This window comes from Gossypium hirsutum, chromosome D11, assembly GCF_007990345.1.
Source record: "Gossypium hirsutum isolate 1008001.06 chromosome D11, Gossypium_hirsutum_v2.1, whole genome shotgun sequence".
Taxonomy (NCBI): Eukaryota; Viridiplantae; Streptophyta; class Magnoliopsida; order Malvales; family Malvaceae; genus Gossypium; species Gossypium hirsutum.
The window spans coordinates 29,105,007-29,165,954 of NC_053447.1; the positions used below are offsets into that span (position 1 = coordinate 29,105,007).

Sequence of the window (60,948 nt, forward strand, 5' to 3'; positions counted from 1 at the left end):
GTGGGTCTATTTTTTCAATCTAAATATAACATGAAGGATATACTCTCAGATAATATTGCAAGGAGTAGATGCTCTTTTCTTTGGAAAGGACTTTCTAAAGTTTGGACCCTGCTATGGGATAATTTAACATGGTCAGTAGGAGATGGAAATAGTATTCATTGTTAGGAAGACCTTTAGATTCCGAGAGCAGGTCTTTTAGTTAAGCAGATTCCTTCTTAGGCCAATATTACTTCGGGTTATTTACTTAGCGACATGGTAACAGATGAAAGTACGTGGAATTTAGACCTTTTCGGATTTGGCTATCAAAGGATGTCATTAAAAATATTGTGAGTATTCCTCCTCCCCATCCTTCTGCGGGGTCAGATAGGATCATTTGGATGCGTAATCCAATAAGGTCTTTCTTAGTGAAAAGTACATATTGGATGATACGGGAAAGATCTTGGTCCCTTAGAAATATAAAGTGGAATTTAGCGTGGAAGTTTGAAGGGCCCCAAAGGGTAAGGTTTTTCTTATGGTTAATGTTCAAACAACGATTACTTACTAATATTAAGCGTGTGAGAAAAGGTGTTGGTCATGATAGCTCTTGTCTTCTTTGTGGTTATGCTATGGAAGATATCTTACATGTGCTTAGGGGCTGTTCAACTGCAAAGGATGTTTGGTCACAGGTCCTTCTGGTAAATCACCATGATACGTTTTTCTCAGCCAATCTCCAAGTTTGGTTTGTTTCTAATTTGCAGAATGGTTCGATGTCGAATAAAAGAGAGGTTAGCTGGTTGTTTTTTTTTTTGTTTGCTTGCATGACACATATGGAAAAATAAAAAAAAATTCATTTTCCAAGGTGTATATTGGAGCTTTTTTAAGATTGCTAAAGTCTCGTACAATTGGGCAAAACAATACATGTTAGTTCATAAGGATACTCAAATCAGTCACCATGAAGATAGTCTTTGTCAGGAAATTAGGTCCATTTAAATACAGATGTAGCGGTAAAATTGGACTCAAGATTAGGTGGTGCTAGGGAAGTGTTGCGAAATGAAGCTAGGGAGTGGATTATTGGGTATAATAGGCATGTGGGGAAATAGCTGGTCTTTTATGCTGAATTATGGGCTATATTGGATGGTTTGGGCCTTCTCTAATGACAAGGATATAACAAGGTTGTGATCATTCTGATAGTTTACAGGTGATTAAATGTATCTAAGATAGTGTATTGGTGGAATCAAACTCTAGATGGGTTCATCAGATTTTGTCGCATGTAAAGCATTGAAGTTTAAGACATGTTTCTAGAGAAAATAACCGAGTTGCTAATTGCTTAACCAAAATGGCTCTTAGCAGAAATTACGGATTTATGACAATCTGCCAAGGGAGGCTTTAGAAGTCCTACATTTTGATAACAATAGATGGTATTTGTGATCAGTTCATTTTACTATAAATTTTAATCTTTTTACCAAAAAAAATTGAGAAATCTATTTTTTAACACATTAGATACAAATTGTCCAAGTAATAAAGGCATATATTTACAATTTTATCCATACAATATAAATACACTCCACTTTAAATTTGAATAGATATTTAATACTTAGGGTGGGCTTGGATAGGCGGTGGGGTGCGGTGCAATGCGTTTAGCTTACTTTTTGTCTCACACTATAGTATCACTATAATATCTAATCTCACCACCATCGCTGTTTTTACACTAATTGCAAGTAAACGCACCGTCCATCCAAACCCACTCTTAATCTATGTATAAATTGATAAAAATAAAATAAAATCTAACCGATATATTACTACATTTTAGAAATTTTCTTTAAAAAGTATTTTAGAGAATCAAATAAAGTATTTTAAAATTTATACATCAATTTAAAATCTAGACCACATTAATTTTGATTTAATTTATGAAGTTTGATTTTAATATACACATTAATTTTTATATATATGAAATTTTTATTGTAGTTCAAATGTATACATGAATTTTAATTTTGATTTATCTATACACATTTAAAGGAATAAATATATCAATTTAAATATATATTAGATAAATATAATTATTTTTATAGGCAATATGTAAATGTAAAATGGTTCTACATTGATATTTGTATAAGTGGTTTGTAAAAATTGAATCAAATGAAAACTTCATGTATAAAATTACACAAAATCAAAGTTTATTTATAACATTACACATTAAATCAAAGTTTATGTATAATTTTGAGATTTATTTCTTTTATGTTGATTCTTCACACTCATGATGTGAGTGAAAGAAAAAAATAATATTAAAATTATATCTATAAAAAAAAGTTCAACATGATGTAGTAAAGTGTTTGCAAAATAATTATTATTTAGGCATGAATTCAATCCTTAAACATTACATTTTTTTTGTTGTTTTATTTAAGTATTTTATATAAAAATAATATAAGATGAAAACACCATTATATTAATATTCAATACTTTATTAAAAAGAAACTTTTAAGTAATTCCACTGATTGAAATTAGTTGATTCGTGACACTAACTCAATCAAATATATATAATAGATATTAGGCATAATGATTTTTTTAGCCCTCCAACTTTACAAAAAAAAACATTTTAGCTATTCATTTAATTTTTCGCTACTTTTAGTCCTTAGACTTGTATTTTTTGTCAAATCACTCAAAAATTGATGGAAAAAATTAACATTTGTTAACTTTGTTGACGTAAAATATAAATAAATTGTCATGTGGATGTTATGTCAACATTTAATTAATGTTTTGAAAATTTATTCTTTTTAGACATCCACGTGTATTTCATGTCAATAAATTTAAAAAAATATAAATTTTTTTATCCGTTTGGGTGATTTGACAAAAAAATGTAAATTTAAAAATTAAAAAAAATTAAAGAGAGGACCAAAATGATTTTTGTTCACAAAATTAGAGGGTCAAATAGGGAATTATACCTAGATATTCATAAGCAGGGATAACGGCACCAACTTCAATGAGACAGGTCGAAAATCTTAAATATTGTAGTCGCAAGGTGCTGAATTATTCTTTAATGTTCCTTTTCTCGTCATGGATGGAATGTTGTTCCAGTTTCCTATTATCTTTTTTGTTAATAAATCAATATCATTTGACATGCGTTCACAATATAGAAGACCTTAGGGAAAGTGGAGCCGAGTGGGATAAAAAAAATTTTAATTTAGGTTTAGAAAATCTTTTTATTATTTGAAATTATAGATAATAACTATACACCATAATTAAATTTTAATGAAATTATTTTATATGTTAAATTGTGTTTGAATTTGTTGGATTCTGAATACAAAAGTTTTAGAATTGCTTAAATTTCTTCGATTCTATGGAGCAGATTAATTATTGGATTTGCTCTAATACGAACCTTAAGAAAGAAAAAGAAAATTCTTCTATATATCTTCGTTATGTGATGATTATTTTATTTGAATTGTAAAAAGATATCAATACTGAAACTAAAAAATAAAAGATGAGAGATATGCTGAGTATATTAAAGAAATGGTAATGGTCTGAAAACTCAGCCATTGACGTGAGAAAAAATTGGCAGATCACTGAAAGTGGCATGAAAAGCGATAGGTAATTGAGGACTTTTAGCATGCCATTCATTCTTTCACTCGTTTAGAGGGTGGCTACTGATGTTTGACCATTATGAACACCTCATGCTTTTCACAAGTGCTAAGCTTTTATTGTTAGGTCGTAATTATCATTTTCAGCTACCATTTCTTCGTATTTTTTTTCTTAAAAACAAGATAAAAAGTCTCTAGAAAATCAATTTAATAATTAGAAGTTGATGCATGGTATGTCACCTAAATAAGTCTGTTAACATGTCATGCTACATTCACATATATTTACAATATATATATGTGTGTGTGTGTGTGTGCAGGTTCTGAATGAATCTAGACACTGAAATGTCTAAACTAATATGATCCTAGACATCCATTTGTGCTCACGGGATCTTGACCTCCATCAAACTTCAACAATTTGGTCATGCTCCACCTCTATCCGATAACAAAATTGAGTCCTAGAAGGGGACGCATCATAGAATAGAACCAGTAACTTCATGCAAATTATGTGTAACAATGGCAAACCAAAACATCTTAACAAAGACAATGACATCAAACGCGCATTGCTTTGCAAGAGAAAATGGCATCACAATAGCCGATTCACACACAATCAACTCAAAAACAAAGCTACAAGCAAAAAGCATGAGAGCTGCAATTTTTAAACACATTAGTAGAATTTAATTTCACATAAAAAAATACTTAGCATGATATACACTCACTATCGATCCCATAGACATTGCACCAAAATCCAATGTTGTCTGTGTATCTGTCAGGATGTGTGATGATACCATGTGTAATTGCAAACAGTAAAGATTTTGTTATGAAATCGAAAACTCTTATTGCAGAACCCTTTATGAATATTTAAGAATTTGTTGACAATTAAGGTTGATACAAGTTCATCAATGCTTAAGTTGCTCACTGACATTTTCATAGACATCCCTAGCTAGCATAGGACCTAACAATGTATTCTAAGAAAAAAAACCATGAGATATTTCTTTAATATGTAAATATATTCAACAATACAATAAGCTGTTTGAGACTAACTATTTTTACAGTTGATAATCGCCATGTTTAAACCTAAATTAACCACAACCTATAAGAGTTTCATCAATCTTGGTAGTGGTTAGACAAATTCATGTAAACCACGAATTCTACGTTTAGGAAGAGGTGGGAGATTAGACAATCTCACAAAATTATCATTACTGACATCACAAGATTTCTTGCAGGAAAAAGTTATCTTCTTCTTCCTTGATAATTTGGAGCTACCAGTGCTTTCCTTAGCTTCACTTGACAAGTGCTTCATATTTCCCGCAGATTTGGTGCACTCTTTATAGGCCAGAAGAAAAGGGTCCTCTTGCCACCACTTCAAGCCGCCTTTCCCGGAAGGGCTCCCCTTCAGTTGTACAGATAATGGAGGAGGAGGTGGAACTTTCTTTTCATGAACCAAAATGCTGGACGAGCCACTAGGATCAGAAACATAATTTTTTGGTTCAAGTCATATAACTCTAAACCAATGGGACAGTCTTGATCATAATGGTTGACCTTGGGCTCGGACTTGGAGACCCCTGGCTTGTCCTCCCAAGAAAAGGGTATACTTCCTTCCATAGCTCATTTTGTCTGTATTAAAATGAAGCATTTGCTTGTTGTTTTGCTTATATTTTATACATTGGAAATGATGGTTTTGGAGAATAAATTTGTCACACAATCCACACATTGTAACTGCAAAGACAAGAATCCCTAAAGAGAGGAAGCCAATGAAACGTGAATATTCAGCAGCATTTTGCTTTTGAATGAATTTAACAAAAGAAAAAAAATGGTCGAAGTTGGATGAAATGTGCAATTCCAATTTTGGAGTAGACAAGAGTTACTAAAGAGCGTGTTTGTTAATTTAACAGTGACAAAACCCCAATGTTTCAATCTTGGAGTAGGTTAGGCTGCTAATAATTATAGTTATTGAAAAGTGTTAGTTTTAATTATTATTGATTTGTACTTTTAATTATAAACTCTTAAAGAAATACTTAACTCAGTTAGGTGATATGCCTTCTCCCAGTGAAAAAGATAACTTACTAATCAACAACCAAAACACAGTAATAAATTAGTGAGTAGAGTGGTAAGAAAAGTAATTAAACAGATTTTGATCAGTGCCATTATGATTGAAAAGGATCATATTTATGTATATACTCAAAGCATATTAGCCAGGAGAAGATCGGATTTGGCCAAATATTTTTCTTTTACAAACTTAGGCTGAGAGACAAAATTACAAAACTTTAGAAGCAAATTTTCTATGGTAAAATAAATGTGATTATAATGTTGGGTTGACGGCCAAAATTAAGGAAAACAAATGATTGGATTATAAGGTGAAAAACAGTAGCCCAAGAAAATAGATATTTTGTATCATCTGTTGTGATTTTAAATTTAATATGAAAAATCTATTTTCCATTTTTCATAAGTTAGAAAAGAATAAAAAATATGGATGAATTTTATGAGACTTGAAAATATACTCCTTTATGTTAAGTATCAATAAAGGAGGAGATATGAAAAAAGATGTGGTGTAGTTGATGGAGGTCGGTTTATCTAGTCTTAGTGGAGAGTTAAAGAATGTAAGTGAATAAGGAAATTGAGGATACAAACGTGTAAGTTGAGGATGATATGGGGGCTTGATTGCTTGAGGGTCGACCCCTCTTTTATTGCATCAGAGGTATATATAGGGGAGGTTTCATATGCGAGGATAGTAACATGACGAGTTTGCTACCAATTAAGTCATCATTATGAGATACAAAAAAAAAATGTTTGCTGATGGGATACATTCTATTTTTTTTAACCGTAATGCAGAGTATTCGGGTGTGGGGTTTGGTGGCCTAAACACTTTGTTAAAGTGTCTTCAAACAAAATTCTTTGTTTTGATTCATTGAACCGGTATGTGGGAGTTGCCTTAGGAGATAGTTGGATCTCACCAGAGGATTTTGCAGTATCTTCATGTAATTTGTTAAATTCTCAGGGAAATTTGCAGAATTCAATGCTTGCATTTGGGTATTATCTAAGTTTTCTTCCCTCCACAATATGGATGATTACAATTTTCTTGGGGGCCTCTTCTTAAAGATGTTTCAAGGCTAGACAAAAATGGCCTGGAAAAATCAAACAGGTTTTTTGTTCCCCCGTTCTTTTGCCAAAAAGCAAATGCATTTATGTTATCTAATAAAATCCCATTTGGAAAATCAGTCTAGCTAAGAAGATTAGCCATCAACTCAAAGATGGTCAATATACTGATGCAGCTGATACATAGAGTCGACTTGAGTGTGTAATTGGCGCCAACAACAATTCAGTGGTATGCTAATTTTTCACTTCTTTTTATCACAATTGACCACAAAATTATTTTTTTAATCCCCCTAATTATGAGTAAATTCGCAGGATTTCTACTATTTTCTTTTGGGTTTAGAGATGAGACTTGTAGCTTTAACAACAGCATTTTCCAATGGAGCTTTTTCAGTCGATAGATACTTAAGATATTGCTTAGCTAAATATTGTGATGACCATAAGGTAAGGATCGGTTACGTTTTTACTTCGACAAGAGTCGCAAATTGGTGTAATGTCTAAAGAATTCTTTTCCAGAATCATAGCAAGAAATCGTTAAGTAAGAGGTTGGAGCGGTTCATTGTGAAGACGACTGAAGCTGGATACTTTCAGTCGTTTGCTGTTAAATTCAACCAAGGTGAAAAATATGGAACTAAGGTAGAAAAAAAGTTATAATATGATATGTTTATCGAATGAACTTATTTATTTGAAACCTGTTCTTGCAGTGATCGGACGCCAAGAGACTCGAGCATTTGATGGCGCCAGCGTTGATAATGATGCAACTCAAAGAAAACAACATAGACAACTTGAAAGACAAACAATTTGTTCATAGTCTAGTTCACATGCTATAGCCTATATATGCCATCGCCCCAGAATGTAGATATACTTGCATCAAATGTATCAAGAAGCTCGTACAATATCCTAAGATTGTAAAGTGGTTCCTATCGGACCTTGTATATCGCTTACCTTTACGCTGGTGTTCATGCATTATGATGCTAAAAGTATTAGAATTTTAAATTATCATAGTTGGCAAGTAACTTACCTTTCAACTAGATAACTTGAGGATTTGGATATTATAAAATAAATCTAACCTATTTAAACATAATCTTATGTTTATGCTAATTACTTTAAATAGTAAAAGTAAATTACTATTAAATAGAATAAAACAAAATTATTAGTATAGAACATTCAATAAATATTAAATATTGAGTCATCTTAATGTAAATATGGTTTTTGCCGGCACTTTAAAATGCTTTCAAAAGTATTTTACATATAACAGGGGTTAAAATTGTTGGGAAAATTTTTGTCAGCAAATGTTAACACTTTATTGGCATTTTTGGTTAACCCACTGGAAACTTTTTATCGCACTTGCTTAGTCGACAGTCAAAGAGCTATCGGGAAATTTAATACTGACGGTTTATTTTACTTTTACCGGCATTTATAAATACCGGTAAAAGTGAGTTTTTTTTAGTAAAAGAGTCATGTTCTGAACAAAAGAATGGGTGTCGAGCAGAAACCTTCCTTAGAAGGCAAGTGGCTAGCTCACAAGGATGTTTAACCAAGGACCCTTTCAGGGGAAAATGAAAGGTTAGTTGGAACCAGGGCTTCTAAGATAGTAGTCCCTTTGGTGACTAGCTGGTCAACATTGAGTAGAGGGGTACTTTTCGGGTGGTTTGTTGTGTTGCCACATGTCCAAAACTAGAGGGATTATAACAATAGTCCCCCCTCAAGTTAAGAGACATGTTACAAAATGTTTTGCCTTGAGACAAACGGTGCTTTTCCTTTTCACAAGAAGTGTAGCAACGGACGATTGAGGATGCAGGTCCAACTTGCCACGAAAAGTGAAGAGTCGTTGTAAAACCTTCTAGAATGTTTGCCATAAATATCATCTAGGAACTATTTCTGAGGAACAAAGACAATGATGAGTAGTAGCTTGCAGTGACATGTTGGGTCGCTATTGGCATCTGAAATGGATGATGAAATGATACATTTCAAACAAACTTCTATACATTCCTTGTTTGTTCTTCCTTGAAACTATTTTTGCTTTTGTGATTTTCGAAATTCCTTTTTGCTTTTTATTCTTCAATTGTGCTTTTGCTTTCTGCATCTTCTGTGTCTTAGGTTTTTCCTAAAATTGTGCCACAATTCTTGTTGTTAGGATATTTTGTTGCAGTTTTTTAGTGTGATAACTCATTATTCACTTTTTGTGAAAACTATAGCTAAAGGTAGAAGCAGATGTAGTAACATCCTAGCCAGAGACAGTGGTAGGTCTAGCTGATGAAAGAGCAGAATGTCATAATTAGGCAACCAAAAAGGAAAAATGATGAACTAATGGCAAGCCTTTTTTACCTATGCCAAGCCACCCAATTGGAGATGCAAAGGTTGTTGAGATGTCGTGGGTTGTCTAACAAGCATTATAAATATGAGTTCAATATCTCGAAAGGGCCTTATCACTTGAGCAAAATCTTTGGACCTGATTATAGTGGTGGTAAACCTAGCTTCTACCTTTCGCTACACTTACTCAAGGCCGGGTTCACATTGCTTGTAACACCCTATACCCGGCCTAGACGTTGGGACCAAGTCCGGAGGCTACATCAAACCATTAGAAAAATCCAACCTTAATTGTCTAAAGTTAAATGTCAAAATAATTTATATAAACAAACCAACGTAGAACTCCAATTTACAAGTTGGAATCCAAACTAAACACATAAAAGCATAAGTTTAAATAAAATATTAAGTACAAGGAAAAGAGATAACCGAACTCCTATCACGGTAACCCTCCTAAGTCTGTGGGTTACCTAAAATTCAAAAAAACAATCCAAATGAGTTTATAACATTGTGTGTGTGTGTGTGTGTGTGTGTGTGTGTGTGTGTGTGTGTGTGTGTGTGTGTCTAACTTATATTCAATAGTAATTAGTAATATACAGACGTAACTTCAGTTTCTATAGATCAACCATTTCTCAGAAACAGAGAATATCAAGTACAGATGCAGATTCTTACCCCCATCCACTACATACCATCTTAGTCCATCCCGACACACCATATAGGGCATCAAGTACTCATCCATCCCTATACACCGCGTAGTGGTTGTATGTCACGATTCAGAATAATTGCAACCTAGCTGCTAGATCAGAATGCGATAAATTAAATACAAAATGTTTGTGGCTTAACCACCAGAGTTGGCAGATTATTAAACTGCTCACACTTTCTACTTTATTCAGTCTCAATCTCGATTCGATGCAGATTTAATGATACCATATATAAGTACATAATAATATAATTTCATATCATGCTCATGTAGTGCTATCACACTTACTTATCAAATCACAAAAAAGTATATATTTATATTAGAATAACAGATTGTCAAATAACAGTTCAATGTCTAAATCAGGTCATACGGACCCTACGATAAGCCTACGTTTCATTCAAATGACGATTACAACCCTAGGGAAAAATCTTGATTTTTTGCTTACACGTCGGCATGGATTCACACGGCCTGAGTGGCTAGCTCGTGTGGACCACACACCGTGTGGCCCTCTTAATGTCACCCACGACATGTGGCACAAAATATTGAGTTACACAGTCTAGCACATGGTCAAGCGCACGCCCGTGTGACTCAAAGCTCAAGTTATCTCCCATTCGACCTGCACACACGCCCGTGTCTCCGGCCCGTGTGACCCTAAATCCAAAACAGTATATTACACAGTTGTGTGACCCACACAGCTATGTGGCATTGACAGTCATGTTTTCCGACATTCGCAAATCGAAAAAAATCAATTTTCGTTACACGTCTGGTATAGTTTCGATGTAGAAACAATGCAAAAGCATCTCGACACCTAAAATGGCCATTCAATAACCAATTAAACAACCTAATCGACAAAATTCACACAATTTAGCATTTAACTAACTATGTTGAAAGCTTCGACGCAAAACCTCCAAACGAAACTAACACTTATCGATGAGTCAACAGCAATTGCTCGAATTAACGCGTTGGAGATCGTTACTATCAATATCTACGCCTAAAAAGAAAATCAAACGAACATTTAGCAGAGAATTCAAGCTAGAAATTGACAAAAGTGAAAGTTTAATAGAAATTCTGCAATAAAACTCATACAATTAACCTTTCAGATGACAACAATAAAATGCGTACTTTCCCGAGCACACAACAGCAAAAATTTAATGGCAAACTTCAACGATTGAGAAAATAGAAAAGAAAAGAAAAGAAAAGAAGGGAAAATGAAATAAGGAAAAGAAGACAAAAAATAATGTAAAAGAAAAAAAATATGTTCAGGAAACCATTTAATTTTTTAAAATAAAATAATTCTGCAGAGTAGCAAAAACATATCCCCGTTTCACTTACGCAGAGACTCAAACACAAGATTAGGAAGTATACAGGAACTTAACTATCAAACCAGTAGGCTCATTCTTGACACAGATTAGCACTGAAATAAACTTAAGTCAAATGTTCAAAGATAAGGATCAAGTCAAACAAAATAACTAAATTTCCAAAAGTGAGGTTTGAGCCCTTGACCTCCAGCACACAAACATAGCACTTAGCCACAGATACAAAGTTTTAATTATATCAGAATTTAAGAAGCAACACTCAAATTTTTTGGGCTTTACAACTCTCTCTACTAAAAGAAATTTCGGCCTCGAAATTTACCTGATTCAAATAGATAAGGGTATTGCTGATGAATCGAGTCCTCAGGTTCCCAAGTGGCTTCCTCAATAACATTATTCTTCCATAGAACCTTAACTAGAAGGACGAATTTCTTCCTCAAGACATTGATGTCTCGATCCAAAATCTGAACAAGTTCCTCCTCAAAAGTCAGATTCGATCGCACCTCAATCTCCTCCATAAGAATAATGTGAGATGGATCAAACTGATACTGTCTCAACAAGCCTGACACGTTTTAGAATACGGTAATGTCCAATGAACCTCGAGCTCAACTTACCCTTATGTCCGAACCGAAGAACCTTTTTCAGAGAGAAACTTTCAGAAATACCTAATCCCCCACAGAATACTCAATATCTCGTCTTTTTAAATCTGCATACAATTTTGGTCAATCGAAAGCTGCCTTGAGATAGTCTCGAATCAATCTAACCGTATTTTTAATTTCAAATACTAGTTCGGGACCCAGAACCTAATGTTCACCTAACTCAGTCCAACATAGAGGGTACGACACTTATGACCATACAAAGCCTCGTAATGTGCAATCTGAATACTAGTCTGAAAGTTGTTATTATACGCAAACTCAACCAGCAGTAGATACTCCTCCCAACTACCCCGAAAATCGATTACACAACTTTACAACATATCTTCTAGAATCTGAATAACTCGATCAAACAATCCATTGGTCTGAGGATGGTATGCAATACTAAAATTCAATCGGGTACCTAAAGCCTCGTGAAGCTTCTTCTAGAATTGAGAAGTAAAACGTGGATCACTATTAAAAATCATCGAAACTGGAACTCCGTGCAATCTTATGATTTCAAAGACATGCAACTTAGCTGATTTCTGAAGTGAATAATCAGTCTAGATTGGGAGAAAGTGAGTAGACTTAGTCAATCGATCCATAATGACCCAAACTAAATCTTTCTTAGTGGGTGTCAAAGGCAGTCCACTAACGAAGTCCATAGTCACACGCTCTCACTTCCAAAGGGGAATTTTAACCGGTTGTAGCAGACCTGAAGGTAGGGTGCTCAGCCTTAACCTTCTAACATGTCAAACAATAAGAAACAAGAGCATTTACCTCCCATTTTAACTGGGCCACCAATAAAACTCATGGAGATCTTTATACATCTTATTCCCACTGGGGTGCATAGCATAAGGGCTACTATGCACTTCCCGCAAAATCGATTGCCTCAACTCCACATCTTTAGGCACATAAATTTGACCCTTGAAACACAAAACTCTTTCGTTGTTTAATCCAAAATCGAAGGTCCCACCATCCTTGACTTGACAAAAACGAGAAACTAGAAACTCATCACTCAACTGTTTAGCTCGAATCTGATCAACCTAGGTCGGCTTAACCTATAACTCAGTCAGAAGACTATCATCGTCAAACAAACTTAAACAGGAAAAAATTGATCTCAGATTAGTAATCGCGCTACGGCTAAGAGCATCAGGCACAACATTGACCTTACCAGGATTATACTTTCTCGTACAGTCATAGTCCTTAAGCAACTTGACCCATCTACATTGCCTAAGGTTCAACTCCTTCTGAGTTAGCAAATACTTGAAACTCTTATGGTCGATGTAGATGATACACCTGTCACCATACAGATAGTGCCTCTAGATTTCAAAGCAAAAACAACTGCAGCCAACTCAAGGTCGAGTGTGGGATAGTTGCCCTCGTGTGACTTAAGCTGTCGAGAGCATAAGCCATAACCTTACCATTCTGCATTAAAACATAGCCCAATCCAACGTGTGAAGTATCCCTGTACACGACAAAGTCTCTACCAAATTCAGGCTGTACCAGAACAAGTGCCTGAGTCAGAACGAACTTGAGCTTTTCAAAGCTCGCTTGTTGCTTACCAAACCACACAAAATGTGTTTTTACACAATAGCTTGGTTAAAGGAGTTGCAATAAACGGGAACCCCTTGACAAACCTTTAGTAATAACCTACTAAATGAAGGAATCTCCATATCTCAGACATATTCTTCGACTGTTTCCACTCGACCACAGCTTTAAATTTCTTAGGATCAACTCAGGTCCCCTCAGCAGACACAACATGGCCCAGAAAAACAACCTCTTGCAACCAAAACTCACACTTGCTAAACTAAGCGTACAACTATTTCTCGCAGAGTATCTGTAGAACTGTGTGAAGATGTTCATCGTGTTCATTCTCAGTCTTGAAATAAATCAAAATATCATCGATGAATACTACGACAAACTGATCCAAATAGGACTGAAATACTCAGTTCATCATATCAATAAACGTAGTCAGAACATTCGTTAAACCAAAGGTTATGACCAAGAACTCGTAATGCTCATAACGAGTACTGAAAGTAGTCTTATACACATCAATCTCCTTATCCTTAAGCAGATGGTACTCAAAACGGAGATCGATTTTGGAGAATATAGATACACCATGGAACTGGTCGAACAGATCGTCGATCCTCAAAAGCAGATACTTGTTATTTATCGTCAACTTATTCAACTGACGATAATCCACACACATTCTCACCGTGTCATCCTTTTTCTTGACAAACAAAACCGATGCTCCCTACGAAGCCACACTCGGTCAGATGAACCCTTAATTGAGAAGTTTCTAAAGTTGAGCATTTAACTCCAAAAGCTTATTCAGTGCCATCCAATAGGGAGCAATGGACACAGGAGTAGTATCTGATAACATAATACCGAACTCGACCTCCCTGTCCGAGGGTATCTCTGACAAGTCTTCGAGGAACACATCTAGAAAGTTTCTTACAGTACGAATGTCTTTAATAGAGAGCTTTACAGAATCAGAATCAGACACAAAGTCCAGGTACGCTTTGTAACCTTTTTGAACTAACTTTTCAACTACAAAAGTGGATATTACATTAAAGAGATAATCTCAACGCTCATCGATCATAACGATCTCGATATTCTCATCAGATATTAGAGTAACCCTCTTAGAGGCACAATTTAGACTGAATCGATGTTTTACGAGCCAATCCATTCCTAGAATCAAATCAAACTCTCTAAACAAAAATTCCATTAGATTAGTCAAGAACACCACACCCAAAATTTCTAACGAAACTTGTCTATACACTTTATCAACTTGAACCGACTGACCTAAGAGATTAATCACAGAAATCTCCCTAGCAGTACTCTCAGCAGATATAGCCAAATTCACAGAAACATTGCTAGCTATATACGAGTTAGTAGAACCAATATCTATCAGAGTAAAATATAGAATAGAATGGATAAGAAATTTACCCGCTATAACATCGACAATGTCCTTGTACTCACGGTGCCTCGCTGCATACACAAGGGCAGGCTGTCTTGCCTCAGTCTAACCCACACCTCTGCTCGATGCTCTCTGACCTCAACCAAAACTGTTATCATCTTTGACAATACCACGACCTCTAGGTGGTTGTTGAGCTACTCTTGGCAGCTGAATGAGACCTGGAGTCGGAGCCTGTGCAGAAGCTTGCACCTGATCAAATCGTTGGGGATAGTTTCGAACACGGTGCTCCATCAATCCATACTAAAGATACGCCCCTGACTTCCTCCAACACTTTCCCGGATGACATCTCTCACAGTCGCTATAGTTCTAAATGTTAGTCGATGTAGCTGGACCTTTAGTCTACTAAAGCCCATCAAATCTAATTCGTTTCTTAGGGCACTAAATAGAACTAGAGGGACCTGAATCCCTCTTAAGCTTACTCTGACCTCTCTCTCGGTCTCTCCTCTCGAGCTTAGTGCGCTTCACTTCTTTGACCATCTTTACCTTGTCAACTAAGGCTACAAAAACCTGCTCCCTCTAAGGAGCTATCAGAACTCTCGTGTCATACCTTAATCCTTTCTCGAACCGGATACTTTTCTCATAATTGTTCGAAACCAGACCGCGAGCATGCTTTCTCAATCCCAAAAACTTGGCCTCATACTCAGCCACAAATATTTCACCCTGAACTAAGCTCATAAACTCGCTTCTACGAGCCTTTACATAACTCGCCCCCACATACTTCCTCTAGAAGGCTCTCTTGAAGAAATCCCACGTAACCTGTTCGAGATGGATGCTTTTCTCAATTGTCAATCACCACTAGTAAGCCTTATCTTGGAGTAGAGATACGACACCCCTTAGTTTATATGTAGAAGTGCAGTCAATGTCGTTTATAATATGCTTGGTGACCTCTGACCAATACTTGGCCATTGTAGAGGTGACTCTAGTGACACCCTTGAACAACTCAACACCATTCGACTGGAATTGTTTAGTATCCGACCCTCGACCCCCAGATTCAGAATGGGCCAACGACCTCTCTAAAATACGCAGCATAGCCTGGGACAGTACGTCATCCTCAGCTGTCAGAGTCTAAGACCTAATCTCAATAATAGGAGTACCAACAATCTCGCTGGTCTCTAAATTGGGCATACTGCCCATAAAGGATAGCTCCACTTGAGCTCCTCCTCGGTGTCCACGACGCCCACTGAATCACATCCACGACTACTACGCGAACTCATAATATCAACTTATCTACAATGCCAGAAGTTCACAGATCAGTCTAGAATTCTCATTAGATATCTTATTTCACAGTTCATATCACAGTCTCTAATTAGAACCACAAGTTCATTCGTTACAATATTTTCTAGCTAAATAATATAGCTATAGTAGAAGTATTTATAGGTTCAGCGCCGAATACTCTATCTTTTATAAAATCAGTTTTTAGAGTTACTTAAATAAAATTTTCCTTTGAACCACATTTTAACAAAAATAGAAGCCTAGAAACACAACCCAGGTTTTGTGAACTTGACTCTGATGCCATTAAATGTAACACCCCGTACTTGGCCTAGACATTAAGACCATGTCTGGAGGTTACATCAAACTATTTAAAAAACCAACCTTAATTATCTAAAGTTAAATGTCGAAATCATTTATATAAACAAACCAACGTAGAACTCCAATTTACAAATTGGAATCTAAACTAAGCGCATAAAAAAATAAGTCTAAAAAAAACATTAAGTAAAAAGAAATGGGATGACTGAGCTCCTGTCACGCCGACTGACCTAAGTTTTTGGTTTTCTGAAATTTAAACAAACAATCCAAATGAGTTTATAACTTAATGTGTGTGTAACTTATATTCAATAGTAATTGGTAATATATAGACATAGTTTCACTTTCCATAGATCAACCATTTCTTAGAAAGAGATACAGAAACAGAAATAGAGAATATCATGTACAGATACAAAACAAATAAGATATAGATGCAAATTCCTACCCCCATTTGCTACACACCATCTCCGTCCATGCCACACCATATAAGGCATCAAGTACTCATCCATCCCTACACACCGTATAGTGATAGCCCGACCCGAAGGACCGCCCAAAATGTGGAAGGGTTTAGGCAAAAATATAGGCTTCAAAAATGGGCTTAGACAAAAAATAAGACCCATTTAAAAAATGATTCAGGCCTTGGGTAAGGCATTTTCAGCCCGGGCCCGAAACGAATTAACTAAAGGACCAAAAACTTATGCTTTTTTTTTGTTTTTCTTGTTGTTTTCTCCCTATTTTGCTACCATTTTACTATTAAGTTGCTACTATTTTGTTGGTATTATTGGATATTGTATAAAACTTATTTTATTGTTAATTTTTTTTATTATTTTAAAGGTATTTATTAATTTTGTTATTATTTTAGAGCCATTTGTTTGTTAAGTTGCATCTATCTTAGTGTTATTTAAGTATACATATTTTTTTAATTTTATTTTCAATTTGTTGGGAAATATTTATTTTGATTTTTTTAGTATTTTTGATGTATTATATATATTTAAAAATTATATAAAAAATATAAAAATTAATACGGGTGGGCTGGGTCAGGCCCAGGTTTTTATCCAGGTTGGGCTTCAACAAAATTTAAGGCCCATTTTTCAGGTCAGGCCTAGGAAAAAGGCCTAAATTTTTAGTTGAACCCGGCTCGGCCCATGAACACCTTTAGTTGCCAGATCAGAATGCATTAAATTACCAAAACCAGAAATGTTTGGGGCTTAGCCACTAGAGTTGGTAGATTGTTAAACTGCTCACACTTCCTTCTTTATTCAGACCCAATCCCGATGTAGATGTAGATTTAACAGATACCATATATAAGTATATAATAATACAATTTCATATCGTGCTCATGTAATGCTATTTCTGATACGAGTCACAAAGGCCCAACTCAAGCTCAAGAACGTGATGGGTTCAAATTACCACATGGCCCAATAACGAGGTCAAAGGTCAGGCAAATGCATTCAAAACTAAATAGAACCATTCAAGAATTTATTAGCAAGGCCTTAGATGCGTATACGAAGGAAAAAGAAAATCAAGATTCACTTTCTTGTTTTCAAGAAAATCGAGAAACCGAATCTTGGTCCAATTTTGCTGTTTTGAGCGATTTCAAGAATCAAGAAAATAAAGATTTCAAATCTTAGAAATCTTGGTCCAAGAAACCGAATCTTGCAGCTAAAGCGCATTGGATCTCAGTTACGAGCATCAACGAACCAATTTTGGTAGAAAACGGATTACAAGCCCAAGTTCTTGAAGGCAAGGCCCAATACGACGTTCTAAGCCCAATCAAGAAACTTAAATTAAACTTAGTTGAAAATCAGGCCAAATTGTCAAAGTGACCCAATTTGTAAAATTTTAAATACCTAATTTTAATTTTTAGACTTTATGATTTAATTCCTATGTAAAAAAATTCAGTCCAAGCAGCCCATTAAAAGCCTTGGCCGAATTTCCCCATGAAATTAGTAATTAGGTTTTTTTTTTAGATTTCCTAATAGGGTTAGGAAAATAGTTAGGAGGCTTATATTAAGGCTTGGCCGGCCACCCTTATGAAACACATTGAATTACACAATACATTAAAATTTCATATTTTTGTTGAGTTAAAATTCTCTTGGAGTTTCTCCAAGAATTCTCTCTTGAGTTTTCTTTAGAAGTAGTTTTAACAATCTTTTTTATTGTGGGAGCCATCTTCAGCCTTCTTCTTGCCGTGTACTTAAATCGGAGGAGAGATTAGAGCCGTTTGAAGGGAGTTGTGAAATCTTTTTTTTCGATTTCAAGGCTTCTTAGGACTTTTCTTTATTTTCTTGTTGTTTCTTCCTCTTTAAATTTTTCTGCTTGTGCCGATCTATTGATTAACTTGTTTTGATCTCTTTGTTGTGTTTCCAGCCATTATACTCTTCAAGAATCTGATCGGCACCCTTCTTGGCAGTAAGAAACGTTCCTTAGTCATCCTTTTTAATTGATCTTGCCGTCCTATCATCCTAACTCTGATTCAATTCGTTTTGCTGGACTTTGAATTTAATTTGTTGTTTTTGGTGTTATTCTTTTCAGATTCGGCTGTTTGGAGTCTCTCTTGAATTCAATTTCATGTTCTTGGCTTCCAAGAATAGCTATTCATAAGTGTTTTTGATTCTTGGCTGATCCTTTATTGTTTTGGGTATTTTCGTTTTAGATCTAATTCATTCTAAGCTTAATTTTCTGTTTCGTTTCAGATCCAAGCGTTTAGAGCTTTCGTAAGACTTTTCCCGTGACTTGGCAACTTGATCTTGGTCCGCGCACAACCCCCTATCATTTGGTATCAGATTTTGGGCATTTTGGGTGTTCTTGTGTGATTTCTAAACTGATCTCCTTTTAAAAACATTAAACAGCAGTTTTTACCCAGAAAAATTTTTGGAAAAAAATTTATTTGTGTGGGTAAACGTATTTCGATTGGTCTGAAATTTTACATGAATATTTTTGGCACTGTGATAGAATATTAAAACATATTTCCTGCAAAAAAAATTAGAAAAAGTCAAAAAAAATTGAAAAATATGAAATCAAGTAAAATTTTAAAAAAATATTCAGCGTGTTGAGTTTAGTGCCAAAAATTTCCAGATCAAATATACAATATTTAAGAACATTCCAATTTAAATTTCGTGATTTTTTTAGATCAGGAACACCTCGAACAAAGCTGTCAAGTTACTCCGCAGTTTTTCGGGTTTTCGGGTTTCAACAATTTTTATTGATTCTTAGTTGTAGGTTTTCATTTGTTTTGCATTTATTCTTCCTTTAAACTATCTAACACCTTCTTGTTTCTTGTGTTAGTATGATTTAAAAGTGTGCACAATTCTTCCTCGGTGTGACACAAATCAATTGGTGTCTCGTCACTTTTTTGGACTCCTACTGCAATTAGGATTATTTGGTAGTTACGGTCCATCCACTTTCTAAATTGATTGATATAGACTCTACTAAAGAACTCACAAGACTGAATTCTACCTCTTTGGGAATTTGATTTTCCTTTTTGAGTGATTAACGGTGAGGTTAATTTTTTTTGGAGTGTTGAGTGTTTGTTTTGCAGGTATTCCAAAAGAAAAAAAATAAGATGCATGGAATTGGTCAAGTTGATGATGACCATAATGATGTCCATGATAAATTTAAAGATATCCAACAACAGTTAGATGAACGGGCTGCTGCACTCAAACAAACAAATGCCATACTTCAAACATTGAGTGCTACTATCAATGAGATGCGATTGGACCGAGTGGAGAAAAGAGCCCAACGAGGACAACTTAATTCAAGTGAAAGGGAAAAAATGAGAGTGCCAAGAAGACAAACATCCAACGAATATTCAAGAAGAGATTCATATCATGATTCCTATTCAACGAGAAATTCAAGACGATGTAAAGCAAGTTTCGAGAGTGAAGTTTTCCAAGGTGACGAACAAGAAATCACAAGTAATCCTTCGTATGCCCCAAGGAACTCGTCCACTGAGAATCAATTTCGAAAAGGTGATCATTGTTCGTATGCAAGTCACTCCGTACATACCCAACGAGAGTCTTTTCGTTCTAATTCATTTGTAACATCTCTATCTTGTAATGAAAGGAAGATAGAAAAAGAAATCGAAAAAGAAAAAGAGAATGAAAAAGAGCCAAAAGAGATTGAGAGTGAAAAGGAATGTGAAACAGACAAGAAAAGTGAAAAAGAAATTGAAGAAAGAAGAGAAAATAAGTTAGAAAAAGAAACAAAAGAAAAAAACGAGGAACGGGTAGTGAGGAATGTTTCCACTAACCAAGATATGAATTTTTGTTGTGTTGCTACTTTTCAGGTTCCCGAAAGACCGAAAGATAACTTTCAACTTCAATACCTTTCCGATGAAAGACACTTTCATACGATCAACATAGGCAAGGTTGAAGATGAAATCACACTACATGAGCTCGAAGGTAAGCGAGGTAAGGAAATTTTAGCAACCGAGTCCCGTGCAGATTTGAAAATTATTGATAAAACTTTTGGTGACTTAGTTCTTAAAAGATCCCCTCATTTTGATCCGATTAATTGTTATTCTTCGATTGTGGTTGATAAAGTCATTACGAAAGGAAGCGTAAGTTGTTATTCTCTTGATTTTCCTTGTGTAAAATCCGCGAATTTGTGCAAATCTATTTTGGAGAATAAAAAATGTTTTGAATGTATGTTGGTATGTATCCGAAAATCCTCATGGTTTAACTTGATTGGTTTAATGAAATCTTTGTTACACTTTAGCATGACTAATCAAAATCAAGTTTTTAAACCCGGAATCTGTTTTGGTATATTTTGTTGGAAAATCAAGCATCATCTATTGTGTGCAAATACTTTCTATTGTTTTGATACTTAGTTTTTGAAAAAGGTAACGAAATTTGCCAAATTTGTTTTCATTTTATATTCGTGCCTTAAACAATTTCTATGGTTGTACATGAAGTTTGAGTTCCATTTGACAATGGTTAACTCAACAACGGAGCTTCGACTACACTATACCCCCGATAAGCGAAGGTTTGTATTAAATGGAAAAGGTAAAATCGACCCTTATTCTTCTGCTTATAAAGGTAAGATGCTTGAAACTTTTGAAACACTTTTTTACTCCTCGGATAGTGACAAAGATCGTGTTGATGATTTAATTTTTGTAAAACACTTAGATCGGAACGTGCTTAACTGTCCTATTTTATTTATTGATGATCTATCTATTTTGATGGTTGATAAAAAGATTATTGTTTTTGATAATTTTTATGATGCATGTGTGAGTGAATCTATAGTCCATCGATTAATGCATGGTATGATTGTGCAACTCTGTGAATTGTGTGAACCTTTTCAAATACCTACTTGTGACGATTACGTTTACCATTTGATTTATTACTCGCGATTTACTCATGGTTTGTGGAAACAATTTGAGATGATTGATTGCCTTAAAACATGCCTATCTTTGTTTCGAATATTTGACGAGGCATTAGCAAGTAAATTAGCTTGTTTGCATGGTAATCTGAATCTGTCCATTCGCATGCATTATACTTGTTTTGTTATGCTTATGATTGGACATCAAGTTTGTTTGCGTTGCTATTTACAAACTCATGGCTATTCTTATCAGTGGACTCAATTGCCATTAGTCCCATTCGATCGAGGAAAGTCGAGTAAGAAGAGCTATGTTCGAGTGAACCAACGCATCGACTTGAGAACAAGTCGCTTCGAAGAAGGGGGGATGATACGACCATGCCCCGAAAACGCCCTTGGTTCAGTTCATCAAGCGCCATTCGAAAACTTTCGCAAGCTGAATTAACTTGTTCCAGCTCCATGGAGTTCAATTCGAGCTGATTCTAGCTCGTTGAGCTTAATTCGCTTTTATTTAATTTCATGCATTTTTAATTTACTGGAATAAATTAAATGAGTTAGTTTATTAAATTTAGTTCAGCTCAAATAAGTGTTAGAATTCATTTTAGTTCAGCTTAAATAATTGTTAGTAATTAATTTGTTTAAATCTGGACAAATTTAATTATTTGTGTTTAATGTGTTTCATGAATGCTTTTAATATGTTTAGTTATTACATAGCATAAATAAGTCTGCTTCATTACATCTAATTAATGTGTCTTGTTTTTTATTTAATATGTCTAAATTCAGCCAAATTTTACTTTGTCTTGCTACTGAATTCATTGTGTCTTGAGCTCATTCAATTTGCTGAAAGACCAAGTTGGAATCAAGAGGCGATGGGTCTTTCCAAGTACTCGAGTGAATCAATGATAATGCATACAAAATTGATCTACCCGGTGAGTAAAATGTAAGTTCTACTTTCAATGTGGCTAACTTATCTCCATTTGATTTTTCAGATTCGAGGACGAATCTTTTTGAGGAATGGGGGAATGATACGAGTCACAAAGGCCCAACTCAAGCTCAAGAACGTGATAGGTTCAAATTACCACAAGGCCCAATAACGAGGTCAAAGGTCAGGCAAATGCGTTCAAAACTAAATGGAACCATTCAAGAATTTATTAGCAAGGCCTTAGATGCGTATACGAAGGAAAAAGAAAATCAAGATTCACTTTCTTATTTTCAAGAAAATCAAGAAACCGAATCTTGGTCCAATTTTGCTGTTTTGAGCGATTTCAAGAATTAAGAAAATCAAGATTTCAAATCTTAGAAATCTTGGTCCAAGAAACCGAATCTTGCAGCTAAGGCGCATTGGATCTCAGTTACGAGCATCAACGAACCAATTTTAGTATAAAACAAATTACAAGCCTAAGTTCTTGAAGGCAAGGCCCAATAAGACGTTCCAAGCCCAATCAAGAAATTTAAATTAGACTTAGTTGAAAATTAGGCCAAATTGTCAAAGTGACCCAATTTGTAAAATTTTAAATACCTAGTTTTAATTTTTAGACTTCATGATTTAATTCCTATGTAAAAAAATTCAGTCCAAGCAGCCCATTAAAAGCCTTGGCCGAATTTCCCCTTGAAATTAGTAATTATTTTTTTTTTAGATTTCCTAATAGGGTTAGGAAAATAGTTAGCAGGCTTATATTAAGGCTTGGTCGGCCACCCTTATGAAACACATTGAATTACACATTACATTAAAATTTCAGATTTTTGTTGAGTGAAAATTCTCTTAGAGTTTTTCCAAGAATTCTCTCTTGAGTTTTCTTTAGAAGTAGTTTTAACAATCTTTTTGATTGTGGGGGTCATCTTCAGCCTTCTTCTTGCCGTGTGCTTACATCGGAGGAGAGATTAGAGCCGTTTGAAGGGAGTTGTGAAATCTTTTTTTTTTATTTCAAGGCTTCTTAGGACTTTTCTTTATTTTCTTGCTATTTATTGCTCTTTAAATTTTTCTGCTTGTGCCGATCTATTGATTAACTTGTTTTGATCTCTTTATTGTGTTTCCAGCCATTATACTCTTCAAGAATCTGATCGGCACCCTTCTTGGCAGCAAGAAACGTTCCTTAGTCATCCTTTTTAATTGATCTTGCCGTCCTATCATCCTAACTCTGATTCAATTCATTTTGCTGGACTTTGAATTTAATTTGCTATTTCTGGTGTTATTCTTTTCAGATTCGGCTGTTTGGAGTCTCTCTTGAATTCAATTTCATGTTCTTTGTTTCCAAGAATAACTATTCATAAGTGTTTTTGATTCTTGGCCGATCTGTTATTATTTTGGGTATTTTCATTTTAGATCTAATTGATTCTAAGCTTAATTTTCTGTTTCGTTTTAGATCCAAGCGTTTAAAGCTTTCGTAAGACTTTTCCCTTGACTTGGCAACTCGATCTTGGTCCACGAGCAACCCGCTATCAATTTCACTTACTTATCAAATCACAGAACAAATGTATATATTTATATCAGAATAACAAATTATTCAGTAATAGATTGTTAGATAATATTTTCAATGTCTAAATCATATTTTACGGACCCTACAGTAGGCCTACATTGGATTTGAACGACGATTACGGTCTTAGGGAAAAATTTAAATTTTTGGCCCACACGCTCGTGTGGATTCACGTAGCCTGAGTGACTGGCCCGTGTGACCCACACGGCCTAGCACATGCCCGTGTCGCCTTCTTAATGTCACACATGGGCCATCACACTTCCGTGTGGCTCAAACCAGTGAGTTACATGGCCTAGCACACGGCCAAACGCACGTTCGTGTGACTCAAAGCTCGAATTATCTCTCATATGACCTGGACACATGCCTGTGTCTCTGGCTGTGTGTCCCTGAATCCAAAATAGTGAGTTACGCGGTCTGGTACACGATTGTGTAGCATTGACAGATATGTTTTCCAGCGTTCACAAATTGTAGAAAATCAGTTTTCATTACACACCTGGTAAAGTTTCGATGTAGGAACAATGCAGAAGAATCCTAGAACCTAAAACGAACATTAAATAACCAATGAAATGACCTAATCGACAAAATTCGCATGATTTAACACTTAATTAACTATGTCGAAAGCTTGGACCTAAAACCTCCAAATGAAACTAACACTTACTGACGAGTCAACAACAATTGCTCGAATTAGCGCGTTTGAGATTGTTACCTTTGATATATATGCCTAAAAAGAAAATCAAGCGAACGATTAACAGAGAATTCAAGCAAATCAAATAGAAACCAACTTCGACAAAAGCAGTCAAAAGCGAACGTTTAAGAGAAATTCTACAATAAAACTCACACAATTAACCTTTTAGGCAACAACAATGAAATGAGCACTTCCCCGAGCACACAACAGTGAAAATTTAACAGCAAACTTCAACGATTGAGAAAACAGAAAAGAAAAGAAGTGAAAATGAAATAAGGAAAAGAAGAAAAAGAAAGAAAAAACATAAAAGAAAAAATAATGTTCAAGAAACCATTTAATTTTTTAAAACAAACTATTCTGCAGAGTAGCAAAAACTTATCCCCTTTTCGCTTATGCAAAGACTCGAACACAAGATCAAAAAATATATAAAAACTTAACCATTGAACTAACAAGCTCATTCTTGACATAAATTAACAAAGAAATAAAATTAAGTCAAAATTTCAAGGATAAGGGTCAAGTTAAACAAAATAACAAAATTTCTAAAAGTAAGGTTTGAACCCCTGACCTCCAACACATAAGTAGAGCACTTAGCCATGGATATAGAGATTTAATTATATTAGAATTTAACAAGCAACATTCAAATTTTTGACGCGTTACATTGCCTTTACTTAACTTTATATGGGAGTCACTCAATGGGTACGGTGTGGCACCTAAGTAACTATTGGGTGCTTCATGGTGGATGATGGTAAGGTATTTCATTTTGTGCCGAAGGAGGAGCACCTTACCCTCTGTGCATGTTTTCAAGTACATGTACTATTTGAAGGAGGCGGATAGCAACAAGCTGCCAGGACTTTTTTCCATATTTACGCATGTGAGAACCCTCTGAAAACGAAGAACTTGTTTTTCAATGGTGTGGTCAAGTTTAATTTTGATCTCAACAAGTACATTCTTATTGTATTTTCTATTAAACTATTAATATTTAACCAAAGATTATTCAAACATAACTCTTGTATTGATTATCTATAAATAGGAATTATGTTTTGAGCTATTCACACACATTATTCTACATCAGTATTCTATCAAAAATAGGGTAAATATATTTTATAGAATAAAATTTATTTTCTTGGAAAAACGCATAATTTTGGTTATAAGAAGAATTAACTTTCCTACTGAAAATTAATAAGTTTTTTCGTTTTGCATTATTGGTTCAATAAACTTTTAAGTCCACATTCAAAGTAATTCGTGGTTCAAGAATAACGAAGAAGGTTGTTCGATAGAAAGTCGAGATTGCCTTTAAACCACCTCGTATAAAGCACATGTATAGTTTTGATTAATTTTATTACTATAAATACCATAACGTCTCGATTTCTAAAAAAATTATATTTTTTAAACCGATTTTTTCAAACATGGATTAAGGTAATATGATAGAAGATAGACAATCCACCACTTGCTTTTGTGTATATCTTGAGGGAAATTTAATTTCCTAGAGATCTAAGAAACAAGAAGTTGTCTCAAGAGCAACTATGAAAGTTGAATACGGAACTATTCAAGAAGTGCTGAGGATAAAGGTTTTAGTTACTTAATTCAGAATGCATTCAACATTTAAACTAGTTTTCTAGTGCGATAATATTAGTATAATAGCTCTAACATCAAATGGAATCAAGCAACTTGAGGTCGATATGCATTCCACACCGAAGAAAAAGTGGTGGCAAGATATGATGTTGTTTATTTTTCACCCGCAAATTTCTTACAAGTTCAACATTTCTTTTATTTTATGAGCACATACTTTTTATGTTTATATATAAACTTTTTTTTAAAACATAATAAATATCTTATTGATAAATAAATAATGTACACTTCTCTCTTTTTTTCTCCTTTCTCTTATTCTTTTACCATATTATTTTACTTTCGTAACCAAAATAATATTTTAACAATAAAAATAAAGTTTACAAAATATTAGTTTATGAATTGAAGTAATTTTATTTTCAATAAACTTTATTGAAGTTATAATTTTTTTTCATTTTAATTAATTTTTCATCATTAAAACTTTTTTTAAATAATAACTAATTTATTTTAAATGAGACTAATTTAAAGAATTCATCTAAAATTTTTTAGTTAAAGTAAAATATAATTTAATTAGAATTGAATTTTATAGTACTTCATTGTAACTCTATTTCTTAATTAATAATAAAAAAATGAATAGAAAAAATTAAACAATATATGGTTAATAATAACATAGGAATAATGTTGTTTTAATTAAAATTTTCTAAATAAATAATTTTTAAAGGATTTATTTGATTTTATTTTTTTTGGGTAGAAAGAGCATAAATACAACAAAAAAAAACTAATTACTACTTGATTCCACAAGAATAATCGAACGGATATCTTCTTCTAATAAGGACTTGATCTTGGACAACGATTCTTCAAGTACCACTAAATGATCAATATCATTACTAATCATCTTGGCTAGGCGATTCGTCATTTTATTATTTGTTCTACGGATACTCCTGAAATTTACTCTCAAATCTTTGAGGCACAAGTCATTAATCATCTGAGTTTGAGCAACATTGCTAACCGCTGCAAGTCTAGTTTGAAAACTTTCAATAAGTAAAGCTTTGTCACTCTCCAATTCAAATTGTCTAAATCCTTTATCCCAGGTTAGTCTCAGACCTTCAAGAACTGTTTTGGCTTCAATCTGGAAAATATATGTTACACCTATTGTCATCTTCAAACTAAACAACCAACCACCGCTTTGTCTTCTTGCCATTCCGCCGATTGTTGCTCCTAAACCGCATCTTGATAATGATATATCAACAATAATTTTGGTCCATCTGAGAGTTGGTTTTTGCCAACAATTTATAGTCATAGATTTGCATACCTATCTTCCAATTGCTACTCCTGATTGCAAGGATTTAGTCCAAGCAATAGCTGATGAAATAATATCTCTGCCATTCTTATTCGCCTTGTTAAAGATGACATCGTTCCTGCCTTTCCAAATAAACGAACAAATAATCCCAAAAAAAAAACCTTCTATTGGCCACAATTAAAAGCACAATTACCTTCGTTCTCTAAGCTCCAAGTGATCCATTTTTCAAGGGGAAAACTGAAAAAACATCTCCAAAATTTCATAGGGACAACTGCTTTCCAAACTGATTGGGCAAAAGAACAGTCCCTAACAGCATACAAAGTAGATTCCAAAATAACACCGTATTGTTCGCAAAAAGGAAAATGAGTCATACATCGTCTAGCACGCTCCTCGTTCAATAGTCGGCCACGAATAAACAACCACAAAAACATCCTGACTTGTTGAGGTGCCACAGTTTTCCATAGTAATTTGTCATTTCTAGAAAACCTGAATTTGTTTCAATAAAGAGATGTTTGCAAGACTCCGCGATAAAGAACTTCCCTGCTGATGTCCATTTCCAGGAAATAGAGTCTGTCCCAGTAGCACTAGAAGGCACATTATGGGAAAGAATATGTGTTACAATTTCTCTGGGTAGAACTGAAAATAGCCACTGCATGTTCCAAATTCCATCCGAGAGGGCCACATCACGTACTAAAATAGTTTCATCCGGGTCTTCGGATCCAAGATAGAACTGTCAAAGAGGACCAAGTTCTTGCACCCAATTGTCATTTCAAAAGTTAACAAGATGTCCATCCAGAATAATCCAGATTATGCCTTCCTTGACCTTATCCCAAATGTGCATTAATTATCTCCATAAGTAAGACGAATTACTACGTCGAATATCATCAGGTATCAAACTATGGACGCTATATTTGTTTCTTAAAATTCTGACCCAAAACGCATTTGTATTAGCAATCAGATTAAACCAAGCTTTGTAAGGAACAACTTATTTTGGACTTGCAAGCTTCGTATTTCCAAACCACCATTGTCTTTAGTTTTACAACGAACATTCCAGTTGACTAGAGATGGTTTTTTATTAGAATTAGAAGATCCTCACAAAAAAACACGAGCCAATTTTTCTATTTCATTACAAATAGTAATAGGAATTCTTGCAGTTGGCATGAAATGATTAGGGATGGACAACAACACAGATTTTACCAATGTAAGTTGACCTGCCAATGATAACTTGTGTGCATCCCACCCAGAAAGTCGGGCTCTGACTTTGTCAAGTATGAACTGAACCCCCACTCTATCATGTAAGAAAGGCATTCTAAGGTATCTTCCCAAATCAGTGACCCGTGTGAAGCCAAGTTTAGTGCATACTTTTCTAGCTTCCTCGTCTTTAACATTAGATGAGAAGAAAACTTGCGTCTTTTGCTTGTTTACACGATGACCAACAAAATGACAAAACGTATATAAGACACACTTGAGACAATCGACTCCTAAATCATTGGCTCTACAAAACAGTAGTAAATCATCTGCAAAAAATAGGTGTGACACACTTGGTCCCCTTCGAGAAATCATAATTGGTTTCCACTGCTTCTAATCAACTGCCGCTTCAATTAGGTGGTTTAACCGTTCCATACACAATACAAAAAGGTATGGTTAAAGTGGATCACCCTGTCGAACACCTCTTATTGGAGTCAAAGAATTAGAAATAGATCCATTCCAAAAAAGTTGCATTGAAACAGATGAAACACATAGCATAATTTCACGTATCAGCGTCTTCGATAAGCCTACGTCAGATAAAGTATCCTGAAGAAAATCCCGTCAAACCTTACCGTAAGCTTTTTTCAAGATCAACATTTACCGCCATCCAACCCTTCATACTCTTGGTTTGTTTCATCGTATGAATTGCTTCTTGAGCTATGATGATATTATCTGAAATGTCCCGTGAGGCAATGAAACTCGACTGATTCTGTCGAACCAAATCTTGCATAATTCTCCGAAAAGGGATCACGATTGGCTTTGTAATTATTTTGTACAAAACAATGCATAAACTGATGGGTCGGTATTGACTTATTGAATGGATTTTATTTGATTTTCATCGAACTTTAATAGATAAGAGAATATTTTTCAAATTATAGGGGGTGAGTGTAGTTTTTGTAAAACTTTACCTTTTAAAATAAAAAGTGTATATCTAAACTCATAAAGTAATTTGAATTGTTATTTATATTTGATTTTAATAATTAATTAATTTATATCATATTTTAATTTTTCTATCATAATTATATTAAAATATTATTATTTTATAATATTCGACATGTTAATAATTTATATTACATGAAATTTAAATATATCTGTATTATTTTTATTTTCATCTTTCCTTTTAATTAGAAGTGTTAATGGATCGACTTATTTACGACATTACTTCATACTTTTTCAAGTCTTGTCTAACTTGAAATATAAGCCTAAAATTTCACCCATACATGCTTATATTTGTGAATTGCTCACCCAACCCTATTTCAGGCTACTCATATAATTTTTTAATTTTTTCTTAAAAGTATTTATATTATTTTTAATTTGACATTTAGTAATTTTATATTTTTTTTATTTTATTAAGATTATATATATAAGCATCTTAACATTTTTTAATGTTTCAATTAAAAATTTTATTTTTTAATGTTTACATTATAATATTATATATAACTATAGATTTAATTTTTATGTGTTATAGTCGATTGAGTCTTAACTCGATTGGCATGGGTATTGTTGCCAATGCAGGAGGATATGGGTTCGAGTGCGTTGAACTGTATTATCCTCCTATTTATGAGGTGGGGGGCTATGAGTAGTTTTAGGCATTGTCTCAAAAAGAGCAGATATGATCAGAACCTATAATGAGATTGTTCAAAAAAAAATTTATGTGTTATAGATTATATAATATATACATATAACATATTATAAACAAGCCGGTTGAGTCTTAACTCAATTGGCATGAGTATTGTTGCCAATATAGGAGGACGTGTGTTTGAGTGCGCTAGAGCGCATTATCCTCTTATTTATGGGTTGGGAAGGGACTATGGGTAGTTCTAGGTATTGTGTCAAAAAGCTATAATGAAATTGTTCAAAAAAAACATATTATGGACAAAGGGTCGAGCTGAGTTCACTCATATTTGTGAATGATTAATATAAACTCATTTTTGGGCTTAATATTTTTTTTCAAACTATTATAAAATTTAAACGAACCTTTAAACTTGGACAAATAATTCGACTCATGACTATGGGTAAAAAAACATAATCATGTTAAAATGCTTGGATATCGTTATTAATAAGGCATGGGTCAAATCGAAAAAATAGGCATGGGTGAAGCTTAAGATTTGGTTATAAAAACATAAATTGGCCTTTTGGCCTATAATTTCAAACCTGAAAAATGAAGGATTATATCGTCATTTACCACAAAACCCTAAAAATCCTGAAAACTAGGGTTTCGCATTTATAAAATGCCATTGCAACTCTTCTCCCTTGCCTACCTTTCAAGTCGTCTTCTCCTTTCCGCGATTTATCTGTCAATATTTTATTTTTATTTCGAGTATAATTTTAGTTCATAGCGTGTTGTGAAATTAGGGAAATTATGATGTATCCACGTTTCTCGGTTATGATTTTAGCCTCTCTTTTTTTTATGTTCTTAATTTCTTTTGATTCGACGATCAAAGAGCTTGTTAGAAATCAAACCCACTCCAAGCATAATCTAGAAGCATGAGACGTGGAGCAATTTTGTGCCATGCAAAGTGCTGAAATTTTAGCCATACAAAGTGCTCCATTATTGAGATGTTTTGTGGCTGGAAATTAAGTGGATTAATAGCCACATTTGTTGTCACTTTATCAGCCTATAAATAGAGGCTTGAACTTGTGTTGTAATGAAGAAAAATGAGAAGGAAAAAGAAATAAGAGAAGCAACGTGAGTGAGAGTGAGAAGGTTAGCAAACCTTGAGTGAGTTAAAATCTAGCAGCAGCTAGACTATCTAGTCATTGAGAAAATATTTGTAATCTTCGTATTGTAATATATTGAGTGTGTAATAAAAAGTAAATTTTCGGCCCATCACGTTTCCATCAAGTGGCATCAGAGCTACGGTTCGGAGCTTGGTTCGGAGTTCGGTTCGTGTCCAGTTCGGAGTACCTTTGGTGTTCATCTAACAAGTCGATATGGGCGACGTAATTCAGCTACAAGTTCCACAATTGACGAAGACAAATTATGGAAATTGGAGCATTCGAATGAAGGCTTTGCTCGGTTCGCAAGATTGTTGGGAGATCGTTGAAAAAGGATACATCGAGCCCGGAGATGCCGCTACAGAAGCAGCTTTATCAAATGACGCTAAGAAGGCGTTACGAGAAGCACGAAAGAAGGATCAAAAGGCCTTGAATAGTATCTTTCAAGGTATGGATGAATCAACCTTCGAGAAAATATCAGATGTGAAGAACGCGAAGAATGCATGGGAGATTTTGCAAAAATCATTTCAAGGTGTAGAAAAAGCTAAAAAGGTACGCCTTCAGTCACTTAGAGCTGAATTTGAAATGTTAAAAATGAAGAGCTCCGAGAATATCGATGACTATGCCAATCGTGTAAAATCGGTGGTAAATGAAATGAAACGAAATGGAGAAACTCTTGACGAGGTAAGAGTGATGGAGAAAATTCTACGGTCACTCACACGCAAATTCGAGTACGTAGTCGTTGCCATCGAAGAATCAAAAGATTTGTCAAAGATGTCGCTCGAAGAACTTGTGGGTTCTCTGCAAGCCCATGAGCAAAAGATGAAGCTAAATGAAGATAGTGAAAATCTTGATCAAGCCTTGCATAGCAAGTTGTCCGTCGACGACGGAGAAACAAGTAATAACTTTAACCAAGGAAGAGGAAACCGCAGAGGATACCGTGGAGGCTACCGTGGTGGAAACAGAGGAGGAAGAGGATCACGAGGACGTGGAAATCAATCATATGGGAGATATCAAGAAAATAAAGATTATCAAACATCCAACCGTGGACGTGGATCTAGAGGTCGTGGCCGAGGCAGATTTCAAGAAAATAAATCTCAGGTACAATGCTACAACTGTAACAAGTATGGACATTTCAGTTACGAGTGCAGATCAACACACAAAGTGGATGAAAGAAACCATGTAGCAGTCGCAGCAGAAGGCAACGAAAAAGTGGAATCAAGTGTCTTTCTCGCTTACGGAGAAAATGAAGATCGCAAGAGAAGTGTGTGGTATCTCGACAACGGTGCAAGCAACCACATGTGTGGAAGAAAGGAGCTGTTCACAGAATTAGATGAAACAGTTCATGGACAAATAACTTTTGGAGACAACTCACATGCAGAAATCAAAGGAAAGGGAAAGGTTGTTATAACACAAAGGAATGGAGAGAAGAAGTACATCTCAGACGTTTACTACGTACCAGCTTTGAAGAGCAACCTGATCAGTCTTGGTCAACTCCTAGAAAAAGGATATGAAGTTCATATGAAAGACCGCTCACTCGCCATCAGGAACAAAAATGGAGAATTAGTTGTTCGAGTTGATATGACACGAAATCGTCTTTTCACCCTCGACATCGAGTCTGGAGAAGTAAAATGCATGAAGACGGATCTGAAGAATGAATCATGGTTGTGGCACTTAAGGTACGGACATCTCGGATTTTCTGGCTTGAAGCTGTTGTCGAAGACAAATATGGTGAATGGATTACCAAGTATTAATCATCCAGATCAACTGTGTGAAGCCTGTGTCAAAGGAAAGCAGCATAGGCAGAAATTTGAAGTAGGAAAATCTCGAAGAGCTAGAAGACCATTGGAAATTGTACACACCGACATATCTGGTCCGTACGACATTGAATCACTCGGTGGAAACAGGTACTACCTAACTTTTATTGATGATTATAGCAGAAAATGTTGGGTTTATTTTCTCAAAGCAAAATCGGAAGCCCTAGAAAAATTCAAGGAGTTCAAAGCAATGGTGGAAAAACAGAGTGGTCGATATTTGAAGATACTCAGATCCGATAGAGGAGGCGAGTATACTGCAAAGCTTTATGAAAGTTTCTGCAAGGATCATGGAATCATTCATCAGTTAACAGCCAGACGCACTCCACAACAAAACGGAGTTGCAGAAAGGAAGAATAGGACAATTCTGGATATGGCAAGAAGCATGATAAAAGGTAAACACCTTCCGAGAACTTTCTGGGCTGAAGCCGTTGAATGCGCAGTTTATCTGTTGAATCAATGTCTAACAAAAAGTGTAAGACACAAGACACCAGAAGAAGCATGGAGCGGTCACAAGCCAAGAGTTGGACACCTCAAAATTTTTGGATGCATTGCATATGCACACGTTCCTGAGCAACAGAGGAAAAAGCTTGACGATAGAGGAGAGAAGTGTATCTTTATAGGCTATGACAAAAGAAGTAAGGCTTACAGACTTTATAATCCTCTTACTAAGAAATTGATTATCTCAAGAGATGTCGAGTTCGATGAAGCGGATTACTGGAGATGGAGTGAAGAAGAAAAGAAAGTGGAAGGATTATTTTTCAACGAAGACGACAATGATGTCATCAACCAAGAAGAACAAGGCGATGATCAAAGTTCTGGTACAACAGCCCCTTCGTCACCAACCAGCAGCAGCGGAAGCAGCAGCTCAGATGAAGCACCCACAAGAACACGGAGTCTCAACGACATCTACAATTCTACGGAACCTGTAGAGACGCAGTTCGATTATTCACTATTCTGTCTAATGACAGAATGTGATCCAGTGACATACGAAGAAGCAATTGAAGACAATAAATGGAAGAAGGCCATGGACGAGGAGATTGCTGCAATAAGAAGGAATGACACGTAGGAGCTAACAAGTCTGCCAGAAGGACATAGCCCGATTGGTGTCAAGTGGGTGTACAAGACGAAGACCAACAAAGAAGGAAAAGTAGAGAAATACAAGGCAAGACTAGTCGCCAAAGGCTACAAGCAAAGACAAGGAGTGGACTATGATGAAATATTTGCTCCAGTCGCAAGAATAGACACAATTAGGCTTCTCATAGCGGTCGCAGCACAATACAAATGGAAAATCTATCAGATGGACGTCAAGTCTGCATTCCTGAATGGCTACTTGGAGGAGGAAGTCTACATAGAACAACCACCTGGATATAGCATACAAGGAAAGGAGGACAAAGTCTACCGATTGAAGAAAGCTTTGTATGGATTAAAGCAAGCCCCAAGAGCATGGAACACAAGGATCGACGAGTACTTCCGAAGAAATGGATTCATCAAAAGCCCGCACGAGCACACCCTGTACACAAAGAAGAATGGATATGGAGATATCATGATCGTATGCCTATATGTGGATGACATGATCTTCACCGGAAACAATCCAGGTATGTCTGACGATTTCAAGAAAGCTATGACTAAAGAATTTGAAATGACAGATATCGGTGAGATGTCATACTTTCTTGGAGTCGAGGTGAAACAAATGCAAGATGGAATTTTTGTCTCTCAAAAGAAGTATGCGGAGCAGATTTTGAACAAGTTCAAAATGAAGGATTGCAAGCCAGTAGTCACGCCAGCTGATCCAGGGATGAAGCTAAGTGTTGATTCGACAAGGGAGTCGATAAATCCGACGTTGTTTAAAAGTCTCGTTGGAAGTTTAAGGTATTTGACAATCACACGACCAGATATTACATATGCAGTAGGATTGGTGAGCAGATTCATGAAGAAGCCGAAGCAAGACCACTTAATTGCCGCAAAAAGAATTTTGAGATATATCAAAGGTACGATGAACCATGGTTTATTCTATACCCACTCACAAGATTCAAAATTAGTTGGCTACTCAGATAGCGATTATGGGGGAGACTTGGATGATCGGAAAAGCACTTCCGGATATGCATTCCACATCAGTTCCGCAGTTTTTTCATGGTCGTCAAAGAAGCAACAAACAATTGCTCTATCAACATGTGAAGCAGAGTATATGGCCGCAGCAACTTGTACATGCCAAGCAATGTGGTTGAAGAATATTTTGGGAGAAATAGGTGTTTCAAATGAAGGTCCAATTACCATCTACGTTGACAACAAATCCGCTATATCACTTGCCAAGAATCCGGTGTCGCACAGCCGAAGCAAGCACATCGATACGAAGTATCATTTTATCCGAGAGCAAGTGAAAAACAAAAACGTGGAGTTGGTCCATTGCAGGACAGAAGATCAACTGGCAGATATTTTCACAAAGCCGTTGAAAGTGAAGACATTCAACAAATTCAAAGAGAAGCTCGGTATGAAAGTTGGGTTTGAGGGGGAGTGTTAGAAATCAAACCCACTCCAAGCATGCTTCTAGAAGCATGAGACGTGGAGCAATTTTGTGCCATGCAAAGTGCTGAAATTTTAGCCATACAAAGTGCTCCATTATTGAGATGTTTTGTGGCTGGAAATTAAGTGGATTAATAGCCACATTTGTTGTCACTTTATCAGCCTATAAATAGAGGCTTGAACTTGTGTTGTAATGAAGAAAAATGAGAAGGAAAAAGAAATAAGAGAAGCAACGTGAGTGAGAGTGAGAAGGTTAGCAAACCTTGAGTGAGTTAAAATCTAGCAGCAGCTAGACTATCTAGTCATTGAGAAAATATTTGTAATCTTCGTATTGTAATATATTGAGTGTGTAATAAAAAGTAAATTTTCGGCCATCACGTTTCCAACAGAGCTTTCTGACTGCAGCGCTTGTTTGCGCCTTAATGAGCTTAATTATCTTATTTTTTTCTAAGATTTATTTGGTTTCTTTTTTTAAGAGAGGGAAAAATGGAGGAAGCGATGATTATAAAAAATAATTCCTCGTTCTGATAGCTCGAAAGGGGCATGACAGACCTCTTATTACACCCATAGAATCTGAGCTCCTCTACTCTTATATATATATATATATATACAGATTTTAGTGTTGTTTTTTTTTTGTCGTATTAAGCTTATGGTTCTTTCTTTTTCTTTTAATTGCTATATTGAAATTTGAAAGCTGAGATTAGCATCCAAATTTTTATCCTACCTTGTAGTTTCCCCGTTTAAAAGACTGCTGTTTGGCCGATGATCTCAATCTTACGTAGGGGGTAAAAAAGCAATGTAGTTCTGAAATATATTTATATCTTAAGATTTACGTATATCTTATTTCTTTTTTTTTAAAAAAAAACCCTTGATTTTAGAAATTCTTTATTGAACAAAATTTTAAACATGCCTTTGTTTTATTGGCGGAACAGTGTGAACGGATAGTTAAAAGGGAATGGCGGCTAGGGTTTATTTTGTGGAAGGTGAAGGAATAAAGGGGAAGAAAGTGGAGAATCAAAGACTAAAAAATATATTAAAAAAAGAAAAAGGGGAAATTGCAAGAGAAAAGAGAAGGGAAATTTTTTATACAGTTGCTGATTTGGGGTAATTAAAAAAGTTTTCATATTATTCCTGAAAAACCCCTTTTTAAAGAATTTAATTTAAATATAAAAATTATATTTTAATATAATCATTACTTTGATTTGAGTTTGAGTTTAAAAGGACGTGAAAACGAATTGCCTGACCTTAGGGCCTCTCCTAGGGGGATCCTGTTAGTTCGGTTTTTGATCTGGACATTCTGGTAATCTACAAACCATGAAGTTAAGGTAAAAGGTCTTAATGTGGGCAGCGTGCCCAAAATCTGAGACCTTGAATATCGGGTAACCTTGAGTGGTTGGATTTCAGGTTGGTGGTGGAAAACATCAGGTACACCCTCTCTTAATTTTGTACCTATCACAGACTTGTCCAAGAGTTGGAGGATCCAACTTTATAGGTCGATTTGATTCCATCTAAATTAAATTTAAATAATTATTATTATTATTATAATTCTTTCTCCAGAAATAAGCAAAATAATTAGTACAAAATTCGGGACCGCAAGTTTTTTTACAAGAGAAAGGATCATCTACGAGGTATCGTGATGAAATAATATAAATATTAGTGCTTAAAATAAATTTTTTTAAAATTGAGTGATCAAAACAAAGCATAATTGAGTCAACCATTTGTACAATTTATCCTAAATATTAATTAAACAAAAAAGCATTCTGAAATGCATGAAGTATGGTTTTACCTATATATACAAGGGGCGTAGATGGGCAACACCAGATTGCAAGTTCTGGAACTGGCACTCCTTTGTAATTGCAGGACATATGGGGGAAGACATCGACGCCAGCCATACTTTTGGTCGGCGGCAGCGTCCCGGCCATTTTTTTCCATTCCTTCCATGGCACCTTGGCTCAGGGTCAGTGCTACTGGTGGAAAGAGCTTCGCCCCACTACTGATTTTTTTTAAGGATTCATTCATAATTGGGCCTAAAATATACTTTTTCACTTTGGTATTTAAATTTATTAATTTTTTTTCCATTTTAATATCTCAACTTTACTTTTAATACTTAAAAGCCATCAACATCGATGACATCCAAATGATGTGTCAAAAAATCATTAAAATATTTTACAAATTGGAAAAATTATTAAAAATTAGAAAAAGAAATATTTAAACTTTAAAATTTATTTAAAAATATATAATTATAAAAATCATTTAAAATATTAAAAAAGTTGTAAAAATTCTTAAAAAATTGTAACAAATTGTTAAAAACTATAAAAAAAATTGTAAATATTTTAAAATGTAGAAAATTTAAAAAATTTGTGAAAATCGTTATTTTTAAAAAAATGATTAAACATTGTAAAAATGATAAGAATTATAAACATTATTAAAGAATTGTAAAAAAAAACTATTATAATAAAGAGCACAATATTGTTAAAAAAAAATGGAAGGTTCCTTCTGTACTCATCGGTTTGCAATGACAAATTTCGCCCATTATTTTAGGCCTCACTGGCTAATTGAAAATTTTTCAATAAAATGTTTGGAAATTTTTGGCAAATGAACTAAATTTTGACTTAGAAGTAGAACATAGTTTTAAGAAAAACTGTAAAATTATTATAATTTTTTCAATTTATATAATTTTCACAATTTTTAAATAAATTTTACAATCTTTAATCATTTAAAAAAAACTAATTATTTCCACATTTTTTACATTTAAAAACATGGGATAATGGCAAAAAAATTCTTCTCCAATTTAATAAAATTTTCAATATGGTCCTTATACTTTTAATTTATCTAATTTAATACCTCAACTATTTTCTCGTCTAATTTTGTCAGATTTCAACACTTGGGCCAACGAATGGATGCCACATGACAAGGTGGGCTAGGCCTAAATTGGTAGACAGCCAAGAAAGATATTTTTATCCTATGTGATGCACAAATTTAATTACATGTATCAATTAATATATATTATACTAATTTCTTAAAAAAATATATTTATATATATTGCAATTTTTCATTTAAATTAAAAATATTTATATATATTACTAATTTTTATTCTATGTGGTGCACCAATTTAATTATATGTATTAATTAAAATATAATATACTAATTTCTTAAAAAAATTATTGAGAAATTAAAAACAAAATAATTTAAATGTTAAATTTTTTATAATTTTTAGGTCAAATATTAACAAACTACTAATATTTTTATATTATTTTAATATTGTTGTACTAATGTTTGTTATGTTTTTTAAGCTTTATATCTAAGAGATATAATGTATCCTAAATTATAAAAAAATTTCTTTACTTTCTAAAATTATATTTTAAGATTTTTTTTTGTAATTATTAAATTTATTAATTCATAACATATTTATGTAAGGGTAAACTATTAAAATAGTCACTTTTGTTTGCCTCAGGTTACATTTTAGTCACTAATGTTTGAAATATTACGTTTTAATCACTTACGTTATCATGTTGTAACATTTTAGTCATTGAGTCGTTAATTGTCACATGTAACGATAAGATTACGTGGCACGTTAAATCACCATTTCAAATGAAAATTTTAAGTTAAATTCTACAATTAGTCTGTAATGGCCCAAAATTCACGGGCATCGGAAAAGTATAATATCAGGCCTCCGTCTTAGTAAACTGAGTCTGAAAATAATTATTAGAAATATTTACTAGACTAGTTGTGTATTTAATTAGGTTTTAGAAAGGTGAATTTAGCTTAATTAAGAGTAATTAGGAAAAAGGATTAAAATGAATAAAGGGTAAAAGTCTAATTATAAATCAAAAGAAAATAAAAGGGACTAAATAGGTAAATAAGCCAATGGCTTAAGAATAGGCGGCAATACATGGGAAAAATCTTAGATATTTATATTATTTATTTATATAATATATAAATTAATTATAAAGTATATTATTAAATTAATCATATTATAAATATTATATTAAGAAATAAATTAAATAAGGACAAATGTATAGTGATGATAATAGACAAGTGGGTGGTGTTGGTAAATACATGTGTAATAATAATAAACATATGTATTTAAGAATAAAATATATTACTTATTAACTAAGTAAATATATTATTATATTGTTATAATTAAAGCAATAAAGTGAATAAAAGAAAGTAAAGAAATAAAAACAAAACAAAAGAAACAGAATAGAAAGAACAAAGAAACAGAGAAGCAAGCGAAACAGGGGAAGAAAGAAGAAAAAAAGAAAGAAAAAGGGGAAAATAGATTTTTAAAGCTTGGAGTTAATTTGGTAAGTCAATTAAGCCATTTTTATTTAGTTTTGATGATTTAGAAGTTTTAAAACAAAGTTTTGATGAAATTAAGTTGATATTTTGGAAGTTTATAGTTTTTTTAAGCATGATTCATGTTGAATAAATTGTTGAATTAGGGATTTAATTGAATAAATTTCAAGTTAGAATTGATAAAAGGATTAAATTATAAAAGAAATTATAAGTTTTATGTGTTAGGGACTAAATTGGGGAAAATTCGAAATTAGGAAAATATGCTGAAATTTTAATAGTTAAATTTAAGTTTGGATGAAATTTGAATAGAAATAGAGTGTGAATTGAATTAGAAAAGTAAGTGAATTTAGTTAGGATTAAATTGAGAATAATGAAGAAATTGAATAGAAATTTAATTATTTATCATAATTAGTGTTGAAATTAATAGTATAAATTATTATTATTTTCGTAGCTAACAAAGAACCCGAGGCATCGGCATTAAAAGGAAAAGGGAAAGCTATCGAGGACTAAAGCGGGAGATTCACGGTTTGTATTACTATAATTCAAGTTATTTATTATTAAATGCTAAATTTTAATTTATGTGTCTAGTAAATGAAATGTGAGGTAAGTATTAGTATTATTATTAGTATTATTATTAGTATTATTATTATTATTAAGATGAGTGGGAATTAATTTGAATAGTTGATATGAATTAATATTTGAATTGTTTGTTGATTGAAAGTGGGAAGTGAATTTAAATCGAATAGTGGCCGATATTAAATTGAATGGAAATGTATTGAGTTGTGAAAATATGTTAATTGCGGATTAATTATTGATTGAAAGGTGGAAAAATTATTGAATTGAAAATGTGAGAAATTGTGATTGAATTGGGATTATATGTGATTTAAATACCCTATTAACTAGTCGGGCTGAGTCGGATATAGTTGGCATGCCATAGGATTGGAAGAGTTCAGGGATACTTCGACCTCGAGTCGATGAGACACTGGGTGTCACTATATTTCGTCGGATAGATTCGATGAGGTACTGGGTACCAACTTTCTTCGGCTTTGCCGATGAGACACTAGGTGTCAATTATTGCTTCGAACTATCCGATGAGGTACTGGGTGCCATTCTGGTGTGTTTGGTTGGATCCGTGTATCCGCCAAAGTCCGAGTTTTGTTAATAGGGTAAATGATGAAATGATAAACCGAACGAGTTGGTCAAACGAGCTACTGAAATGAAATGAAAAAGTTGAATTGTGAATTGAAATGTGATATGAGATAGAGGAATGAACCTAAGGTTCATGATTTGTTCAAACTCAAATTGTGGATATATGATATTGGTTGATGAATTGCTATTGTTGAGATATTGAATTTAAATTGTATATACGAATTATGCATTACATGTTTAAATATTGTTATAACTTGAATTATGGTAATACCACTGAGTCTGAAATACTCAGCGTACGGTTGTTTCCGTGCGCAGGTCGATAGAAGTCAAAGGTCCCGGTTCAGCATCCAGATTAATCCCGACTTCAGCATAACTTTGGTGATGTATATTTTCCTTTGGGTAATGTGGCATGTACATAGGATGTGTATAAAGGTTGTTATGTTTTAATATAAATGGTTAAAAAAAGTGTTAGTATTAAAAGTTTATGAATTATTATGAAAGAAGTTTATCTATTTTGATTTATTTATTACCTTGTTAAATTTTGAATTGATATTATGTTGATTGAGTTTGATTAGAAGTCTTTAGAATAGAAAATGTGAATGTGAAATGAATTGGTTGATGGTTATATTTGAAAATGATATGGTTTTAAATTGCAGGGGGTTTGATGTAAAAATAAGCAGAAATGCTGCCGAAATTTTTCTAAAAATGAATGAAATCAATTAGTAAAATTTATAACAATTTATGAATTATTTTAATAGGTTGGTTATTTATTTAAGAATTATTTTTAAATTGCTTGGTATGTTGGTAATGCCTCCTAACCCTGTTCCGGCGACGGTTTGGGGTTAAGGAGTGTTACATTCACTATATTTTTTTTATTTTGAGCAATTTAATTTTTTTTCCTTTTATGTTCTTTTAGCTTCTTTTTTCTTTATTCTCTGTTCTCTTCTATTTCTCCCTCTTTTTTCCTTCCTTCTTCATTTCTTTTAACGTAGATCATTCTTTCCCCTATGATTTTTAATCGTTACGATCCATCAAGCCTTCCATTTCAACATAGTATGTATAAGAGTAATGGTTGTGAAGAAATATTTTTCTTCTCCTTATTTTCTTCCCTTGGTCGAATACTTTAGAAAACCTTAGTAAATTATTTTTCCCGTGTATTAACATCTCTTATGTCATGAATTGTTGAAGGGCCGGTCGACATCAACCTGAGAGACCACTAAACGTTGCAATTTAAATCGCTTATCCAAGAGATTATTTTAAAGGTAAGTGATAATGGAAAAGTTGACACCACTATTGTATCAACCTTATTGACGATCATTATTAACGTAAGATCACTATTATTGATTGAATAGGTAATCTAATTGTTAGATCCACGTGTGGACGTTCTTAAAGATTTGTTGCACATTGGATCTACGATCAGGTGTATGTTTTAAGACTAAACTAAATTAAGTATTTTTTATATTTATAAAAATGTTGTTATTTAAATAATGTTATTGATAAGGATACTTTATGTATCCATAAAGAGAGGTAAACCATCGGTATGGATTTTGTCAAGTAAGTATTTCCCAAAATTGTATATGTTGTGAAAAGCATGTTGTGTGATATTGATGCTTATTATTGATTTGAAAAACATATACATCACATTCTCATGTTATGTGATTATATGACATATGTAATGTTAACATGAAAATAAATTGTGAAATTTTGGTACCATGTGTACAAATGAGATTTGCATGTTAACCATGCTTATATGATTTGAGTGATTTTGGCAATATCATATGCATGGGCTGGGATATGTAAAAGGTGGAAGTATGTGGCAGTTTATCTGCATTAATGTGACGCTGTTCATAGTTTTGATTATGTGGTAGTATATCTGTGATTTTGGTGGTTTGTCCACGATACTGATTATTGGCAGTTTATCTGCGATTTTGGTGACACTGTTCACAATTTGGTGTGTTAAATGGACGCGTTCTGGAGAACTCAATTTTGGTGTATAGCGGAGATGGGTAAGATCGTTTTAATAAAATCTGCATCATTACGACATGTGCATTGGCATAATCATGCATAGTATAAGTGTGAAATATTGAGTTATATGAAATTGATATGATTATTATGATTGTATAATGTATATGATTGTGTTTATGTTAATCTCACACTGAGCTTTATAGCTCACATCCTTTAGTTTTCTAATTTTACAGATAACCCCAAGGTTAGGATTTAATGACGAGACTTGGAGGAGTTTCCTACAAGTCTTTTTAAATTAAAGTAATTAAATTTTATTTTGATATTTTGGCTTTGTAATAAGTTTGAGTATGGACGGTGGCATGAGACTTTATTTTGAGACGTTACAAATGCATTTAAAACAAATATTTGTTTTTCAAAATGATTAGATGATGAGTTGGTGAGGTGCTTATGTCATATCCTTGGGTTTTACAATGAAATCTTAGAAAATATTTGGGGGTACGTTTTTTTCACAAAAGATTGACTAACAGTACTTTGAATTTTGTGTTTGATAAGGTTTAGAGTAAACTGAAAAGTTGGGACACTAGGAAGTTGTCACTTACCGGGAGGGTCACTTTGGCCCAATTGGGATACCATTTATCAGCCTCAGGATCATGGTGGTTTGGGTTTCCGGAAACTGCAATACCACAACACTTCTTTTATGATGAAATTGGGCTACAATGTTGTATCTGATTCTAAGGCCCTTTGGGTGCAGGTTTTAAGGTCCAAGTATGGGATTTCACGGGGAAGACCAAAAACTTTGTCACGGGGAAGAGGTTCTTTCCTATGGATAACCTTCACTAAAGCTTGGTCACTTATTCGAGAGAATTTGTTTTGGCCAGTAGGGGATGGTACTAACATTAGATGTTGGTGTGATCCATGGATCTCGAAAGTGAGGTCGTTGGTTAATATGGTTCCTGGACATTGCACTTTGGATATAGATTTTCTTTTGAGTGATATGGTGATAGAGGATGGTGATTAGAACTTAGAAATCTTCAGTCTTTGGCTCCTAGAGGAGGTGATCTGGAAGATTGTAGGGATTCCTCTATCTCACCAAGCATTAGGGGTTGACAAGATCATTTGGAGAGGTACATCGACAGGTTCTTTTTCTCTTAAAAATGACTATGAAAAGCTTTGAAAAAGGTCATGGAGTCTGAAAGAACAGATGTGGCGCATCCCTTTGAAATTCCAAGGATATCAACGGGTTAGGTTCTTTATTTGGCTTGCTTTAAATCAACGCCTGCTTACTAAAGTGAAACTTGTAAGGCGAGGACTAGATCATGATTCAGCATGTGGGGTTTATGGTCATGGTTCTGAGGATGTGCTTTATGCTACTAGGGATTGTCCTACAGCGAGAAATATTTGGAATCACGTAATTCCATCTAAATGGCATACTAGGTTCTATGCAAGAAATTTGTATGAGTGGCTTATGTTAAACTTGAAAATTAAATATGGTTGGTGTTTGGGAGATGTAGACTAACGATGTCTTTTTGGGATCACCACTTGGCGTATTTGGAACAATCACAATCTTCTCATTTTTCAGGGTGTTTCATGGAGTGTTAATGAATCTATTAAGGTGTCTTATAGTTGTGCAAAGGAATACGTCTCTCCTACCAAGGGGAAGTCGATTGAGCCATGAGGTAAGTTTTCTTCTTCATATTTAACTAACGATTGAGTCATTTTGAATACAGATGGATCTGTCCAAAAAGAAGTTGGTTTCACGGTGGCAGGGGGAATAGTGCATGATCAAGGTAGAGAGTGGATTCTTGGTTTTTATAGACATTTGGGAAATTGTTCCGTTTTTTATGTTGAGCCGTGGAGAATTTTGGATGGTTTGATTATTCTATTTGAGAGGGGCTATGATAGTGTGTTAATTTAATCAGATTGTCTTGAAGTGATAATGATTATTCAGGAGAGGTCTTCAGAAGGGTTCAATTCTGCCTTGGTTAGGAGAATTCATCAGATGTTGTTGCGTTTCAGACAGTGGAGCATTAGACACATTTCTAGAGAGGAAAATCAGGGAGTGGACCATTTGGTCATATTAGTCCAACATAGAACTAAAGATTTATGCTTGTTTGAGATCTCCTCATTGAAGGGTTGGACTAGTTTCTGTGATTAGTTTATAAATTCTACATTTTCACCCAAAAAAATCAAGATAAGATTTTGAAGGAAAATAAATTGAGTAATATATTGGGTTAGGTAAAATACGAGAGAAATTTTGATTGATTAAGTAAAGGTATTAATTATATTTTAATACATTTTAAATTTGAAAATAATATACCTTAGTTTTTTTTTTAAAAAATCAATGTAAGATTCAGAACATATTTAAATAGCTTAGTTTGATAGTTTTTTTTTTAAAATCTTTTTAAAATTCAGTCGAATATTTTAAATATTTTTTAATTAATATAATTTTTGTTAAAGAAATAAATTTGTACATAGTTTATGGAAATAAAGTATTAATGTATAAAAATTTGTAGTAAGTAATTAGTGTGTACAAAAATTTTATTAATGTTAATATTATTGAATAAAACATATAATTGCAATCAAATTATATTAATTAATTAATTAATTAATTAAACTTATAAGATTGTTACCATCAATTTCATGTTAATTTTTAGGAATGCCACAGTCATTCATGTAAGTGTGAGACATATGATTGTTACCACAAACTACATGCTTATATTATTTTAGTATATATATTATTATATTACATTGATTTATAAATTTTAATCTCTTATATTAATATGATTAATAAAATAATATATATATTTTGTTTGGTGACAAGTAAAATAAAATAAAAAAAAAACTAGCTACATAGCCCTAAAACCTTCGATAGATATATTGTTAATTATTCAAATATATTGCATTTAATATATTTTAATCAATTATGTTGCATTTATTTAAAAAAATTTCTTTCCAAATATATTGCATTTGATATTTTTTAGTTAATTATGTTGAATTGATTCATAAATTTTAGTTTCACAAATCTATAATTAGGTATATTATTTCTATTTTTACCTACAACAATATAAACATTCTATTTTGATTGCAATGTAAAGATTTAAATGAAAATCAAACAATTATTCCCTAATGTGTCAATTAAAGAAAACCTCGCTTATTGCAATACTTTATAATTGTGTCGTAGTCTGTAATATGATTCATTGTATTTCATAATTTACTTTAAAATGTTTTAAGAAGCATTAAAATATGATTATAAAATTAAAATATAATAAGTATAATTTTAAAGACATAATAATTGATTAATTTTTTTGTATGAAAAAAACAATCAGAAGGCGATTACAAAATACATAAGAAACTAGTGAATGTCATCAGCCATACGATCAAGATTCGCTTTGAGAATATTTTGTATTGAGCTTGGGGGTTCTGCAAATACCTGTAACTCATTCCAATTGAAAATTACACTTTTGGCTAAAGAATCAACAACATTAAGGTGTCGAGGAATATGACGAAGTTGCATTTTCCAGTTGGGACACAGGAGTTGATGTACCAAACGCAACTTCGACATTTCACTATTTGCAACACTTCCAAATAACATCATTTCCACTACTAAAGCCTTATCACTTTCCTCCTCCAATTGTCTAAAACCCAATTCCCATGCTAACTTGAGTCTTTCTAGAATAACTCTTACCTCAATTTTGATGATTGACTCCTTTCCAGTCCTCATAGCAAAGCCATATAACCAATTGGCACAACAATCTCTAAAAACTCCTTCGACCGAGGCGGTGTTACTAGAGATCCAAACTCAACCATCGGTATTAAGCTTAACTCACCCTCTCTCCGATGGCATCCAATATGTATCGAACACCTTCTGTATGCAAAATAGGTCACAAGATTTAGAGTCCATAATGCTTGTGGCCCACCTTTTACCTGTACAAATAATGACATCAATATTGTTATGACTATTGTTAAATATGAAGTTGTTGGGACTTTTCCATAACAACCAATACATAATTGCAAACAAAGTCAGCCACTCCTACTCTTTAAACAAGCAGCCTGTATGGGTTGTCAAGTTCTAATTTAGCCATTCATTTAGATTGGCTGAAAAAAAATGCTCCTAGCAACCCTTAAAACCACCACCTGCCAAACTACTTTTGAGAAATCACAATCTCGAATTACATGTAAACTTGACCTAAAAGGATTTCCACATCAAATACAATGTCCTTCTTTATACATGTGTCGTCGAACCGTTCCCTATCTGAAAATAATTGATTCTACGGAAGCAGCCAAATGAAAACATGCACACATTACGAAGCCTTACACTTCCAAACCAAATCACAATTCAAGGATCGATCGACACTCTCAAAGTCACCAGGTTCTTATAAGTTTCAACAGAGGAAAAAAAGTCACTAGCTAACCATTTCCAAGCAAGTCGGTCAGCCCCTGCATCCAGACAATGGGGTAATCTAGTTGCAATTTGAAGTAGAACATGATTAAGCAAAAGTAGGTTAAGTCGTGTCCAGTCCCACCTAACAAAAACGTCTATCATATCACACACTTTGAGAGTTTCATCAGGTTGGCCAGGTCTTGCAAAGAAACATCGAAGTGGTCCAAGTTGCCTAAGCCATACATCATTCCAAAAGTTCACCAAATGACCATCTCTAATCGACTAGAAACTATTATCAATAACCTCTGGCCAAACTTTCGTGATGGACTTCTAAATGAACGAACAACAGCTTCTTGAGATCGACCCTGGCATCAACCCTTGAGCATTATATTTGTTCCTCAACACTCTCACCCATAAGGCTTCCAGATTAGTGATAATGTTGAAACTAACCTTTAATGGGAAAACTCTATTGTGATCAGCAAAGCTCCTCAATCCAAGCCCCCCATTATCCAAAGGCCTGCAACAAATAGTCCAATTCAACAAAGCAAATTTCTATGATTCCTCACTAGAACCCCAAATAAAATCTTAAATCATCTTCTCAATATTTCTACAGATAAAAAAAGGTAAACGAGTCATGCACATTAAATAGTTTGGTATGACTAAGAGGACAGATTTAGCAAACGTGATTCTTCCTGCCAACGAGAGGTTTTTTGCTTTCTATCCACTGAGCTTACACCACATCTTATCAATCACAAAGGCAAAGGTATCTAGCATGACCATCTGATAGAAAATCGACATGCCAAGATATTTTGCAAGATTATTCACCCTTGAAACTTCGAGATCTCCACAAATTGTGCAAGCTACCTCCTCTGGCATATTATTTGAAAAGAATATCTGAGTTTTACTCCTATTGACCTTCTATCCAAAGAAGTTGCAGAAAGTATTGATGACCGTATTAACATATTCAACCTCACCCCTTTCTGCCTTACAAAATAAAATTAAACCATTAGCAAAAAATAGATGTGAAAAAGTCGGACCTCGTCTCAATAGAAGTAACGAACTCTATGTCTTCCTTTCAACAACCTTTTCAATCACATGGCCAAATCGTTCCATGCACAACACGAACAAATAAGGTGAAAGGGGATCCCCTTGTCATATTTCACGGAAAGGATAAAATGGATCAGAAGCTTCCCCATTCCAAAGGGCCTGCAAAGTCGAAGAAGATACACAATTCATAATCACATTTACCAGTTCTAAAAGGAATCCTGCATCTACCAAGGTCTCTTCCAAAAATCCCAGCGGATGCAATCGCAGGCTTTTTCCAGGTCAACTTTTAAAGTCATCCAATAGTTCTTCTCTTTGGTTGTCATTGTATGAACAGCCTCTTGTGCCACAATAATATTGTCCGAAATATTCCTTCCAGGTATGAAACTTGCCTGGTTTTATTTAACAATGTCTGCCATGATCGGTCTAAGCTTATTAACAATAGTTTCAGTGACGATATTGTATAAAATCGTATATAAGCTAATCTGATGAAATTAGGAAAGAATCCTAGGCCCCGAAACTTTTGGGATCAAAATAAACAAAGTCCGGTTGATATTACAATCTAGCCTCTACCCTACAAGAACCCTCTGAACTAACGAACAAACAGACTCCCTAATAATTTCTCAATGTGACTGGTAGAATTTTGCATGAAACCCAACATACTAAACATAGCTCTACGAATTTCCTCATCAGTAGGCACCATCAATAGTAACTCTCGATCATATTCTGATATTATAGGGAATATGCTCCGACATGGAAAACTTCCCGTTACTCGAATTCCAGCCGTGTAGAGTTCTTGGAAAAAGTGTTGTTGTAGGATTTCATAATCAAAACACCAACCTCCAATGGAAGTACTTAGTATTCCTATCTCTATTCGTAAGTCACTCAGCTGAGATTTCTGACACCAAATGTTCTCCTCATGTTTCAACAAATCATCAATTTCCCTTTGAAGCTCAGCCTCCCTCACATTCAAACGGGTCAATTGACGAAACTCCAATATCCTTTGAACACGTTTGAGTTCCATAATCAACTCTCTCTTCCTAGCGAACATGTTACCATAAAACTTCTTATTTTAAAGTTGAACCATTGACTTAAACTGCTTTGAGATCTGAAGCTACCGCAAGATTCCTTTTTCAGTAAGTGCGAACCAAATTCTTAAACTCTAAATGAATTAACCAACTTGCTAAAAATAAAAAAGGTTAACGATCAGAGTTATGAGGGGCATTGCTTGGCACAACCAACAACGGTCGATGGTCTAATTTTAACCTATGAAGATGTCGAACAAAATAATTTAGAGCTATATCATCCCACCGTGTATTGCATAAGACTCTATCAAGTCTTTGAAATAAATTTCCCCTACTCTATGTAAATCGTGGACCAGAAAACCCCATATCTCAAAGTCTATTTTTGAACACAAACTCGTTAAAAAGTTTATAACCATAGCCCACTCTATTAGCACCTCATTTCCTATCCGAGTTGTCCAAAATTGCATTAAAATCTCCACCTATTATCCAAGCCTCATTAACATTCATTACAAGTAAATCCAAAACTTGCCACAAGTTACGTCTTTTAGCATATTGAGGGCTAGCGTAAATCGCTAAAACCAAGAAAGTATAATTCATTCACTTACTATAGAACCTCATGCGGATCACTTGAGGATGCAAATACAAAATCTCAATATCAACATTCCCATTCCAAATTAACCAAATTCCTCCGATAAAGTCACTTGCTTAAATTTTAAACGAATTTTGGTAACCCAACTTGCCAATTATCCATCAACCCTTTGACCACTTACATGAGTTTCAAAAAAACTAATTAAATCTAGGGAAAATTCCCTTTTATATTCTTTAACAAAGTTATGAAATCTTGGATGGTCAATGCCCTAACAATTCTAAAAAACAATTTGCGAATTCATCAAAGATAAATAATTATAAAAGAAATAAAAATCAAGGTCCCTAATCAGTAGCTTGGTTCAACATTGAGACCTTCCTCATCTCAAAAAATCTCTACAGCCATGGATTCCACATCAAGTGAATCTCTCATACCTGATTCCCTTTCAATGCCTTCAAATATTTTCTTCATAACCATCGTTACCTCCACCGAGGGATGTTTTGAAATCTCCAATTCTATATCTGGTGGTCGTGCGTGCTGGGTTTCCTCCAATCTCGTCGATCGTTGACCCGTATTCTTGTCATCCATGTTGCGTTCCCCAAATTTGAAAGAAGCGATTTCACTTTCAGGATTGGAGCATTATTTCGTGACTAAACCAACTTGACAGCCTTTCTTTTGTTGATATCTAGGGACCCTATCATCTGAACGAGTTGAACCAAAAAATGGGTTAGCATCATCTTTAAGGCCTATTTTCTCACCATTATCAAATGGTTTCAACCCACTCTCTGATGAAGAACCTGTCACGTTATTAACTGGCATTAAAACCCTTGGGGCCAATCTTGGCCCATTTGACATTACAACCCCTTTCCCTTTAGCTTTAATGTTTGTCTTCTTATCTTTTAGCTGCCCTTCCACTTCCATATTCACTTTCCTTACCCTTCTTATTATCCAAATCTTTCTCTGCATTAATCCCCTCCAAATTTTCCCTTCCCTGATTCTCGACAACCACATCAAATCGAGAACCTCCACCATTATTGCCATGATTTTTGGTCACCTTGTCTACCATTGTTCTTGCTTTCTGCTGTGGGCAGCGTTCCACTAACATCCAAGGTCCGTAGCTCTCTTCCTCCACCCTCCGCTACAAGTCTTGGGTTTTTGACATTAGCTCATTCGCGGACGTTTCCTCCATTGGTGTTGAAAACCAATCCTTCGGGCACGAGTCTATAGTGTGGCCATAAAGTTCACAACGAAAATAGGCATTGGGTAAAGACTCATATTCCACTCTCCGTGTTTGTCCATCAATCTTTATTTTTGACAACAAAGGCTTTTTGAGGTCTACACAAATGGTCATATGGGCAAATCGCCCTATTTTAGCATGGACTGTGTTTCCGTTAATTTTGATCACCGAACCAGTCACTTGCCCAATAGCCTTTAGAATAAAACTTGTGTAGTATCCCTCTGATAACCCAGGCAGCCGAACCCATACAACTTGGGTATCAATCTCATTCTGCTCAACCAAAAATCCTAGTGACCATGGTCTCACCGTCAAATACTGTCTAAAAATCATCCATGGTCCCTTGGTCAGAATGTCATTATAGTCATCCTCATCATTGAAACAATCAGATAATAGTCATTCTCAAGATCCATAATTTGGAAGGATTTCTTAGTCTTCCACGGTAGAGTGACTTTATTCAACAGAGCATTGAAAGTAATTCTCCGGCCTAAGAGCTTGACAATGACTATCTTTGCCATTCTCCTTGTAATAAATTCCTAAACTCTATCAAAGAAAGATTCAACTAACATTTTAAAATTTATATTTGAAAACAGATTCCCAAAAATGCATTATTTATTTGCAAAGCTTAAATACTCATTTACCCTTTGAAATTGTGCCTTTCTTTTAAATTGGCACTTGCATTTTTTTTTTGTCTGAAGTTGGTACCAAAATTTTCGTTCTGTCAAAGCTTTCGATACTTTTTGTAACGGTGTTAAGTTTGGGGCACGTGGCGCATGGGTATTAAGCCACATGTCAATGATGACATTATAATAATGTCATAATTTGATTTTTTTTATAAAATAAAAAAACTAAAAATATATATTAAAAATTATAAATATTTTGTAAATAAAAATATATTATTTTTAAAAAAGTTACAAAAACTGAACCCACTTAACGATTTTTCTATCTTGTTATCTTATCTTATCTTTTAAATCTGACTTCCATTAAAACAAAATTAATCCCAAATTGATTCATTGATTTCTTGTTGCATTCGAAAATCTCACAAATCTTAAATGCATGGCAGTTTCATTCATTACTTCCCATATCTAAGTTTGATTTATGTTGAAGAAATCCATTTGCGTGACTAGATGAAGACAACCTTTTTAATTTTGTTTAATTGATTCCTTAAATAATTTGAAAGGAAATAATGGTTTTAAACAATTATAAATATTCAAAATAAAAACTTAATTTCATTATTTCTGGTGTTTTACTTAGAAAGGTAACTTACCACATGTCTAATATTTATGTGACGAATGGCATGAACACAATTGTGCCTCACACCAATAATTTTCATAACTGCAACCTTATATTACTTCAATATATATGATTATAAAAACTTAATTTCAATGTAATTTAATGACGGTGTTTACCATATAAAAATATTTTTCATAATTACCACCTCATATTACTTTACTATATATATTTATTGGCTGAATTGTCAGAAAAGACCCATTTTTTTTCAAAATAACTGAAATAGGTCACTTTTGTTAAAATTGATGGAAATAGGCCGATTTTACTAAAATATGACCAACTGGTGATGTTTTCAGAGGAAACTCAAAAAAGCACGTCCAGCTAAAAGCAATTTTTCATATCAGTACTAAAATTGGCAACACCATTTTTTTTTAATTTTTGGTGCCACCTATTAATGTGAAAATAAAAGTTACAAAACATTGTCTAGGAACAAGCTGTAAACATATTCATGAGTCTATATATCACAATTTAAGGAAGCAATCCCACATTATCTAGGAACGATAAGAAAATAAGGGAGATAAGACTTTAGATCTATATAAAGGCCTATTTTGTAAGTTTTATTTCCACATTAATAGGTGGCACCAAAAATTTAAAAAAAATGGATGTTGTCATTTTTAGTTCTAATTTGGCAAAAAGCTTCTAGATTATTGGTCGGAGAGGAAAAGCTTTCAACTGGACATATTTTTCTAAATTTTCCTTAAAAAGGGCACCAGTTGGGCTCGTTTTAATAAAATTGACCCATTTCTGTTAATTTTAACAAAAGTGACATATTTCTATTATTTTTAAAAAAAATGAGATTTTTTATAATTCAGTCATATTTATTCTACACTCAGACAACATTTTTATTAAACTTAAAGAACAATTAATGATGACTAAATAATTGTAAATTTCTATCAACGTATGACATACAAAATTCCTAAGCTGGAAACCATGTAATGGAGTTAAATTAGTGGGATGGATAATTGTCCTTTTCAATATCATTTTAATTGCTAATAAGTCAATGCGTCTCACACCTTGCTTTATGAGGGCAAAACAAAAAGAGAATACTACAAATTAATCCATATTTCCAGGACACTTGTTGTAAAGCTACTCTTGCATCAAAGGTGGGTTTTAAAAGTTTGGGTTCTTTTGTGAAACCAACCCTCTCACCAAACACCTTTTGCATCATTTCAGGATTAGTTTAGTTCACGTTGTTATTATAGAATCATATAGTATATGGTTATTTTATTTATTTAGGATACATCACACTTTTAATTACAGAATTTAGATTCAAACACCATATACAAATATTATTGAGAGTGACAATCATAATTCAAAAAAGATTAATTATTATATCATTCATAAAAAAATATTTATCTGCATATAAAAAATTCTTTGTATGATTAATGAAATTTTGGCTTGTTGACTAAGGTTCAAGTTAAGAGTACTTAGATATCATATATAATTGTAATGGTTGGATCTTCGTTCCACCATATGCATATGTCATGTGTGAATTCATATTGTTTCTTTATTAGTTTTTTTTTAAAAAAAATTTGTATTGATTTGATTATATATTATAATAGATTGGGTACATATTTATATTTATATTTATATTTTAAGGTAAATATATTATATTTGTAATCCTTAAACTTAAAAAAATATATGCACTCTCATTGAGAATTATAGACGTCTTAGGAAGGTGGGTATTTTATGGTGATGAATGCTTCATTATTATGACTTTAACAAGACAACAGAGTTTGGCTATGCTTTGTTTGTATATACCTAGAGAGCTTTCTCTATTTGTGATAGGAAATCACTCCTTTTTACCTTGTAAGCAGGGCTACAAACACCTCTAGTGTTTAGGGTAGTCTAGTGGCAGCCTATATAAAACACCATCTGAGTTATCAGAGACCAACAAATTACTAAATAAGATCTTTTCATAAATTTGAACACAGAAGGAGATGGTTTACTTGTCCATGTGTTTGCAGACTTGCAGTGACCAAAAAAAAGTAGGTCTAGAGAAAGAATCTAATGTCTGAATGTGACATTACCAATTAGCCTTTAGACAAATGACATCTCAATGAAGAAGAAACAGAGAGAGAGAAGAGAGATAATATAAAAGCAAAGTTAAAAGAGAGTAATGAGGTTAGGAAGTTGCAGGCGGCATTGGTTAATTGAAGGGAGGGGTGCAAACTTTATTGGTGAGAAGAGAGACCTCTCTCTGTGTCTCCATATCTCTCTTAAATCACAGTACTTACACTCCCCTCTAAAAGGAAAATGAGCCAATCACCTTTTAGCCCCATCAGCAATACAATATTCCACAAAAATATTAGCGTGGGATCGAATTTGAGTATTAAAGTTTTTAGTCTAATTTTATCATTTTAATTCGATTTAAATAAAAATTTCAAATCAAGTCGAGTAAAGTTAAAATTTAAGTCGAGTTAAATCAAATAAAATTGTTCGAGTTAAACTAAAAAAAATTAAACATGTCAAAATAATTAAAATTTTATTACATATAACTAATTTCATGTTAGAGCATATAAATTTAAAATCATTAATTTACTTAGATCCTAAAAATTATTATTCTAGAAATTTTTTTATATATTTTTTAGATTTTTTTAATATTTTAAATTTTTTAAAAATACAAGTTTTAGAATTTTTATAAATATTTTGATTTTTTTGTAATTTTTGTTGAAATAGTATATTTAAATTTTTTTGAAGTAAATTCGAATTTTGCATAACCTAAGCTGAGAGCTCCGGTCACTCTCAGACTGGTCGCTAGCCATGGCATTACGTGCTTTATCTGTGACCCTTTGCTTTGCATTTGCATGCTAGACATTTTTCAGTGATCCCATTTGGATTTTGATAAGATTTATCTTTTGGACTCCCGAGAATTACCATAAATAATCTCCTCATATCTTGTTTCTTTCATGGTTTTTAATTGGTTTCAACTCTAATCTCGTGGTTTATCTCTTCCTCTTTTCCCTACAATGAAAAAGACCACCACTCCCTGCTTTCCTGGGAATGTAAAGCATCTCTAACACCCACAACGTAAATAAATAAATAAATGCTTTCTTCTAGGGAAATTAGAGGGTTAGCTAAGAGATAAGCACTATAACTTTGTCGTAGAGGCTGCAAAAGAGTAATTGTGGTTTATTAATGATCAATTTGAAATACAATCAAAATACTCTACTCCTGGGTTTTTCTTTTTTTAATTCACTGTAAGCAACATATTGTTTTGCTTTGCGGCTGTTAATGAAAAAACATGCTTTCTTAAATAGAGTTTAATTTTAAGTTGACAGTTTCAGAAAAGTTGAAGTGTGATTTCAGAACCTGACAACTCTTTCTTTTGTTTGGGGTTCTTTATAAATGGCATGCCAAGTGATCAGACTGCTTTTTCCTTTTCTTTTTCTTTACAAGATTGTTGATGTTGAATTTGTTGAAATTTGTGGAGTTGTGTGAAGCTGTTGATAAGTGTAACCCAGTCATCTTAGATTCCAAACGGATAACATCAATCATTCGGCCATTGTTTAAAGAAACTAGTACTTATCAATTTTTCACTAACTCACTTCATCTTACGCTAACAAGCTCCCACCTGGTTCCTGCTAATTTTAGATGCTATCAATATTTTTATTTATACTAGTTCTACAAATTACAGTTCCTTCCAAGCTGACTTGTTGGTCATAGCATTTCTCTATAACATGAGATGCTTCGTGGTATGCATGTAGTGTTCCAGATTACTTAAAATTGGAGATATTGAAAAACATGCAATTATGCAAAGGTTGTGGAGTAAATCATGAAACTATTGGAATATCTTAAAGAACGTGACTTGAAGATTTTAAACACAAGTTACTAACCTGAAGAGAATAATCAAGTGTTATATAGTAGCTAATGTTTTGATTTGAATCAAAGTCTCTATAGGACAACCTATTAGAATGGTTGAAAGTAATGCATGCTTGAAGTATGGTATACCTATTGGTTTTAAATATGCTTGAAGGCGAGTGTTCCTGAAAATACCCAAGACATAATTAATTATTCAAACTCTAGAAGATATTCAAGTATCTGAATATGAAGAATGATGAAAATAAAAAAAGATTTCAATAAGTTATGTCAATACAATACAATATGGAAATGTAGAAAATAGAAAGTTGTCGACAACAGTTTTGCATGCAATGTTATTGTTGAGATAATGAAAGAAAATGAGGATCTTAAATAAATTTATCAAAAAAATATAGACGTAGAATATATTGGCCGAAAATAAAAAGATGCAATCCAAGTAGGATTAAAATTGTGAAGTTTGTGGATCAATAGTCCAAGCATCTAAAGGTGTAAAGCTAGTAGGGTACAAATTATAAAAAGATATAATATTCTTTTGTGGTGGATACAATAACCTTTGGTATATTATTAAGTTTGGTAGTTTATGAAATCTTTGACATGTGTCTTATTATTGTTGTTACAATCTTTATGTGAATCACTATATAGTAGAAGTTTATATTAAAATACTTGAAAGATTTAGAATGTTGGAAGCATATAGAATTTCTCAGGAAATTGTTCGATATGTTTGAATAAATATTTATATGAATTAAATTGATTTGAACATATGTGGTAAATTCGACTTAGTGAATAATAGTTTAAAGAATATTATAAAATGATCCAACCTGTGCATGTATAGAAGGATCATAATCAAAATTTACTATAATTGTTGTTGGAACTCCGAAAAAGATCAAAATATATTTTCTCAAAAGTCTTCCTCACTCATGACTTCCGAAGAATGATGATATAAATGTTTAGCAAATTTGCTCAAGTGATCATTTGAAAAGCTAGCATTCAAGATTGGATACGTAGAATTTGAGATATCATGTGATGTTGTCATGATGGGGAGTAAATATGCATTGTACTCTTTTTTTCACTTAACCAAGGTTTTGTCCCAAGTTTTTCTAGTAAGGTTTCTAATAAGGCGTCATGTTATGCGTGTTATGACAAGTGTACTATTTTTCATTCACTAAGATTTTTTTTCCAAGGGATTTTTATTTTAATAAGATTTTATCGAAGCTCATCATCTACCAATGGACATCTAAAGAGAAGTGTTATAAATATTTTATTATTAAATAGATGTCCATCAAGATAAGTTTGATGTACTTTAGAACTATAATGGTCGTTAGAAGTAAAGTTTCTTTTTTCATTTATACTTCTTATATCTATAAATATAGACTTTGGAGAAACATTATAAACATCCCTATTGACCAATAAAAATCCGTTCTCTTTTGCTCTTTTATTTCTTGTTCTTTACTCTCTTTTTTATTTATTTCATAACAATGAGAAAACTACTTAAAAACATCAATAAATCCGAAACAATACATAAAAATAAACTAATATCAATACATACCAATATCAAAATAAAAATGATACACTTACAGGTGCGATACTAACTACCTTATTCGAATTTATGGGTGCCATCGTTGAGCGAGCCAGAAATCGCCAAAGCTAACGGATACCATGATGTTGGCAAGATGATTTCGAGTTCCAAAACACTACTACCAAAAATCGTTACTTTTTCTACTATGAGATTAATTAAGGTCAATTTTACTATTAGATCTTATACTTTATATAATTTATAGATTTAGTGTTTATATTTTAATTTGATTATTTTCAATTCTTGTGCTTTTAGATATTTAAAATTTTTAATCTTGATCAAATGGTAATTATTTAATTCATTAAGTTATGTTATTTTAAAAAGTTTGATGCATCAAACACGCTATCGCATATGTAAAATCATGTTAGCTAGTTATTTTTACATATTATTCATAAAAAATTAGTTAATAGATTTAATAACTGTGATTTACATTAAAATTAAAATTTTAACCCTAACTAAAATTGATCAATTCGAAAAATAAATAAATTAAAATTGATTAAATTAAAGTAAATATAGTTAGAAGATTCGACTATGAATTAATCACGCGATGTCCCCGTTGAGAGGGCAAAATGGTCCATATAGGGTAAGAAGTAAGGGGGGGTGGAGTTGATCGAGACATGAAGAGGTAGGTAATTAAGAAGCCAAATACTTCCTAACGTAATAATGAAAAGGTTAATGTGATGAGAAGCCAATTAGAAGCAGACAAAGAAAAGGAAAGAAAGGGGCTTCCTTTCCGTCCTGGTTGCCACCCAAAAGCCAAAATGGGGTCAATTCAATTTATGACAAATTACTTGGTCACAGACAGTGAAAGGAAAAGCAAAATCTGGTGATTGCAGCTCAACACCAGAGGGCATCATCATCTTTGTTTAGTCAGTCCATGCAAATGGCAAATTGCAAATTGCCAATCCACTATTTCTAGTAAAACTTTAACTTAATTTGGTCTCTCTTAGCGCTTTTGTTTTTTCTTGGGTGGATTTTCTCATCATTGCTACAATCAATAAAGATGGGAGATGGGGCATCTCTCCATCTCCAAACAAAATACTCTCCCACTCTCTTTTCAAACCAAATCATTCTCTCTGGAAATTCTGTCTCCATTAACTTCACTATTCCCATGCAATTTTTTATTTCATGCAAAATTATATGTCTATAATATTATACCATGAAATTATTCAGGCATGTCAAATCAGTCTGAATAGAATTTCATTTTTTTTTAATTTTGACTAATGAAAATAACACTTTAAACACTTCAACCTTTGTTTTTATTTTTTAACAAATAAATACTTTATATTTTTAATCCCTTAACAAGCATTTATCTTATTAAATATTTATTTAATATCATCAATTAAATCGGTGGGAAGTCTCACTGATTTGATCGATAAGGCCAACCAAACTCCTTAAATAAATCCATTTTTTTTTCTTTGAAAACCTTACCAAGCTTTTAGCATGATTCATGAATTCACTGTGAAGCATATGTCCTGGCACCGGCGCCGCCGACCACCACACTTACTAGTACCACTCTGTTTAGCTAATACAGTTTTCATATTTTAAGAGGAATTAGGATCTTAGAAAATTATAAAAATCTCCTAATAAAAACTTATCCTAACTATAAAGTGTTGTTTACCTTTATCTCTTAATTATATGGTCGGGGGTTCGATTTCTACTTATGGAAATGGAACATATTTCATGACCAATCGTTTACCCCTTCAGATAACACTTACAACAAAGAGATTAATTACAATTGCACATTATGGATACCCTGAATACGACAAAAAACAACAACTTATCCTAACCTATACTCAAAAAATATTGTTTTTTTAACTTTTATACAATATATTTTAATATTATTTACTATATGTTATAATATTGTTTTTAAACTTTTATAAAGTATATTTTAATATTTAGTGGAATATCTGGAAGATTATCTCAACTCTCACAGGATTAAGTTTGGTGTATATGTCAAATCATTACACTAATCCATGTCATGTATGTCAAGAAGTAGTACTATGAAATACATGTACAGTACCTTGACATTCATGGAAGTCGAGTTTAAGATTAAGAGGTTTGACTAGGATATTTATCTGGTTGTTGGCTCAACCCAATTAATTATAGTGAAAGTTGACTCCCATGGCTGTTAACTTCCTGTCTATAAATACCCACTCGTTCTTCCTTTCTGCCTACCCAAAGTCTTCCTAAACCCTCCAACTCTCTCAAGTTCTAGAACTCTAAGAAAACTTATTATTTTTCACTTATTTTTAGGAAAAAAACGGTGGAACATGTATGTTTAATAATATTGATTTTTGAAAATGGACAAATTTATTATTTTTCAACTCAATTCTTTCTAATTTAATTTTTTAGAAATATTTTTATGATTTTTGAATTTTAATAATATTTTTTTGTGATTGTTTAATAGTTGGTAGATTGAATTCTTTAGATCTGCATAATTTACATTTCTCAAAGCTCAGTCATTCTACCAAAGAACGCTTAAAGGATACAAGTATATGTGACATTTACAATGATAAAGTTGAAAAGCATTCCAGATTTGGTTTGTCACCTTGGTGGAAAGATGAAGGCTAGAAACGTTTACATTCCGTTTTCCATGCGAGGAAACAACCAGTATGCTTGAAAATGTCATTTTAATAACCGACCTTTCACCTTTCACCTTTCACTCAACGAGGAGGTGGAAACCACAACTAGTGGCATCGATCCCGAGTACAAATGCAGTTGATTGTTGGGTGTCATGCCATCAAGGGAGAAACCAAATAATGATTTAGATGGGCACTAGATGGAGTGCACATGGTTGCACAAACTTGTCAAACCAACCCTTTCAACATACACA

At 33.5% G+C, this 60,948-nt stretch overlaps 1 protein-coding gene, 3 long non-coding RNA genes and 1 other non-coding gene across 9 annotated transcripts; 4 read left to right on the plus strand and 1 right to left on the minus strand.

Moving 5' to 3' along the window:
* Positions 1-4,907: 4,907 nt before the first annotated feature.
* LOC121223062 (uncharacterized) lies at positions 4,908-7,672 on the plus strand. 3 transcript variants are annotated; one of them, XR_005920407.1, is made up of 5 exons: positions 4,908-6,690; positions 6,768-6,873; positions 6,957-7,085; positions 7,158-7,257; positions 7,346-7,672. It is a non-coding gene; the product is annotated as an uncharacterized lncRNA (long non-coding RNA). The 3 variants fall into 3 exon arrangements; XR_005920406.1 differs by having other exon boundaries at positions 4,908-6,873; positions 7,158-7,277; XR_005920405.1 differs by having other exon boundaries at positions 4,908-6,873.
* A 23,877-nt stretch (positions 7,673-31,549) lies between these two features.
* On the plus strand, positions 31,550-33,584 carry LOC121223169 (uncharacterized). The gene is made up of 3 exons (XM_041104264.1): positions 31,550-32,110; positions 32,576-33,036; positions 33,543-33,584. The coding sequence occupies exons 1-3, from the start codon at positions 31,627-31,629 to the stop codon at positions 33,582-33,584; spliced, it is 987 nt and encodes a 328-aa protein (XP_040960198.1). The 5' UTR covers positions 31,550-31,626.
* A 2,652-nt stretch (positions 33,585-36,236) lies between these two features.
* On the plus strand, positions 36,237-36,329 carry LOC121224017 (small nucleolar RNA snoR8a). The gene has a single exon (XR_005921480.1). It is a non-coding gene; the product is annotated as a small nucleolar RNA snoR8a (small nucleolar RNA).
* A 3,674-nt stretch (positions 36,330-40,003) lies between these two features.
* On the plus strand, positions 40,004-45,314 carry LOC121223063 (uncharacterized). Its single transcript, XR_005920408.1, has 5 exons — positions 40,004-40,054; positions 40,498-40,571; positions 41,511-41,573; positions 42,384-42,457; positions 42,548-45,314. It is a non-coding gene; the product is annotated as an uncharacterized lncRNA (long non-coding RNA).
* A 1,118-nt stretch (positions 45,315-46,432) lies between these two features.
* On the minus strand, positions 46,433-51,983 carry LOC121223064 (uncharacterized). 3 transcript variants are annotated; one of them, XR_005920411.1, is made up of 3 exons: positions 48,367-51,965; positions 47,992-48,058; positions 46,433-47,906 (listed from the first exon to the last, which is right to left on the minus strand). It is a non-coding gene; the product is annotated as an uncharacterized lncRNA (long non-coding RNA). The 3 variants fall into 3 exon arrangements; XR_005920410.1 differs by having other exon boundaries at positions 46,433-48,058; positions 48,579-51,983; XR_005920409.1 differs by having other exon boundaries at positions 46,433-48,058; positions 48,367-51,983.
* Positions 51,984-60,948: the final 8,965 nt, after the last annotated feature.

Coding starts and splice junctions, on each gene's coding strand:
- LOC121223169 (XM_041104264.1), top strand. CDS start 31,627: ATGGGCGACGTAATTCAGCTACAAGTTCCACAATTGACGAAGACAAAT. Junction 32,111..32,575: donor CGAGGTAAGAGTGATGGAGA/AAATTCTACGGT, acceptor CAACACACAAAG/TGGATGAAAGAAACCATGTA. Junction 33,037..33,542: donor TCGACATCGAGTCTGGAGAA/GTAAAATGCATG, acceptor GTTAACAGCCAG/ACGCACTCCACAACAAAACG.